Genomic DNA, 72,089 nt, shown 5'->3' with positions numbered 1-72,089 from the left:
GACTATGATTTTCTACACAATGCTTTATTCTCTTGATGTGCTATCTTCTTTTGACAACCCATCTTCTCTTGATACTTATCTAGTATCTTCAAGTGATGCGGTGTCTACCTCTGATGTGCCATCTCTTCGTTATCTCCTTCGACGACTCGACAAGTTTTGAAGACTCTTCATGCTACGACGACACTCTCAAGACGCGGATTTGGATTATCATTTTTTTTTAGTATTACACTTCTTCAAATACAATGCTATTTCATACGCTTTGCATTTGAGGGGGATGTTAGGAAGTATTAGTATTAGTCTATTAGTATTAGTCTAGGAGTCCTTATTAGTCTATGTTTACTTTCCTTGCACCTCAAGTCATGTGTAATATATATATGCCCCTTGGGCCTTCAATAGAGATAAGTTGCTCTCCTAACAGGCACTACTTTCTTGAGCAGACTTCTTATCTTGATGTTATTCATACCAAATGGCGCCTTGCCATGGTAGAGGATATTGCTACTGTTGAGCACATCAGCACATGGGATATTGTATCCCTTCCTCCTCGTGTTCGTCCCATTACTTGGTGCGTCTACAAGGTTAAGACTCGCTCTGATGGTTCTCTTGCACGTTACAAAGCTCGCCTTCTGGCTCGTGGCTTTCAGTAAAATCATGGTCTTAATTACAATGAGTTTTTTCTCATGCGGGCCACACGACAATTGTTCACTCCGTCTTGGCATGATGTCAAGAATGTCTTTTTTTTAATGGTGAATTGCGTGAGGGGTTTTACGTGCAGCCACCACTTGGGTAGTCCACATCTAGATTCTCATGTTCATGTTTTTAGTGTCAATGTAACTTCCCTGCCAGTCGATAGACGAGGCACTCTTGGCAGTTTGTCTTTTCACACTCCTTTTGCTCGTCTTCTTGACTTTACTACACTCGATGTTCGCGTGTTGCTGATTCTTCTAATGAGTTATCTGCCTCGACTACTATGCTTTCTTCGGTGGGCAACACATAGCTCCAAATCAGCCTACTTATGGCTTTCCAGCTCGCCCGCTTCTGCTATTGACTGCCAAGGTCAGTTATTGCAGTGCTCTTCACAAAAAGACTTCTTATCATGACGTTTTTTCATCCACAATGGCAGCATGTGATGGCATCAAATGCTCTTCCCCTCATCGCCTAGTGGAATCTCATTTCCCTTCCTCCTCTTGCTCGTCCCATCACTTATAACTCGGCCCACAAGGGTGAGACTATGATGTTTCTCTAGAGCTTTACAAACCTTTTCTAGTGGTGAGAACATATAGTCATGACAACGATGAGACATTTGCTTCTGTTGGCAACACATAGCTCCAGATCAGCCTACTTATGGCTTTCGAGCTCGCCCGCTTCTGCCTATTGACTGCTATGGTTAGTTATTGCGGTGCTCTTCCCAAGAAGACTTCTTATCATGACATTTTTTCATCCACAATGGCAGCATGTGATGGCATCAAATTATCTTCCCCTCATCGGCTAGTGGAATCTCATTTCCCTTCCTCCTCTTGCTCGTCTCATCACTCGTAACTAGGCCAACAAGGGTGAGACTATGATGTTTCTCTAGAGCTTTACAAACCTCATCTAGTGGTGAGAACATATAGTCATGACTGATGAGACATTTGCTTCTGTTGGCAACACATAGCTCCAGATCAGCCTACTTATGGCTTTCGAGCTCGCCCGCTTCTGCCTATTGACTACTATGGTAGGTTATTACGGTGCTCTTCGCAAGACTTCTTATCATGACATTTTTTCATCCACAATGGTAGCATGTGATGGCATCAAATGCTCTTCCCCTCGTCGGCTAGTGGAATCTCATTTCCCTTCCTCCTCTTGCACGTCTCATCACTTGTAACTAGGCCCACAAGGGTGAGACTATGATGTTTCTCTAGAGCTTTACAAAGCTCATCTAGTGGTGAGAACATATAGTCATAACTACGATGAGACATTTGCTCCTATATGGCCCAGATGAACACTTTTTGCACACTTTTCGATGTCCTTCTGTTTGCCAACATAGGCTCTCTCTCTCTCTCTCTCTCTGTCTCAGCTCGACGTCAGCAATGCCTACATGTAGCCAACACTTGGGTATTCTTTTCCACCTGGCATGGTTTGTCGCCTTCGGCGTTCTCTATATGGTCTTAAGCAAACCCCTCATGCCTGGTTTGAGCGTTGTCTCTGTGGTTAATGTGGCTCGTTTTTCAACTAGTGCTCATGATCTTGCATGATTCTTAAGTACATTGTCTTTGTGAAGGCTCGTCACAGTGAGTTTCTTATGTCTGACCTTGGTCCTCATCGCTACTTCCCAGAGTCTACATTTGATGGCTTCTTTATTTGCTAAGAGAAGTATATCCAGGATGTTTTTGCTCCTGCTGATCTTATTGACAAGCGTACTATTGAGACTCATATGGAGTCAACATCCACGTTTTTGGGTCCACCTCCGCTCCCTGCCAATTGGATGGGCATCCTTTGCCTTGCTGTGGGTTGCTATGTGAACTGTCTCAATCCCACATCCCGTGTTCCCTTTAAGGGCGACACCAGAGCTCGGACAGTCGACGCATACCTGGATTATGCACGGCAAGCCGAGGACACGGCGCTACCTAAAGCCAGGGTCAAGGGCGCACTGTAGGAGAACGTGGGGTGCTTAATCAAGTGTGTGGCACACAACCTGCAAACAGGAGAAGCACACCAAACCGGATCGGCGGGTAACGGAGAGCGCACAGGCACTTAGGATGCTGGATCAAGTGACTCCGCTGCTACAGCCGCTAGTCTCTCCACCTCTTTTACCTTGTCTACCAGTTATGCTTAGAAGTGACATCGTCGCCTAGGGTCACTTGTGTGGCTCTCATCTCGCATCCTTAGTTTGACGTGGTCTTCTTGGATCAGTCTCCGACGATGTCTCTAAACTGTCTGGGTTGTCGGCTTAGTAAACAGCTATAGTTACCTTATGCTCATAGTGAGACAGTGTCTCAACATCCTTTCAACCTTGTTCACTTTGATGTCTGGGGTCCATCTCCTTTCGCCTCGAAAGGAGGTCATCGCCAGTACTATATGTATAGATGACTTCTCTCAACACACCTGGATATACTTTATTTCCTTCCGTAGGGAGGTCTTATCTGTGAAAGTGTTTTGCTTCCATGGTTCACACCAAGTTCTCTACGCCTATTCTTGTATACTGTGATGACTCTGGTGGACAATAAATATCCAAGATGTCGCGTTCAATCCTTGTTGAGCAGGGTGCTCTTGCTCAGTTCTCTTATCCTGGTGCTCATGCTCAGAAATGGCATGGCTAAGGGCAAGCATCGTCAACTATTGAGACGGGTCGTAGGTTCAATGTCAATTCTCTCTCTTCCGCCACACTGTTGGATGGTCACTGCCTCTCTTACGCCACACTTTTGGGTTGAATGCGTCTCCACTTCCACCATGGTCATCTCCTTCCGAGAGTCTATTTGATCGTTTCCATATTATTCAGCGCTTCAATTGTTTAGTTGTGTTTGATGTGCCCTTACTACCTCTCGTGAATTTACCAAACTTACTACTTAGTTTGTTGAGTGTTCATAGGATACAACAATGAGCATAAGAGATCCTGTTGTTAGGATCATGTTGGTCATTGGGTGACTATTTCTCACGGTATGACTTTTAGTGAGTCCAGTCCCTTCTACGTGTGACCATCATCCCCGACCTTTTCAGTGGAGGGTGTGTTACCTCACTTTTCCTGACACTCCTATCACAATTGTTGAGCCCCAATCCATTCCTCGTACCGCTCCTGCTTCTCCAATTATTAAAGATTCAGCACCATCATCTCCTATGATTTCCTCACTTCGCTTATGATGGGATTCTAAACTTTCATCACCGGTGACTTCCTTGTCTCCATAACCTAAGTTTATCTCGAGGATTCTTGCTCGTATTCTTCCACATTTGACTCACTTTTATACGCGTCGTTCGTGTGTTGTGGATGCATCTACTGATGTGCCATCTTCTCCATCTCGACCTTCTTATGGCTTGCGACCTCATCCACTTTTGCCTGTTGACCGCCTTAGGCTATGAAACGTTGGCGCTACTTTCTTGAGCAGACTTCTTATCTTGATGTTATTCATACCAAATGCCGCCTTGCCATGGTAGAGGATATTGCTACTGTTGAGCACATCAGCACATGGGATATTGTATCCCTTCCTCCTCGTGTTCATCCCATTTTTTTCGAGAAAACGCAGAGATATGCGTTTCTTTGTATTGAAAAGAGGGAAAGTCAGCCTCCGAGGAGACGATTACAGCAGGTTACAAGTAATTTAATGGACATCCCAGGATGGGGGCAAGACTACCCTAAGCCCCTCGTCCCCGGCTCTAGCCCAACACCTCATCTCATCTTTGATCCTATCTGAGAGCTCAGAGAGCGACGGAGTGACATGATCAAATACACACGCATTCCTATGTTTCCAAATCATCCATGGAACTAGCAGCGTGGTGGACCTCAGCGCCTTGCGGAGCGATGGTGGTGTGGCATCTCTCGCCCTTATCCACCAATCCTGAATGGAGATATCCTGCTCCGGCGTGGGGGCTGGTAGGCGCAGCCAGGAAAGAGCCTCGTGCCAGGTTTGCCGCGCGAAGGGGCAGGTTAGTAGCAGGTGCCGGATGGTCTCCGGCTCTTGGTCGCAAAGCATGCAGCGGGCGTGATGGGGGAGGCCACGGCGAGCAAGTCTGTCCGCGGTCCAGCACCGGTCCAGGTTCACAAGCCAGTGGAAGAACTTGACCTTCGGCGGAGCCCATCCCTTCCAGATTAACTGCCAAGAATGGCATGTGAAGGATCCGTGGAAGGTTGCCTGATAGCAGGACCTCGCCGAGTATACTCCATTGGCCGTCCATTTCCAGACAAGCTTGTCTGGCTCAGCGGACAAGGTAGTGTGCGCGACGCGCTGCCATGTCGTCAGGTATTGGCCAATCTCTTGCAGCCCCACTACGCCGCGGATGTCTCGAGCCCAGGCATTGCCGGCGAGGCCTTCCGCCACCGTCCGCGCCCTTCTCCTGTTCTTGGGGATGCATAGGTAAAGCAGGGGTGCTAACTCACGAATCGACTGCCCATGCAGCCAGCGGTCTTCCCAGAACAGCGTCGTGTGGCCGTCGCCTAGCACCATGAAGGTGGAGGCGTGGAAGAGGCCGAGCTCCTCACGGGAGAACTGCAGGTCAAGGCCTTGCCAGGCTCTGTCGGCGTCCGTCCTCGATAGCCAGAGCCACCGCAGTCGGAGCGCGAGCCCTGTGCGCTCCAGATCTCGGATGCCCAACCCTCCAAGCGCGAGCGGCCGGCTGACCGTGCGCCAGTTCACGTGACAGTGTCCTCCCTGCGCAGCCGCGCGACCAGCCCATATGAAGCCGCGCTGGATCTTCTCTAGTTGCTTCAGGGTCTGATGGTTCTCTTGAACGTTACAAAGCTCGCCTTGTGGCTCGTGGCTTTCAGTAAAATCATGGTCCTAATTACAATGAGAGTTTTCGCTCATGTGGGCCATACGACAATTGTTCACTCCGTCTCGGCATGATGTTAAGAATGTCTTTTTTTTAATGGTGCATTGCGTGAGGGGTTTTATGTGCAACCACCACTTGGGTATTCCACATCTAGATTCTCATGTTCATGTTTTTAGTATCAATGTAACTTCCCTACCGGTCGATAGACGAGGCACTCTTGGCAGTTTGTCTTTTCACATTCCTTCTTTTGCTCGTCTTCCTTGACTTTACTACACTCGATGTTCGCGTGTTGTGGATTCTTCTAATGAGTTATCTGCCTCGACTACTATGCCTTCTTCTGTGGGCAACACATATCTCCAAATCAGCCTACTTATGGCTTTCCAGCTCCCCCGCTTCTGCCTATTGACTGCCATGGTCAGTTATTGCAGTGCTCTTCACAAGAAGACTTCTTAATCATGACGTTTTTTCATCCACAATGGCAGCATGTGATGGCATCAAATGCTCTTCCCCTCATCGGCTAGTGGAATCAAATTTTCCTTCCTCTTGCTCGTCCCATCACTTATAACTTAGCCCACAAGGGTGAGACTATGATGTTTCTCTAGAGCTTTACAAACCTTTTCTAGTGGTGAGAACATATAGTCATGACAACGATGAGACATTTGCTTCTGTTGGCAACACATAGCTCCAAATCAGCCTACTTATGGCTTTCGAGCTCGCCCGCTTCTGCCTATTGAATGCTATGGTTAGTTATTGCGGTGCTCTTCGCAAGAAGACTTCTTATCATGACATTTTTTCATCCACAATGGCAGCATGTGATGGCATCAAATGCTCTTCCCCTCGTCGGCTAGTGGAATCTCATTTTCCTTCCTCCTCTTGCTCGTCTCATCACTCGTAACTAGGCCAACAAGGGTGAGACTATGATGTTTCTCTAGAACTTTACAAAGCTCATCTAGTGGTGAGAACATATAGTCATGACTACAATGAGACATTTGCTTCTGTTGGCAACACATAGCTCCAGGTCAGCCTACTTATGGCTTTCGAGCTCGCCCGCTTCTGCCTGTTGACTACTATGGTTAGTTATTGTGGTGCTCTTCGCAAGACTTCTTATCATGACATTTTTTCATCCACAATGGCAGCATGTGATGGCATCAAATGCTCTTCACCTCGTCGGCTAGTGGAATCTCATTTCCCTTCCTCCTCTTGCTCGTCTCATCACTTGTAACTTGGCCCACAAGGGCGAGACTATGATGTTTCTCTAGAGCTTTACAAAGCTCATCTAGTGGTGAGAACATATAGTCATGACTACGATGAGACATTTGCTCCTATAAGGCCCAGATGTCCCCTTTTTGCACACTTTTCGATGTGCTTCTGTTTGCCAACATAGGCTCTCTCTCTCAGCTCGATGTCAACAATGCCTACATGTAGCCACCACTTGGGTATTGTTTTCCAGCTGGCATGGTTTGTCGCCTTCGGCGTTCTCTATATGGTCTCAAGCAAACCCCTCATGCCTGGTTTGAGCGTTGTCTCTGTGGTTAATGCGGCTCGTTTTTCAACGAGTGCTCATGATCCTGCACGACTCTTAAATACATTGCCTTGGTGAAGGCTCGTCACAGTGAGCTTCTTATGTCTGACATTGGTCCTCATCGTTACTTCCCAGAGTCTACCTTTGATGGCTTCTTTATTTGCTAAGAGAAGTATATCCAGGATCTTCTTGCTCCTGCTGCTCTTACTAACAAGCGTACTGTTTGAGACTCCTATGGAGTCAACATCCGCCTTTTTGGGCGACCTCCGCTCCCTACCAGTTGGATGGGCATCCTTTGCCTTGTGGGTTGCTATGTGAACTGTCTCAATCCCACATCCCGTGTTCCCTTTATGGGCGACACCAGAACCCACGCTCGAGCAACACCAATGGTGAGCAGGAGCTCGGACAGTCGACGCATACCTGGATTATGCACGGCAAGCCGAGGACACGGCGCTACCTAAAGCCAGGGTCAAGGGCGCACTGTAGGAGAACGTGGGGTGCTTAATCAAGTGCGTGGCACACAACCCGCAAACAGGAGAAGCACACCAAGCCGGATCGGTGAGTAACGGAGAGCGCACAGGCACGTAGGATGTTGGATCATGTGACTATGCTGCTACAGCCGCTAGTCTCTCCACCTCTGTTACCTTGTCTACCAGCTATGCTTAGAAGTGCCATCGTCGCCTGGGTCACTTGTGTGGCTCTCATCTCGCATCCTTAGTTTGACGTGGTCTTCTTGGATCAGTCTCAGACGATGTCTCTAACCTGTCTGGGTTGTCGGCTTGGTAAACAGCTATAGTTACCTTATGCTCATAGCGAGACAGTGTCTCAACATCCTTTCAACCTTGTTCACTTTGATGTCTAGGGTCCATCTCCTTTCGCCTCGAAAGGAGGTCATCGCTAGTACTATATTTATAGATGGCTTCTCTCGACACACCTGGATATACTTTATTTCCTTTCGTAGGGAGGTCTTATCTGTGTAAGCGTTTTGCTTCCATGGTTCACACCAAGTTCTCTACGCCTATTCTTGTATACTATGATGACTCTGGTGGAGAATAAATCTCCAAGATGTTGCGTTCAATCCTTGTTGAGCAGGCTGGTCTTGCTCAGTTCTCTTATCCTGGTGCTCATACTCAGAAATGGCATGGCTGAGGGCAAGCATCGTCAACTATTGAGACGGCTCGTAGGTTCAATGTCATTGCTCTCTCTTCCGCCACACTTTTCGATGGTCACTGCCTCTCTTACGCCACACTTTTCGATGGTCACTGCCTCTCTTACGCCACACTTTTCGATGGTCACTGCCTCTCTTACGCCACACTTTTGGGTTGAATGCGTCTCCACTTCCACCACGGTCATCTCCTTTCGAGAGTCTATTTGATCGTTTCCAGATTATTCAGCGCTTCAATTGTTTGGTTGTGTTTGATGTGCCCTTACTACCTATCGTGAATGTACCAAACTTACTACTTAGTTTGTTGAGTGTTCATAGGATACAACAATGAGCATAAGAGATACTGTCGTTAGGATCATGTTGGTCATTGGGTGACTATTTCTCACGGTATGACTTTTATTGAGTCTCGACCTTTCTACGTGTGACCATCATGCCCAACCATTTCAATGGAGGATGTGTTGCCTCACTTTTCCCGACACTCCTATCACTATTGTTGAGCCCTAATCCATTCCTCGTACTGCTCCTGGTTCTCCAATTATTACAAATTCAACACCATCATCTCCTATGATTTCCTCACTTCGCTTATCACGGGGATTCTAAACTTTCATCACCGGTGACTTGTCTCCATAACCTGAGTTTATCTCGATGATTCTTGCTCGTATTCTTCCACATTTGCCTCATTTTTATACACGCCGTTCGTGTATTGTGGATGCATCTATTGATGTGCCATCTTCTCCGTCTCGGCCTTCTTATGGCTTGCGACCTCGTCCACTTTTGTCTGTTGACCACCTTAGGCTATGAAACGTTGGCGCTACTTTCTTGAGCAGACTTCTTATCTTGATGTTATTCATACCAAATGGCGCCTTGCCATGGTAGAGGATATTGCTACTGTTGAGCGCATTAGCACATCGGATATTGTGTCCCTTCGTCCTCGTGTTCGTCCCATTACTTGGTGCGTCTACAAGGTTAAGACTCGCTCTGATGGTTCTCTTGAACATTACAAAACTCGTCTTGTGGCTCGTGGCTTTCAGTAGAATCGTGGTCCTAATTACGATGAGAGTTTCTGCTCATGCAGGCCATACGACAATTGTTCACACACATCTTGTTGCGGCCTTTATTCGTCACTCCGATTCGGCTTGATGTTAAGAATGTCTTTTTTAATGGTGAATTTTGTGAGGGGTTTTACGTGCAGCCACCACTTGCGTATTCCACATCTAGATTCTCATGTTCATGTTTTTACTCTCAATGTAACTTCCCTGCCAGTCGATAGTCGAGGCACTCTTGGCAGTTTGTCTTTGCATGTTCCTTCTTTTGCTCATCTACCTTGACTTTACTACACTCATTGTTCGCGTGCTGTGGATTCTTCTAATGAGTCATCTCCCTCAACTACTATGTCTTCTTCTGTTGGCAACACATAGCTCCAGATCAGCCTACTTATGGCTTTCATGCTCGCCCGCTTCTGCCTATTGACTGCAATGGTTAGTTATTGCGGTGCTCTTCGCAAGACGACTTCTTATCAGGACGTTTTTTCATCCACAATGGCAGCATGTGATGGCATCAAATGATCTTCCCCTCGTCGGCTAGTGGAATCTCATTTCCCTTCCTCCTCTTGCTCGTCTCATCACTTGTAACTGGGCCCACAAGGGTGAGACTATGATGTTTCTCTAGAGCTTTACAAAGCTCGTCTAGTAGTGAGAACATATAGTTTGAATTACGATCAGACATTTGCTCCAATATGGCCCAGATGACCACTTTTGGCACACTTTCCGATGTGGTTTTTGTTTGCCAACATAGTATCTCTCTCTCTCTCAACTTGATGTCAACAATGCCTACATGTAGCCACCACTTGGGTATTCTTTTCCAGCTGGCATGGTTTGTCCTGTTCGACGTTTTCTATATGGTCTCAAGCAAACCCCTCATGCCTGGTTTGAGTGTTGTCTCTGTGGTTAATGCGGCTCGTTTTTCAACGAGTGCTCATGATCCTGCACGACTCTTAAATACATTGCCTTGGTGAAGGCTCGTCACAGTGAGTTTCTTATGTCTGACATTGGTCCTCATCGCTACTTCCCAGAGTCTACCTTTGATGGCTTCTTTATTTGCTAAGAGAAGTATATCCAGGATCTTCTTGCTCCTGCTGCTCTTACTAACAAGCGTACTGTTTGAGACTCCTATGGAGTCAACATCCGCCTTTTTGGGCGACCTCCGCTCCCTACCAGTTGGATGGGCATCCTTTGCCTTGCTGTGGGTTGCTATGTGAACTGTCTCAATCCCACATCCCGTGTTCCCTTTATGGGCGACAGCAGAACCCACGCTCGAGCAACACCAATGGTGAGCAGGAGCTCGGACAGTCGGCGCATACCTGGATTATGCACGGCAAGCCGAGGACACGGCGCTACCTAAAGCCAGGGTCAAGGGCGCACTGTAGGAGAACGTGGGGTGCTTAATCAAGTGCGTGGCACACAACCCGCAAACAGGAGAAGCACACCAAGCCGGATCGGTGAGTAACGGAGAGCGCACAGGCACGTAGGATGCTGGATCAAGTGACTCTGCTGCTACAGCCGCTAGTCTCTCCACCTCTGTTACGTTGTCTACCAGTTACGCTTAGAAGTGCCATCGTCGCCTCGGGTCACTTCTGTGGCTCTCATCTCGCATCCTTAGTTTGACGTGGTCTTCTTGGATCGGTCTCCGACGATGTCTTTAAACTATCTGGGTTGTCGGCTTGGTAAACAGCTATAGTTACCTTATGCTCATAGCGAGACAGTGTCTCAACATCCTTTCAACCTTGTTCACTTTGATGTCTGGGGTCCATCTCATTTCGCCTCGAAAGGAGGTCATCGCTACTACTATATTTATAGATGACTTCTCTCAACATACCTGGATATACTTTATTTCCTCTCGTAGGGAGGTCTTATCTGTGTAAGCGTTTTGCTTCCATGGTTCACACCAAGTTCTCTACGCCTATTCTTGTATATTGTGATGACTCTGGTCGAGAATAAATATCCAAGATGTTGCGTTCAATCCTTGTTGTGGAGGGTGGTCTTGCTCGGTTCTCTTATCCTGGTGCTCATACTCAGAAATGGCATGGCTGAGGGCAAGCATCATCAACTATTGAGACGACTCGTAGGTTCAATGTCACTGCTCTCTCTTCCGTCACACGTTTGGATGGTCACTACCTCACTTACGCCACACTTTTGGGTTGAATGTGTCTCCACTTCCACCATGGTCATCTCCTTTCGAGAGTCTATTTGATCGTTTCCATATTATTCAGCGCTTCAATTGTTTGGTTGTGTTTGATGTGCCCTTACTGCCTGTCATGAATGTACCAAACTTACTACTTAGTCTGTTGAGTGTTCATAGGATACAACGATGAGCATAAGAGATAATGTTGTTAGGATCATGTTGGTCATCGGGTGACTATTTCTCACGGTATGACTTTTGATGAGTCCCGGCCCTTCTACGTGTGACCATCTTCCCCGGCCTTTTCAGTGGAGGATATTTGTTACCTCACTTTTCCCGACACTCCTATCACCATTGTTGAGCCCTAGTCCATTCCTCGTACTGCTCCTACTTCTCCAATTATTCCAGATTCAGCACCATCATCTCCTATGATCTCCTCACCTCACTTATCATGGGATCCTAAACCTTCATCACCGGTGACTTCCTTGCCTCCATAACCTGAGTTTATCTCAATGATTCTTGAGCCGACTTCTTATTGTGATGTTGTTGTTCATCCAAAATGGCAGTTTGCGATAGCAAAGGAGATTGTTGCTCTTGAGCGCAGCAGCACCTGGGGTCTTGTTTCTCTTCCTCTTTGTGTTCGTCCCGTCACATGTTAAGACTCGCTCTGATGGTTATGTTCAGCGTTACAAAGCTCGTCTTATGGCTCGTGGCTTTTTGCTCACGTGAACCATATGACCATTTTTTGCACATTCGCCATTGTTCTATATCTCAACTTGATGTTAAGAATGTCTTTCTTAATGGAGAGCTATGCGAGGAGCTTTACATGCAGCCACCACCTAGGTATTATGTTCCGTACGACATGATTTGTCGTGTTCGTCACTCTCCATGGCCGGAAGCAAGCCCTCTTGTCTGCTTTGAGCGTTTTGCTCTGCGGTGTTTGTCGTTGGTTTCAGCGAGTACTCATGATTTGTTGTTGATCCACCTTTCTGCTCTTGGTCGTACTCTTCTATAAGTTGATGACATGTTCACCACTAGCAAAGAGACTAAGTATATTGCCTTTGTGAAGGCACATATTAGTGAGCAGTTTCTTATGTCTAATATTGGCCCACTTTGTTACTTTCTTTTGGATCAAGGTCTCTTGTTGGTGAAGAAAAGTAATCCTAGATCTTCTTGCTCGTGCTGCTCTTACTGTGTTTCTCTTAATGATGAGTGCATCATTGACTCCCATGTAGCTCAATATTCATCTTCGTGCTACTGATGGTGACCCTTTGTCTGCTTTGACACGTTATCGTCATCTTGTTGGGAATCTTCTAAGCTGCCACTCGCCCGGATATCTCCTACCATGTCCATATTTTGAGTAAGTTTGTCTCTACCCCCACTTCGGCTCACTAGTCATCTTCTTTGTGTGTTTTGATATTTTCATGGCACGATCGATCACTATCTATTTTTTCCCGTTCCCATTCATTATAGCTCCATGCATGATGTTGCGTGTGCTAGTGATCCCTCGGATCGTCGTTCACTTTTTGCTTACTGTGCATTTCTAGTGGTTCTCTAATTGCTTGGAAGAAGAACCAGACCGTAGTGCGCCCCGTACGAGTGCACCTCCTCCTCCAACGCATGATGCTACGTGGGCTAGTGATTCCTTCGATGAAGAACCACACTGCAGTGCCCCGTACAAGTGCACCTCCTCCTGCAACGTCAACGCCGTCGTGCCACTATCCAGCTCTACCCTCCACTATATGTTGTACGACATTGCTTTCGCGGCTAGGATGGTGGCGAAGTCGCTAGCGCTAATGCCACTCGCACGATGTCGCTAGAGCCTTCATGCTCTCAAGTGGCACGAACAACCGAGGGGACAATGTTGCCATGGCCGCTGGCCTTCCCTCTCTCAGATCGTGAAGTGACTACTAGAAATAGTCTAGCGTTTAGGGAAATGAGGCCCAAATAGAATTGTTGAGGTGAGTTAGGCTCACTACCAAAATGGTTGGTATATTCTTCTCCAAAGTGGGCCATTTGCATAACAGGACCGAGTGGGATATGGTCATACTCTATCAAGCCCAAATGATAATCTTCTTTTCTCAATAAACTTTAACCCCGACTTTCAAATAATAATTTGACCCAAACACTAGACATAGCATTTACCATAATTCTTTATACATCACACCATATTTCTAGAAACTACCAACATGTAAGTCGTATGAAAGAAAGGAATAAATCTGCGCAAGTAATTTACATGCAACCTGTTAGAGTTATAATATAAGTCATGTACCCTTTTGTATTTATCCCAATATATAAGGGGTTTCCTGCATATAGTCCACCACATGTACATGTATATATACTGGCCTATGGCCTCATGGGAATACAAGTTGTTTTCCTAACATGGTATTAGAGCCTTAGGTTATTTTTTTCGCACGCGCAACTCGTGCTCCGATCCAATCTCCACGCAGCCGTCGTCTGTCTGCTGCTACCTCTCTCGATCTCCTCCTACGGCTGCTTCTCGCAGGATTGAATCCTGCCGCAGGTGCCCACGCTGCCGAGTCTTCCTCCTCCTGCTGCTCCCGCGGGTTCTGCTCGTCTGTGCCTCCCCGTCCTGCCGCCGACTCCTCGTCTGCTCCCGCCGGCCCGGCTCGAAGCCTCCAGATCCCGCCGGATCGGATCGGGTGAGTGAGCTCGTCCCGCTCGAGCTCCCGGTCCAACACGTCCAGGTCCATACTTGCTCCCATCACCGGCCCTGTTCGAAGCCTCCAGATCCCGTCACCGCTCCAGGTCAAACTCCCAGAAGCGGCTCCCAGACTAGCACTGCCAGGATCTGCCTGTTTCCCTGATCTAGTCTGATCTCCAGCTTGGATCAAGGCTCTGCTCCCGGTCGTGCTCTCCAGGTCGCGCCGTCCTCTGCACAATCCCGATCTGGATTCCAGGCACTGCTGATCCAATCCCGATCCAGATTAGAGCCCGTCACCACCAGCTCCCGATCCGGATTAGAGCCAGGCTCTACTACAAAACTACTGCCTGCTAGCTCCCGTCACCACCAGATCCCGATCTCGTCGCCCCTCGCTGCTGAATTCGTCGGATTTCGTCGGATTCTCCTGTCTCGACGTGATCTCAAAAAAAAAAGAGTAAAAAAAATGTCTGCTGCATCCGGCTACGTTGTTGTTCCTCGTTGTCCGGTGATCTTTGATGGCACTAACTACACCGAGTTCATTGGCTTCATGCGCATTCACATGCGTGGCATCCGCCTATGGGGTTTTCTTTCCGGCGAGGTCTGCTGTCCGCCATGTCCGGTTCCTCCCGTGGCTCCCACTCCGCCGACCCCACCGGCTCTTCCTGCGGATGCTTCTCAGGCCGCAAAGGATGCGACTAAGCTTGCTGATGAGGCCGCTGTGAGTGCTTATGATGAGAAGGTCTTGGCTTATGAGGAGGCTCTTCAGGTGTATCATGGTGCTCTGTCCGTTTACACCCAGTGGCTTGATGATGATGCTCGTGTTGTCGCTGTTCTCACTGCTAGTGTTCTGCCTCAGTTTGCTTCTGAGTTTCTGGGCCTTCCTACTGTATTTGAGATGTGGACCCGCCTTCGTCAGCGCTATGAGCCCTCTGGTGATGCCTTATACCTCTCTGTGGTCCGTCAGGAGCATGCTCTTCAGCAGGGTGACTCTACTGTTGATGACTTCTATGCACAGAGTTCTACTATCTGGCGCCAGCTTGATTCTCTCCGCAGTGCTGGTTGTCGTACTTGCCCCTGTTGCCAGGCTGTCCAGGCCGACTTGGAGTTTCATCGCGTCTACGAGTTCCTGTCTCGGCTCCGTAAGGAGTTTGAGCCCCGGCGTGCTCAGTTGTTTGCTCGTGGCCGTATTTCTCTCATGGAGGCGCTTTCTGAGATTCGTGCTGAGGAGACTCGCTTACGTGGTGCTGGTTTGCTGGAGGTTCCCTCGGTGCTCGCTGCTCGGACTTTTTCTACGCCACCTGCTGCACCGACCCCTTCTCGCTCGAGTGCTCCGCCACTCTTGCCCACTCCTTCTGGCGGCTCAGGTCGCCCCCGTCCACATTGTAACTACTGCAACAATGATGGTCATATTGAGTCCCACTGCTACACGAAGAAGAAACACTTGCGCAAGGCGCGGACATCATCTACAGCGACTTCGTCATCTACCTCGACAGCTTCAGCCATCGCTTTGACTGAGCAGGATATTCTGAGACTTAAGCGTCTGCTCGCTGCTTCAGGTTCTTCCTCAACGGGTACTGCTGGTTCTGTGACTGAGGCTTCCCGCACTGAGCAACCACCTTCTACACAGTCAGGTACATCCCCATGGGTTCTGGACTCTGGAGCTTCCTTTCATATGACTTCTAATTCTTCCACTCTGTCCTCTCTTCGATCGCTTGCTTCTCCTGTTCATGTCCTCACCGCTGATGGTACTCCCCTTCCTGTCGTTAGTAGAGGCACTCTTACCACTCCTTATTCTGTTCCTGATGTTGCTCATGTTCCTCGACTTACCATGAATTTGTTTTCCGCTGGTCAACTTGCTGATTCTGGTTGTCGTGTCATCCTTGACCTTGACTCTTGTTCTGTCCAGGACCGTCGCACGCGCACTCTGGTTGCGGCTGGTCCTCGCCGCCGTGATTCTGAGGGTCTTTGGGAGTTGGACTGGCTTCATGTTCCTTCCGCTGCCCACTCTATCGCTAGTTCTTCCGCTTTGGTCGCCTCGGCTACTGGTTCTTTCCAGCAGTGGCATCATCGACTTGGTCATCTGTGTGGTTCTCGTTTGTCGTCGTTAGTTCGTCGAGGTCTTCTGGGGTCTGTCTCAGGAGATGCCTCCTTAGAGTGTCAGGGTTGTCGTCTTGGCAAGCAGATTCAGTTACCATATCCACATAGTGAGTCAGTGTCTAAGCGTCCTTTTGATTTAGTCCATTCCGATGTATGGGGTCCGGCTCCCTTCGCTTCGAAAGGGGGTCATAAATACTATATTATTTTCATAGATGACTTCTTTCGTTACACATGGCTTTATTTCATGACTTCTCTAGTGAGGTGTTGTCGCAGATTCAGTTACCATATCCACATAGTGAGTCAGTGTCTAAGCGTCCTTTTGATTTAGTCCATTCCGATGTATGGGGTCCGGCTCCCTTCGCTTCGAAAGGGGGTCATAAATACTATATTATTTTCATAGATGACTTCTCTCGTTACACATGGCTTTATTTCATGACTTCTCGTAGTGAGGTGTTGTCCATTTATAAGCGTTTTGCTGCCATGGTTCATACTCAGTTCTCTTCTCCCATTCGTGTGTTTCGTGCTGACTCCGCTGGCGAGTATATCTCTAAGATGTTGCGTGGTGTTCTTGCTGAGCAAGGGACTCTCTCTCAATTCTCTTGTCCTGGTGCTCATGCTCAGAATGGCGTGGCTGAGCGCAAGCATCGTCATCTTCTTGAGACGGCTCGTGCATTGATGATTGCTGCCTCTCTCCCGCCTCATTTTTGGGCTGAGGCCGTCTCCACCTCCACCTATCTCATCAATTTCCAGCCTTCCGCTGCTCTACAGGGTGGTGTTCCTTTCGAGCGTCTTTTTGATCGTTCTCCTGATTATTCGATGCTTCGCTTGTTTGGTTGTGTTTGCTATGTTCTTCTTGCCCCCCGCGAACGCACCAAACTGACCGCTCAGTCTGTTGAGTGTGTCTTCTTAGGCTATAGTGATGAGCATAAGGGCTATCGTTGTTGGGATCCTATCGGTCGTCAGATGCGTATCTCTCGGGATGTGACTTTCGATGAGTCTCGTCCCTTCTACGCACGCCCATCTTCCTCGACTTTTTCAGTGGAGGATGTCTCTTTTCTCACTTTTCCTGACACACCTATCACACCTGTCGAGCCTTTGCCTATTCGTTCCGCTCCCTCTGCTTCTCCACCTCCAGTCGATTTGTCGCCACCATCTTCCACGGTCTCCTCGTCTAGCATGTCACTGGAGTCTACACCTTCCTCTCCGGTGACTTCTTCGTCGTCACTCCCCAATTCTACCTTGGCGATTCCTCCTTCCATTGTTCCATCTTTTCCTCAGTATTACACTCGTCGTTCACGTTCTGTGGATGCCTCTGTGGATGTGTCATCATCCTCATCTCAGCCTACTTATGGTTTGCGTTCTCGTCCTCGTCCGCCTGTTGATCGCTTTGGATTTTCCACCGCTGGTGCTGCTGTTCTTGAGCCGACTACTTATCATCAGGCTGTTGTTCATCCTGAATGGCAGTTTGCGATGGCAGAGAAGATTGTTGCTCTTGAACGCACTGGTACGTGGGATCTTGTTTCCCTTCCTCCCGGAGTTCGTCCCATCACTTGTAAGTGGGTCTACAAGGTTAAGACTCGCTCTGATGGTTCTCTTGAGCGTCACAAAGCTCGTCTTGTGGCTCGTGGTTTTCAGCAGGAGCATGGTCGTGCTTATGACGAGACTTTTGCTCCTGTGGCTCATATGACCACTGTTCGTACACTTCTTGCCGTGGCCTCTACACGCCACTGGTCTATCTCTCAGCTTGATGTTAAGAATGCTTTTCTTAATGGTGAGCTGCGTGAGGAGGTGTACATGCAGCCACCACCTGGGTATTCTGTTCCTGATGGCATGGTATGTCGTCTTCGTCGCTCTCTCTATGGCCTTAAGCAAGCCCCCCGTGCCTGGTTTGAGCGTTTTGCCTCTGTGGTGACTGCCGCTGGTTTTTCACCCAGTGTTCATGATCCAGCATTATTTATTCACCTTTCTCCTCGTGGTCGGACTCTTCTTCTTCTCTATGTTGATGATATGGTCATCACTGGGGATGACCCCGAGTATATTGCCTTTGTCAAGGCCCGTCTTAGTGAGCAGTTCCTTATGTCTGATCTTGGACCTCTTCGCTACTTTCTTGGGATTGAAGTTTCTTCTACCTCTGATGGCTTCTTTATATCCCAGGAAAAGTATATCCAGGATCTTCTTGCTCGTGCTGCTCTTACTGATGAGCGCATTGTTGAGACTCCTATGGAGCTCAATGTTCACCTATGCGCTACTGATGGTGATCCCCTGCCTGACCCGACGCGTTATCGTCATCTTGTTGGCAGTCTTGTTTACCTGGCTGTCACTCGTCCGGATATTTCTTATCCGGTTCATATTCTGAGTCAGTTCGTCTCTGCTCCTACATCGGTTCACTATAGTCATCTCCTCCGTGTTCTCCGATATCTTCGGGGCACGATCTCTCACCGTCTATTCTTTCCTCGCTCCAGTTCTTTACAGCTTCAGGCCTATTCGGATGCTACGTGGGCTAGTGATCCTTCAGATCGCCGTTCACTTTCTGCTTACTGTGTTTTTCTTGGTGGTTCTCTCATTGCCTGGAAGACGAAGAAACAGATTGCAGTTTCCCGTTCAAGTGCAGAGGCTGAGTTGCGAGCGATGGCTCTTTTAACGGCAGAGGTGACTTGGTTACGGTGGTTACTTCAGGATTCTGGTGTTTCTGTCACTACACCGACTCTACTCTTATCTGACACTACAGGTGCTATTAGCATTGCGCGCGACCCTGTGAAGCATGAGCTCACCAAGCATATTGGCGTTGATGCTTTCTATGTGAGCGCTGCTGTGCAGGATCAAGTTATTGCTCTTCAGTATGTGCCTTCCGAGTTACAGTTGGCGGATTTCCTGACGAAGGCCCAGACTAGAGCACAACATGGCTTTTATCTCTCCAAACTCAGTGTTGTTCATCCACCATGAGTTTGAGGGGGTGTTAAGAGTTATAATATAAGTCATGTACCCTTTTGTATTTATCCCAATATATAAGGGGTCTCCTGCATATAGTCCACCACCTATACATGTATATATACTGGCCTATGGCCTCATGGGAATACAAGTTGCTTTCTAACACAACCATCATACTTCCTCTGTACCTAAATAATTATAGTTGGACTACAATTATTTAGGTACAGAGGGAGTAATTATATTGTTTTAGAAATCCTAGGTAGCTTTGACTAGATGTCTACACCCATGTCTATACTCTACAACACTAAATAGAAAGGTGTGCTTTAATTTATTAACATTAGACGATAATCTCTATGCCCAACCTAGGGGTGTGCATTACGTGATGGAAAATGCAAAAAACTCTCAACTTTGCCAAAAATTTAGGAAAGTAATTGTAACTCACTAAACAGTTATATTTGCGATTTCAAAAGGAAGATATAATGACAAGGTGTTTAACAAATATGCATGCATGGTGTACCATTCTTATAGAGTGAACAAAATAAATATCAGGATAGATACTAAGGGTCAGTTCTTTTGGGTGGCTTAAAAAAATAAGCTGCCTTTCCCCAGCTTAAAAAATAAGCCGCTCTCAAAATTTGTTGAGGCTTCTAAACTTGCAATTTCACAACTAGTTCAAAAGCCTCAATGAATGATGAAGGCAGCTTATGGAAAAAGCTGGAGAGGAGCCGTCAAAAGAACTGGCCCTAAGAAATAGAATGCATACCACCACGAACACCGCCACCACTAGCTCCGTCACGGAATGTTGTGTGATAAAAGCCCACCATGCTCACTCAAGAACCTCAACTGACATGTTGAATTTGTAACTGAAATGTAAAACACAAACATAAGGGATCCAACTTCAAAATAATATAAACAATGAGCAAAGCAACATATAGAAGTATAAAAAAACATACCCCTCATCCAAGATACCATAAGCATACAATAAATATACACAGAGCTACAGAACCGGCTTCCCTTGAGCCTTGCACCCTCGCTTATCAACATAGTACCAAGATCGGACCCTAGAAAAAGAGCAGGATTTAGAAAAAGAGCAGAATTGTTAAGCATAGACCTAAGTACAGCTTAACGACACTAAAATATGTCAAAGGGCCACTCACAGTTCCATCAAATCCAACAATCATTGTACCGACTAAAAGTACCATCCTACGGTATGAAAATCCAGGATATTAGCCAATGTGTTTAAAGAACCGACAATAGAGATCCTTCGCTTCTTCACGAGCTCATGAACCTCTGAAGGAAGAAACTATTGTTATTCCTACTATGTTTACTATTAAAGGGGAGTGAGGTCTTGATGGTAGGCCATAGTATGTCGATTCGCATGTTCGTGTGTCTTCCCCCTCTCTCAAACAAATTCTCGCCGATGAGTGGACCCACCATGTCTTGCCCCTGCCTCATGGACTCGCTCGCCCCAACCTGATTCTTCTTCCTCTCTCGTGAAGAGCGAGCTCAACCAACTAGGGTTGCTATTGTGTTCAATCGTCGACACCTCGCATCGCTGCCCTGGTTGCTATCGAACACACCAACCAAGAATTGCATTGTCGAACACAAGCCTAAGGTCGCCCTCGTTTGTAGATGCAAGATGTAGCTCACCGTCTTCTATATCATGTACGACCTTCATCTCTACCTACTTCCCAGCGCATCGAACAGAGGCACCGCAGCAGCTACTCGAGTTGTATGTAAGTCATGGATTCAAGAGAGGTTCTTGGAGTTCTCATGGTCCATGCTCGCCGCCGCCGAAAGGGTGGAAGAGTCGATTTGTTAGGCTTGCCTAGTGTTTGTCTTCAATACCAACGCATTCCTTTGTCATCACTAAGATTTTGTCTCGCTCACTACTTGTTTCTTGCACTATATGGACAGATCTAGCTTCTTCATTTATCCATAATTTTTCTTTAAAGTCCATCGACCAAATGTACAAGAGCTTGGCGACTCTTTTCTCGCTGCAGCTAAAACTTTATATTAAAGTGAACTTTAGTTTTGTTGGTTTCTTGTTCATATAAACCGGCGGCAAGAAACAAGACTAGATTAACCACGACAACATCAACCAAGTTTATGAGCATGTGCCTGGACCCTCCTGTATGGCGGTTGATCCACTTTACATGAAGATTAAAGTCATCTACATCAATATATTAATTTTGCTTCTGGTATGCATTTCTTGGAGAAATCTTAGGGCAAATATTTTTCTTATCTTTTGCTTCCTTTAGAAATTTTGGAGAAATTTAATGTAGGCACCTTCAGTTCTATTACCTCCGTCCCAAAAATTTTGTCTTAGATTTATCTAGATACAGATGAATCTAACACTAAAACGTGTTTAGATACATCTCTATCTAGACAAATCTAAGTCAAGCTTTTTGGGACGGAGGAAGTATAACATAGTTGAATCTAAAAATTACTACAATTAGCATTGTAATCACAGCGGTGGGCTAATTCTGTAAAGAAATACAACAATGTAACGTTCTTGGTTAAACTTCAGTTCTGCATATACTCCCTCCGTCCCAAAATAAGTGTCGCTGATTTAGTACAGAAGTTAGTGACACTTATTTTGGGACGGAGGGGGTACTTAGTAATGCAAATTCAAGAATGCTGCAGGCATGTCGTCATTGAAGTCTTGATAGATATTTTGTTTATCTGTATTTACGTGCATTAACAGAGTTACTAATCTTGTTCTGATATTTCGTCAATAGAAGACTGGATTGTGTCTACAACCATTGTGCATCACTATGATCCAAATATTGGCAATTCGAGGTGGATTTCACTTGTGGTAGCACACAATTCAGATAGCACCTGGGACTTTAGTCACAGATGATGGGATATAGGATTCACATCGGTGCAGAGTGAGTACCATGCAAATGAAATGTTGGTTGCAATATTAATGATCTGCCTCTTTGTGGAGGTAAAAATAGTTCAAAAAAGCGCTAGGCGTTAATTGTGCGTTTTGCCACCGCCTTGAGCTTTTCTGACCAAAGCGCATGCTTATGCGCAATTATGCGCAGATTAAGCGCAGTTATGTGCTAGGCGTTTTGCTATCGCCTAGATCCTAGGCGCACTTAAGCGCTCGCTTAGGCGTGCCTTTTTTAACTAAAATTGATAAGAGTTAAGCTTGAGAAATATTTTTCCATCGATCTTTTAGTCTAGCAAGTAAATATCTTTTCCGTCGTTCTTTTAGCTCGATGTAAAGAATATAATTGTTTGTGCAGCCACAAGTATGCTATCTTCTGTTTCGTAAAAAAGATGTAAGTTTGACTATTACAACATAAAAGATGTTCGCATTTGTAAGATAGATATTATTTTAGATTTATCATGTTCTGGGTTTGTCATGTCCTGTAAATTACTCCCTCCATCCCATAATATAAGAACATTTTGCAAGCTAAAACAGCTAAATGATCTTTATATTATGGGACGGAGGGAGTACAAAACTATTTCTAACCAAGGGAGAGATATGTGAAACGCATGATTTAGCTCGCTTAATATCACAAAATTATTTTAGGAGAGACCATCTAGCGTACTTCTCAATTGTGGTATTGGTCGTGCTACTCCCTCCGTCCGAAAAAAGCTGTCCCCGGCGAAATTTTACGAAAAACCCCTCCCCCTTCCTCCGACAAACGTCGCAACCCTCCGCTCCTGCTCGGTCGCCTCGCCACGCGCGAGCCGCTTGCTCCGTCGCCTCGCCACGCACACCGACGAGGGCACCGGCCGCTTGCTCCGTCGCCCCGTCTCGCCGCCGTCTCCATCGCCTTGCCGACCGTCGGCCGCCTTCCCCCGCTCGTCTCGCCTCTTCTCTTATTCCTCACCAGGAGCTCAAGATGGAAGGAGTCCCATTTTCTTCAAGCTCGCGATTTGCCGGCTCCGGCGACGGCGCTGCCCCGTGCATCCTCCGGCTCCGGCGAGGCTCCGGTAAGTCCCTGCACTCTTTCAAATTCAGTCAGCTCTTCCTCACCCCCATCCTCTCTTCCTCACCCATCCTCTCTCCCTCTCAGATCCACTACGCAGCTCTGCAGCTCGCTCGTGTATGGAGGGGCTAGTCGTAAGGTGTTTGGCTGAATGCGCAGCACAAGGATGCGAAGGTGGCGCCCCTGACGAAGGTGGCGCACCTGCATGGTAATGCTGCTCCACACCATCGCCGTGCAGGTGCTCTGTCTTTACTCACTCTGTCTTTACTCGCTCTGTCAGTAGCACACCAATGTGCAGCAATTGATTTGTTCCCTAAAGTCCTAAAATACCCACCTTTCCTCATCCCTACCCGTCGATTCGGTGCCTTGCAGCGGCACAAATCCTCACCTGCCCGTCAATTTGGTGCTAGCAGCGGCGCAAATTCTCACCTGGCCGTCGATTCGCCGCCGTTGTGAGGGTAGTGCACGAGGAGCAAAATTCCATGTTGGCAGGAGGAGAGCAGGGAAGAGCAAAATCTCACCTTTCTTTTTCCGGCGGAGATGAGGCGGCGCCTTCATAGTCCAGGTACTCCTCGTCAAGGGGGGATGGTGGTCTCTGCTGTGCAGGGGAGGTTGGCCAGAAACAAGCCGCTGACCAAATCTCTCTCTCTCTCTCTCTCATGTGAAGGAACTGCTCTACAACACCAACTATGTGGTCGATGAGCTTGATCACTACAGGCTCCAGCAGAAGCTCCAACCAGGTAGTCCTGGTAACACGTTATTTCAGATCAAGTTATCTGTTGAACTGCTTGCTAATTGGTAATTCCAAATTCATTTTTCTTGGTCCAGTCTTTTATCTTAGAGACATTGCTGGGCACGAATGGACATGGAACAGAACAAACTGTTGAGAGAAAATGTTGAATCGCCACTGAATCTTGCAGCAACACTGAATCTTATCTAGCTAAATTTAGTGTAAATTCAGTGTCAAAACATGTCTAAATTCAGTATCAAAACATTTTACTCCGGAGTAAGACAAGGATTTTAGTTCTATTTATGAAAATATAAGAGGAACATTTTTTACTCCGGAGTGGCTGCATCTTTCAAATGTCTGGATGCAAAAGGGGTGATATGGTGCATCCAGGCAGATCTTGTGGTATCCATGGATAGTGTACTATGGAGTGATTGTGGATTCTAAATCCTTGAGTCTCTGTCTGCAACCTGCTGGTCTCATATGAGTCATGGGCATGCTTGATGCAGAATTGGCCAGTGTAAATTTCAGTATGCATTCTTGTGTGGTACATAAACGGAGTATTCTCAAATTATTCAGTCAAAACATTACATGATGTTTTGGTGATCTTATTTTGTAACTGTAACGAAGTGCTCTAGACACAATTTCTTTAGTAGATTCCCTGTAATAACATAAGGATGTTATATTGGAGAACATCACAATCTTTCCATCACAAATTTGAAATGATTCTGGATGCACTTTCTTCTTTCTTCTTTCTAATCGTTGTTCCTGTAGCAAACTGAATTGTTTCCAATTATTCAAAAATAAATTTAGAGAATATGATCATTTTATTTTACTGTACATTGGTTGCAACCGTCCAGCAGTTTTAGCAATTCCATTGTGTGCCTTCTTGCGAAGAAGGCGTCGAGCCGCGCCTGCGGCCAGACCGGGAACTGCAGTGTTGATAACTGTATTCTTGATCTGCAGTTCCTCCTACTCAATTACCACTTTTTACCATTGTTTTTGTGTTCAATTACCATTGTTGCTGTGTTAACTGAACCTGGATTCAGTTACCACTGTTGGTAACTGAACTTGAATTCTTCTTGTCTCCAGAATTAACGTCGATCTGCAACTCTTGATTTGTTGTTGCCCTTGCCGTTGATCTGCTGTTCATCATTTGTTTTTTGTGCCAATTAATGGAGGAGGCAATGACAGCCGCCACTGCTGCCAATCAACAGAAGAGGTGAGGACAGCCTGGGGCGGCGCTGGGTGAGGTGACGAGGTAGGAGCGGAGGGTGCTTGCTGCTGCCGAGGTACTTGGAGTTGACGCGGGGGGAAAAGAACCATCGGGGGGTCGTCAGAATTGACGACGAAGCGGACCGACAGGTCCCATGGCTCCACCGCTACCAACTACACTGTCGAGATGGCCGGGGCCGGAGAAGGGGAGGAGGACGAAGCAGAGGGGGCGGGGCGTGATTAACAGGGGCGGCGAGGCGGGCTCAGGGGCGGCGCAGATTGAAGCGGCGGCGCAGGTGGGTGCGCAGGGCGCTGGGACGTGCGGCGGCTGCCGGCGATGGCTCGAGCTCGTTCCTGCAGCAGGCGATGGTGGAAGGAAGAAGAGGCAGGGGTGATTTGCAGGGATTTTAAGATCGCAAGGTTTTTTTTTGCAAAAACGAAAATGAACTAAGCGTTGGACAACTTTTCTCGGACGGAGGGAGTATTATCTTATGAGTTTATTTTGATGTCTACTTATTTCTTCTAAAGTTAAAATCAATATTATAGGTAGCAGCACATTCACTGGTGATGCAAGAACATTCCAGCTTGCCTGAAGAACAAAAAGTTCCAATATTTTGTAGTCTATATAACTTTTGCTTGCATTATATTAAACTTCAACGGGGCTTCTCTGGACGCGGCAACGGTGCTGAGGCCGATTGACATTGAGGCTCAAGATTGGAGGGCCGCAAGGCTGCTACGAGATCCTAGATCATTGACTATTAGGGTAGGAACGGTAGAGAGTAGCGAGTAGTCTGCATGTGGTGTCTGGCTCGCTGAGCCGTGGAGGAGTTGTACAAAAGCTGCCCTCTTGGCATCTTCTATCTATGATCTCGATACATCAATCTTGACTTATCCTTGAAAAAAAAACTTCATGTGAATTTGCATCATTTGCAAACTAATTCTTACCGAATATATACCTATACTAACTGCCCATCCCAAAAAAAAAATCACATGCTAATTATAAAATAGAAAGATCTGAATAATTATTATTTTTGCCCATACAAGATAGTTCGAGCGTAATCAACTGTACATAGACCCTACATTATCAATCTATGCAGATGAAGAAGACAAGACTTGCACTCAGCCCAACTTGATTCCTTCCGTTTGTGCCACATCCATTGTTAGTGAGTATTTAGCTGTCTTTGTGATAAAATGTGAAAGATTCAAATCCAATGTTGATATCTCTTCTTTCCAAAATAATGCTTTGCTGGTCTTTTTCACCTATTGTCTCACATGTTTAATATCTAGAGCATACTTAGATTTGCTATTTGTGTATTTTGTTTTTGTAGACTTAGTAAGAGCATAGAGAAATAAAGTTTAAATAGTGTAGGTTGAAATATGATTGACAAATAACATATACGGAATAAGGTAGTGGTTAAAATCATTTTGTAGTAGTTGCAACTTGGTAATTTTGATATTCTATGCCTGCGGTGAAAATTGTGAAACAAAGTGAGTGATGGCAGAGGCAGACAATGGAGAAGGAAAATGATGCTTTGTATAGTTACAATCCTGAGAACTTATTTTCTATATAGACAAATTTCTTCTTCCGTATCATATGCCAACACCCATGAGCAATTGTGAGCAAAGTGGCAACACATGACAGATGGAGCTGTGATAAAATTCATGGACATGCAAGAGTAAAAATAGGAGAAAGAATAAAGCTTGTATTCCTATGGGACGTGGACAGACAGACGGATAACATAGTAGACGCTGAAGAAGATAAATATAATATTTCGTGGCAAGGCATTGGCACTCAATTAGTACTATGCAAAATATGAGATGCAAGTAGACAAGCAGGTGACATTTTACCTTAACCCCCAAGTTTCTATGCCAAAATTGGCAATCAGCAGCCCACAAGCCACCGTTCCGCATGTAGGGATTAATCTCGACGATTTTCCTCACAGTTGCGAAGCTGTAGAAAAGGAAACACAGAATCATGTAAAAACAGAAATACATTCTGATGAATGTTTAAAGTGATGATCCTTGCATCAAGCAAAAACCTTCTAGAACGACTAACAAACATGCAAGGGCAACTTTACAGAAGGATCAGCACTTGTGGAAAAATAGAGATTATACAATAACAGCAGCTTTCTATTTGGCTTTCTCCAAACCACACAGACACAAATCAATGTGCATAAATGTTGGATCTTCAGATAAGCAGACTTGAATTAAATGGTAAGTAATAGCAAAACTATCTTTTTGTGTGCGTGATATCAGTACCACATCAATTCACAACTCCCTATGATTACCAATTCCACTACAGAGTACCTCCCTTCTCAGTTCCCTACAGATAATTAGCATCCAAACTCAATCAGTTTCTTTTTTTTTGTATTCACCACGTAATCCAAATGAACCACCATATCCAAGCACCGTCACCACAACTGGTATGAGGTTATGGCACTGCAATTGGTGGCTCGGCTATTGTGAGGTTGTGATATGTTTTTTTCTGTTGTACACTAAAACAGAAGTTCTTCACACCCAAATCAAGTTGGTTTGAGATTTCATAGAAGTATGAAACACTGCCCTGGATTACTAGATATGAAAATGTATAGCCCTAGCACGCAAGAGTAAAGAAACACACCCCTAACCATCAAAGTGTCATCCCAGAAATAATTCAATGGACAAAGGAACCAGATTTCGCTATGAGATATATAAATATCCCAACCCTAAATCACGCATCCCCGCCAGCAAATCGAATCCCCGCACCACCAAACCCTAGCACTGGAATGCGAGGCCAAGGGACAGGGACTCACATGTGTACCCCGCCCAATGGCGGAGCCAGAAAAGAAATGGAGGGTGTGCACACCTAATTTTTTTTCCTACCTAATCCAAGTGGCATACAATAATTGGCAAAAATATAATACAGATGACCCAATCAAGTCAGACAACAGTATACTTCCCAAATATTCCAAATTTGCAACATTGCAAATATAAATAGTCTTACATAAAAGATACACAAATGTAGGCATGTAGAAACTACGCCGTGAAAGCTTCAAGTATGTCTTCCTTGCTTACTTTTTAACTCTACAATGTTCCTTTGCCATGAAAGCTTCAACTATGTCTTCCTCGCTTACTTTCAAGAACACATCTCGCTCAATGAATGTGACTAAACAATTGTTCATGAGATCATGACTCATACTCTTTCTCAACTTATTTTTCACTAGATTCATTGCTGAAAATACTCTTTTCAACACTCGTCGTGGCCACCGGTAAGATCAATACCAATTTGATAAGCATGTAGATCAAATCATAGAGAACATGTTTGTTTGTACTAACAAGCATAACAGCGAGTTCACCAATACTACGCACAGATCTGAACCTATCATCTTGTCTCATATCTCTCCCTAATAATAAAGCACCGATGGCTTCTGTCGTCCGTAGCTGGCGGTTTTGCAAAAAAGTCCTTCTGTTTTCAGGTATTCAACCCGCGGTCCTTTTGGAAGTTAAAAAAAGTTTCGTTTTTATGTGAACCCCCTCGCAATCACCATCGGGCAACATGGCTTATCCATTCCTGTCCTTCACTGACGGGCGAGAAGGCAATGGAGCTTGGAGGCGGGGGAGTTCGAGGAGCCCCGCAGGGGCCTTGTCGTCAGCGAGACGAGGCCGAGGGGGCGAGCAGAGCGCGATGGCGCGAGCGCGCAGAGGTGGAGAGGGCCGGTCATGGCAACGTGAACGGCCGGGCCGATGCGTGGCGGCGCGAACGACCGGGACGGCGCGGGGCCCGCTAGCACCGACCGCAGACGGAGTGGCGCACGTGGGCAAGCGGAGTGGCGCCCGGGGCGGTCGGGGCGACGGATCCGGCACGGGAAGGCAACGCGGGCAGCCGCAGAGGCGCTCCGGGATGGAGGATGGAGGCCGCCTCGCCGGGGCTCGGGGGCGGCAGCACGACGTTGCGAGCACCGGCCGCGGTCGGAGCCAGCGCGGGAGACTACGCGTGCGCGTGGAGATGGAGTGGGCGAAGCCGCACGCGGGCGCGGAGGCGCTCGAGGGATGGAGTATGGAGGTCGCCTCGCCCAAAGTACTGGTTTTCAGCATACGCGAGCGAGATAAGTGACTCTGCTTCTCCCTATTGGCTAGTGAGACAGATTTTAGGGCCAGATTTGATTCTGTTTGTATCCCGATAATTAGTCAAGGTGAAAATGATATACCACTGTTGATGCTCGATATTGTGATGCAGCGAAGGAGTAAATGTTCATGATGTCCACTGTACGTCATTGAATATCATGTTCGATCTTCTTGATTTTGTACTTGAGTTGTTACTCCTTACTTTTTTTAATTTAAGTATCATAGAGTTGGTGTAATTAATGATGTAAGGGGATATGGAACCAAACTATGTAACACGAACTTGTACTAACCTGTACTCATATCAGTCCAATCTTGTTGGATATTGCTTGGAGATTTGCCCTTTTTAAGAAATCAAAATCAGTCTGTGTAATCTAGGCATGTACTAATGCTAAGTGAACATTTTTCTGTTTAAACTGGACGTCCTCCTCTTTGATTGAACTCCGTGCTGATTGCATCTTTGCAAAATCTGGAATGTTGTTTGAACAAGGTAACCGTTGGAGTTTTAACTTCAATTTTTGTTGTTGTTACACAAAATTTTGCCTCCGTCGACTTTGCCTGAAGACCATCAGCCATCGCCTAGACCTACTTCGCTGCAGGTATCTCTTTTTCTTTGTGTAAATTATGATGAAGCTATGTTTGATTTACAGTGATTTACAACCAGGGTTTACTGATGGTTAAACTAGAAATTTAAATTAATTTGAGAAAGTATTTAACACAATTGGTCTATTGCCATAGACTCAAGCAAACACCTCTTCGATTTGTATCGTTTGCCATCTTGCTTCCTTTATCAAACTATCTGCAGCAAGTAGTAGCTTGAATTGATGCAAGCAAGTAGTAACCGTTATGGCGGCATGGTAAACTTCTAATGTTCCATCCAGAATATCTGGCAGCAATATATCTGAACAGAAAAAATGGTGATCGTTTCAATCTATTATATGGTTCTATATATCCAAAGGAATTGACGCCGATTATTATCCAAGAAAAAAATGTTACCTGCCATAGTGTGTCTTGCCATACAATACCGGCATATTATATTTCAGAAATGTGATGTAAATCTTATTCGTTTGCAAAAATATGGATGTACAGGATGAATGCGAACTCCGAAAAATAATTCTAGGACAACTGTTAACATTCAACGACAACGAATTTGAAGACAACATACCTTTTTCGAGAAAACGCAAAGAGCCTTGCGTTTCTTTGTATTGAAAAGAAGGGAGATTACAGCCTCCTAAGAGGTGGTTACATCATTGTTACAGGGGGTTTAGTGGACATCCCAGGATGGGGGCAAGACTACCCTAAGCCCTTTGTCCCCGGCTCTAGCCCAGCACCTCATCTCATCCTTGATCCTATCCAAGAGCTCGTCAAGCGACGGAGTCATATGGTCGAAGACACGTATTCCTATGCTTCCATATCATCCAGGGCACCAGCAGCGCGGCAGACCTCAACGCCTTGCGGAGCGATGGTGGTGTGGCATCCCTCGCCCTCATCCACCAGTCCTGGATGGAGGCATCTTGCTCCGGCAACGGGGCCGGTAGACGCAGCCAGGATAGGGCCTCGTGCCAGGCTTGCCGCGCAAAAGGGCAGGTGAGCAGCAGGTGTTGGATGGTCTCCGGCTCTTGGTCGCATAGCAGGCAACGGGTGTGATGAGGAAGGCCGCGGCGAGCGAGCCTTGCCTCGGTCCAGGTTCGCTAGCCAGTGAAAGAACTTGACCTTCGATGGGGCCCATCCCTTCCAGATGAGCTGCCATGAATGGCATGTCAATGATCCGTGGAAGGTTGCCCGATAGCAAGACCTCGCCGAGTAGACGCCGTTGGCCGTCCATTTCCAAACGAGCTTGTCCGGCTCAGTGGACAGTATAGTGCGTGCCACAAGCTGCCATGTCCTCAGGTATTGGCCGATCTCTTGCAGGCCCACTACGCCGCGAATGTCTCGAGCCCAGGCATTGTCGGCGATGCCTTCCGCCACCGTCCGCGCTCTTCTTCTGTTCTTGGGAATGCATAGGTATAGCAAGGGCACGAGCTCGCGTATAGACTGCCCATGCAGCCAGCGGTCCTCCCAGAACAGAGCAGTGAGGCCATCTCCTACCACCGGTGAAGACAACATACCTGCCGGTGTACTAGAATTCCTCAGTTGTATCAAGAAAACCAAAATTAAAACTGATATGTAAAATCTCCAAATATTTGTGTAAATTGATTCTGTAAGCTACTCTGGAAACTTTATTATTTTTTCAAGATTTATATACTTCGTGCTAACTTCCATTTTCTCTCAACAGGACATGTGCTATTATGAAAAAGGAGCTTCTTTGTTGGATGGCAACCCACGATGGTGGTTTCAGATATGAAGCTAAGAAAAGCGCGCCTCATAATTCGTTGGCTGTAAATGACATGAGTATTTAGCTTTCATAAAATCTACTTCCTCCGTCTCATAATTTAAGAATGTTTTTTTTTTAAAAACATTCTTGTATTATGGGACATATGTACATATGTACTCTTTAACAATAAGTTGTGGATGAGGATGGCCCTAAATGTGCGTTGAATTTATCAACATTGGTTTATATTGGTTTTTACTATCAACATTGCATAGTGAATTTATATATTTGACAAGAGTGATTATAGATCCACCTATTCTGGCGCTAGATCTATTGCTGACATGAATTGTGTAAAATAATATGTTAATTCGGTACTTATGACGTTTCAACTCACCTGTCTAGCTGAAGTGTTGTACTGCTCATCTCGCCTCTCTAACTGAAGTGATGCACTGATGCTCTATGTTCGCGTGTGGTAGCAGCTGGTATACTTGATGTAGAAAAATATAACAATGTAATTTTGACCTAGATCTCGACTCTCCAATGTCAGGACAATTACGCCAGCAGCCTGCTGCTTTTACTCGTGCGTAGCATCATACTCCCTCTGTCCCAAAATAAGTGACGCAAATTTAGTACTAAGTTGGTACAAATTTTATACTAAAGCAGCAACACTTATTTTGGGACGGAGGGAGTACATAATTTCATTTTTCTAATAATTGATGGATCTGCAAACTAAATATAAGAACAGAAAAGCATCGTGCAATTTTCCAACCAGATAATGTTCATCTCCAAAAAAAATCCATTTGAAAAATCCAAAAAATATTCTTCAAATTTACAAAAGAATAACATCTTTCAAAACAAATAAAAATCATGTTCATCTAGCATGTATTGTATGCACCCAAACTCTTTGATCAGATGAAAGTGTCGAGCTAAAGTAGGTCCAAACAAACGATTAGAATGTTTTATGCACATCTAAATTATATGGCCCAAAAAGCCGTAGTTCAGTGTAATCTTATTTTGTAAGTTTGCCAAAACTAAATATAAGAAAAGGCGTGTAAAGGCACATAGTGCAAAAAAATTCGGGCATTTGTACTAGTCATCAATAAAAACATCATTGCCAGCAGCAGCATACCAAATCAGTTCTACACAAATAGTTCTATCTAGTCCAGGAAATCAGTCTGCTACTGTGCTGATTTGGCATCAATTTACTAGGAAGCAGGAAATCAGTTGTACACAAATCTCACCTTGCTGATTTGTTCAACAGGAGGTTGGGGAAGCCGGTGAGACTGATGCAGTTGAGGGCTTGAGCCTTGAGGCCGTCCTGCGTTGAGGGAGGCGCAGCAGGCCAGCCGCACTGAGGACCTGGAGTGACGACGGCGGCTGTGGGCGCCTGGGCGGCCGGCGAGCGGAGCCCGGCGAGAGGAGGGGAGGGGCGAGCGGCGCCCGGCGAGAGGAGGGAAGGGGCGAGCGGAGGCCGGCGAGAGGAGGGGAGGGGCGAGCGGAGGCCGGCGAGCGGAGGGGAGGGGCGAGCGGAGGCCGGCGAGAGGAGGGAAGGGGCGAGCGGAGGGGAGGAGCGAGCGGAGGGCGTCGAGAGGAGGGGAGGGGCGAGCGGAGGCCGGCGAGAGGAGTGGAGGGGCGAGCGGAGGCCGGCGAGCGGAGGGGAGGAGCGAGCGAAGGCCGGCGAGAGGAGGGGAGGGAGACAGGAGGCGGCGAGCCGTGCAAGGGAAGGGAGACAGGAAGCGGCGAGAGGAGGAACCTGTCTGCCCACACGCGGGCAAACCCTATTTGACGCTGCAGGCTTTTGCTAACGGCACACCTCCGTCGTGCTTGGGTCGGCCCAGTTAGCCCATGTTTTTTTTTTTTGAACTCCAAAAATATCATGCGACGCTATGATTCAAACACGCGACCACTAGGCCATCGCGGTCGATGTGTACACCATATTCCTTTTTCCTTTTTATTACTGTATATATGCATCCAGTTTTATCAGCCTGGTTTTCGGAAGGTTTTATAGTTTCCCAAACTGGCGTTTTCTAAATTTTTATTCTGTTTCAGCGGGGTTTAATTCTGTTTTTTTCTTAAATTTGTGGAACTTGTTTTCAAATTCGTGAAAGTTTTTTTCAATTTAATGAAACTTTTTCAAATTTAATGAACTGCTTCAAAATTTGATGAATTGTTTTCAAAATCAGTGGATTTTTAAAAAAATCAATGAACTTTTCTCAAATTTTGATGAACTTTTTTTTAAACCTATGAACTTTTTTTTAGAATCGATGAACTCTTTCCAAATTCAATGAACTTTTTTAAAAAATTCTATGAACTTTTTTCGAAATCGATGAACTCTTTTCAAATTCAATGAACTTTTTTATAAATTTGATGAACTTTTTTCGAAATTGATGAATTCGTTTCAAATTCGATCAATTTTTAAAAAACAATTGATGAACTTTTTCCAAATTTGATGAACTTTTTAAAAATTTCGATGAACTTTTTTCATATTCGATGAACTTTTTTTGAAAACCAATTAAATTTTTTTCAAATTTAATGAACATTTTTCAAAATCGCTGAACTTTTTATACAAATTAATGAACCTTTATCAAATGGTGATAAAAAAATCAAATTTGATTAGTATTATTTTTAAAATATCTCAACATTTTTCCCATTTGAAGAACTTTTTTTTGCAAAATCGTTGTACTTTATGTTTCAAAATTAATGAACATTTTCACGGCCTCCAGGGGCACTAGATATGTTTGTTGCCCGGCCCAAGGCGGGGCATTGCAGGCGCCAGGAGGGCAAACGGGCGCCTGCAACGCCGTATAGGAGGTCCCCCACATGCGACCCACAAGGAGTGCGAGAACCAACCTAGATGGTTGTGGGATGGGCCTTTGGGTTGAATTACTAATACATTGTACAAAAATCTCTAACTTCGTGGCCCACCGTACCTATACGGTGTCTCCGCCCATGACCCTGTCCATGCTGGCCCAGGAGTTGACGGCGACGATGACGCCCTTATCGAAGATGAAGGAGAGCATGGTCGTCCCTTTATTGTTGTTCACCGTCTCCTTGATCGCCTTCTCGAACCCATCGAACTGCCACCGGGAAACGAAAACGGGGCGCGAACGGATCACGGTGTTGGAAATATGCCCTAGAGGCAATAATAAATTAGTTATTATTATATTTCCTTGTTCGTAATAATCGTTTATTATCCATGCTATAATTGTATTGGTTGGAAACACAAATACATGTGTGGATACATAGACAACACACTGTCCCTAGTGAGCCTCTTGTTGACTAGTTCGTTGATCAAAGATGGTCAAGGTTTCCTGACCATAGGCAAGTGTTGTCACTTGATAACGAGATCACATCATTAGGAGAATCATGTGATGGACAAGACCCAAACTATGAACGTAGCATATTGATCGTGTCGTTTTATTGCTATTGTTTTCTGCGTGTCAAGTATTTGTTCCTATGACCATGAGATCATATAACTCACTGGCACCGGAGGAATACCTTGTGTGCATCAAACGTTGCAACGTAACTCGGTGACTATAAAGGTGCTCTACATGTATCTCCGAAGGTGTTCGTTGAGTTAGTATGGATCAAGACTGAGATTTGTCACTCCGTGTGACGGAGAGGTATCTCGGGGCCCACTTGGTAATACAACATCACACACAAGCCTTGCAAGCAATGTGACTAAGTGTAAGTCACGGGATCTTGTATTACAGAACGAGTAAAGAGACTTGCCGGTAACGAGATTGAAATAGGTATGCGGATACCGACGATCAAATCTCGGACAAGTAACATACCGAAGGACAAAGGAAATGACATACTGGATTATATGAATCCTTGACACTGAGGTTCAACCGATAAGATCTTCGGAGAATATGTAGGATCCAATATGGGCATCCAGGTCCCGCTATTGGATATTGACTGAGGAGTGTCTCGGGTCATGTCTACATTGTTCTCGAACCCGCATGGTCTGCACACTTACGGTTCAGTGACGTTTCGGTATAGTTGAGTTATAGGTGTTGGTAACCGAAAGTTGTTCGGAGTCCCAGATGAGATCCAGGACGTCACGAGGAGCTCCGAAATGGTCCGGAGGAAAAAACACAAGGTGGAAAGAGTTTCCAAGTGGGAAGGTGGAATCCTACTCCAAGTAGGATTGGAGTAGGACTCCTCCACCTCCAGTTTCGGCCAAACCCTAAGGGTTTGAGGCTGCCTCCTCCCCTCCCTCCCTCCTATGTATACTAGAGGTATTGAGGGTTTTTGAGACACAACTTTGCCACGTGCTGCTCGACCCTATACCACGCAGTTTTTCCTCTAGATCGTATTTCTATGGAGCTTAGGCGAAGCCCTGCCGGAGTAGATCATCACCACCACCGGTGCGCCGTCATGCTGCGGGAGAACTCTTCTACCTCTCCGCCCCCTCTTGCTGGATCAATAAGGTGGAGATCGTCATCGAGCTCTACGTGTGCTGAACGCGGAGGTGTCATCCGTTCGGCACTAGATCGGAACGGATCGTGAGAGGGATCGCAAGACGGTTCGTGTGACGGATCGCGAGACAGTTCGTGGGACGGATCGCGGGACGGTTCGTGGGACGGATCGCGGGACGGTTCATGGGACGGTTCGTGGGGTTGATCGAGGGACGTGAAGACGTTCCACTACATCAACCGCGTTTCTTAAACGCTCCCTGTTGTGCGATCTACAAGGGTACGTAGATCCAATTCTCCTCTCGTAGATGGACATCACCATGATAGGTCTTCGTGTGCGTAGGAAAATTTTTGTTTCCCATGCAACATTCCCCAACAGTGGCATCATGAGCTAGGTTCATGCGTAGATGTTATCTCGAGTAGAACACAAGGGGTTTTGTGGACGATGATGTTCGATTTGCTGCCCTCCTTAGTCTTTTCTCGATTCAGCGGTATTGTTGGATTGAAGTGGCCCGGACCGACATTATTCGTACGCTTACGAAAGAATGGTTTCATCGCTTGACATGCAACCTCGTTGCACAAAGATGACTGGCGGGTGTCGGTTTCTTTAACTTTAGTTGAATTGGTTTTGACCGAGGCGGTGCTTGGAGAGGTTAAATAGAAATTTGCACATCTCCGTTGTGGTTTTTGCGTAAGTAAGATGCGATCTACCAGATACCCATAGCATCCACGTAAAGCATGCAACAACAAATTAGAGGACGTCTAACTTGTTTTTGCAGGGTATGCTTGTGATATGATATGGCCAATGACGTGATGTGATATATTGGATGTATGAGATGATCATGTTGTAATATTTAATATCGACTTGCACGTCGATGGTACGGCAACCGGCAGGAGCCATAGGGTTGTCTTTTAAACTAACGTTTGTGCTTGCAGATGTGTTTACTATATTGCTAGGACGTAGCTTTAGTAGTAATAGGATGAGTAGCACGATAACCCCGATGGCGACACGTTGATGGAGATCATGATGATGGAGATCATGGTGTGGCGCCGGTGACAAGAAGATCGTGTCGGTGCTTTGGTGATGGAGATAAAGAAGCACATGATGATGGCCATATCATGTCACTTATGAATTGCATGTGATGTTAATCCTTCTATGCACCTTATTCTGCTTAGAACGACGGTAGCATTATGAGGGGATCTCTCACTAAAATTTCAAGACAAAATTGTGTTCTCCCCGACTGTGCACCGTTGCTACAGTTCGTCGTTTTGAGACACCACGTGATGATCGGGTGTAATAGACTCAACGTTCACATACAACGGGTGCAAAATAGTTGCACTCGCGGAACACTCGGGTTAAACTTGACGAGCCTAGCATGTGTAGACATGGCCTCGGAACACAAGAGATCGAAAGGTCGAGCATGAATTGTATAGTTGATATGATTAGCATAGAGATGCTTACCACTAAAACTATTCTCGACTCACGTGATGATCGGACTTGAGATAGTGGATTTGGATCATGTACCACTCAAATGACTAGAGAGATGTACTTTTTGAGTGGGAGTTCTTAAGTAATATGATTAATTGAACTGATTATCATGAACATAGTCTAATGGTCTTTGCGAATTATGATGTAGCTTGTGCTATAGCTCTACTGTTTTTATATGTTCCTAGAGAAATTTTAGTTGAAAGTTGATAGTAGCAACTTTGCGGACTGAGTCCGTAAAACTGAGGATTGTCCTCATTGCTACGCAGAAGGCTTATGTCCTTAATGCACCACTCGGTGTGCTGCACCTCGAGCGTCGTCTGTGGATGTTGCGAACATCTGACATACACGTTTTTGATGACTACGTGATAGTTCAGTGCGCAATACTTAATGGCTTAGAAGCAAGGCGCCGAAGACGTTTTTGAAAACGTCGCGGAACATAAGAGCTGTTCTAAGAGATTAAATTGAGATTTCATGCGTGTGCCCTTGTTGAGAGGTATAAGACCTCCGACAAGATTCTTTGCCTACAAAGTAAAGGAGAAAAGCTCAAATCGTTGAGCATGTTCTCAGATTGTCTGAGTACAATAATCGCTTGAATCAAGTGGGAGTTAATCTTCCAGATGAGATAGTGATGGTTCTCCAAAGTCACTGCCACTAAGCTGCTAGAGCTTCGTGATGAACTATAAACAAATCAAGGATAGATATGATGATCCTTGAGTGATTCGCAATGTTTGACACTGCGAAAGTAGAAATCAAGAAGGAGCATCAATTGTTGATGGTTAGTAAAACCACTAGTTTCAAGAAGGCAAGGGCTAGAAGGGATACTTCATGAAACGACAAACCAACTGTTGCTCTAATGAAGAAACCCAAAATTGAACCCAAACCCGAGACTAAGTGCTTCTGTTATGAGGGGAACAGTCAGTGAGGTGGAGCTACCCTAGATACTTGGTAGATAAGAAGGCTGGCAAAGTCGACAGAAGTATATTTGATATACATGATATTAATATGTACTTTACTAGTACTCCTAGTAGCACGAGGGTATTGGATACCGGTTCAGTTGCTAAGTGATTAGTAACTCGAAATGAAAGCTATGGTATAAACGGAGACTAGCTAAAGGCGAGGTGACGATACGTGTTGGAAGTGTTTCCAAGGTTGATGTGATCAAACATCGCACGCTCCCTCTATCATCGGGATTGGTGGTAAAACCTAAATAATTGTTATTTGGTGTTTGCGTTGAGCATGAACATGATTGGATCGTGTTTATTGCAATATGATTATTCATTTAAAGAGAATAAAAGTTATTCTATTTGCTTGAATAATTACCCTCAATGGTTTATTGAATCTCGATCGTAGTGTTACACATGTTCATATTATTGGTGCCAAAAGATACAAAGTAATAATGATAGTACCACTTAGTTGTGGCACTGCTACTTGAGTCATGTTGGTACAAAATGCATGAAGAAGCTCCATGCTGATGGATCTTTGTACTCACTCATTTTTGAAACGTTTGAGACATGCAAACCACTTGATTTTGAATCACTTAAGACATGAAAATCATGCCACATGAAACAAGAGAGTAACTTGTTGGGAGTAATACATTTTTTATGTGTGCAGTCCAATGAGTGCTGAGGCACGCAGTGGATGTCGTTATGTTCTTACTTCACTGACGATTTGAGTAGATACATGAATATTTACTTGATGAATCACAAGTCTGAAATATTGAAAAGTTCAAAGCTATTTCAGAGTGAAGATCGTCGTGACAAGAGGATAAACTGTCTACGATATGATCATAGAGATGAATATCTGAGTTACGAATTTCGGTTCGCAGTTAAGACAATGTGGAAATTGTTTTGCAATTCATGCCACCTAGAACACCATAGTGTGATGGTGTGTCCGAACGTCATAGCTACGCCCTATTTTGATATGGTACATACTATGATGTCTCTTATCGAATTACCACTATCGTTTATGGGTTATGCATTAGAGACAACCGCATTCACTTTAAATAGGGCACTGCGTATTTCCGTTGAGATGACACAGTATAGACTATGGTTTGGAGAAACCTGAGCTATCGTTTCTTGAAAGTTTGGGGTTGCGACGCTTATGTGAAAAAGTTTCAGTCTGATAAGCTCGAACCCAAAGCGGATAAATGCATCTTCATAGGATATCCAAAACAGTTGGATACATCTCCTATCTCAGATCCGGAAGCAAAGTATTTGTTTCTAGAAACGGGTCCTTTCTCGAGGAAAGGTTTCTCTCGAAAGAATTGAGTGGGAGGGTGGTGGAACTTGATGAGGTTAGTGAACCATCACTTCAACCAGTGTGTAGCAGGGCACAGGAAGATGTTCCTGTGGCGCCTACACCAATTGTCCCTAGTGAGCCTCTAGTTGACTAGTTCGTTGATCAAAGATGGTCAAGGTTTCCTGACCATAGGCAAGTGTTGTCACTTGATAACGGGATCACATCATTAGGAGAATCATGTGGTGGACAAGACCCAAACTATGAACGTAGCATATTGATTGTGTCGTTTTATTGCTATTGTTTTCTGCGTGTCAAGTATTTGTTCCTATGACCATGAGATCATATAACTCACTGGCACCAGAGGAATACCTTGTGTGCATCAAACGTTGCAACGTAACTGGGTGACTATAAAGGTGCTCTACAGGTATCTCCAAAGGTGTTCGTTGAGTTAGTATGGATCAAGGCTGGGATTTGTCACTCCGTGTGACGGAGAGGTATCTCGGGGCCCACTCGGTAATACAACATCACACACAAGCCTTGCAAGCCATGTGACTAAGTGTAAGTCATGGGATCTTGTATTACAGAACGAGTAAAGAGACTTGCCGGTAACGCGATTGAAATAGGTATGCGGATACCGACGATCAAATCTCGGGCATGTAACATACCGAAGGACAAAGGGAATGACATACGGGATTATATGAATCCTTGACACTGAGGTTCAACCAATAAGATCTTAGAAGAATATGTAGGATCCAATATGGGCATCCAGGTCCCACTATTGGATATTGACCGAGGAGTGTCTCGGGTCATGTCTACATAGTTCTCGAACCCGCATGGTCTGCACACATAAGGTTCAGTGACGTTTCGGTATAGTTGAGTTATAGGTGTTGGTAACCGAAAGTTGTTCGGAGTCCCAGATGAGATCCAGGACATCACGAGGAGCTCCGGAATGGTCCGGAGGTAAAGATTGATATATAGGAAGTCCTGTTTTGGTCACCGGAAAAGTTTCGGGCTAATCGGTAGTGTACCGGGAGTGCTGGGAGGGGTGCCGGGGACCATCGGGAGGGGTGTCATGCCCCAAGGGGTCTCATGGGCTATGGGAAGAGATAAACCAGCCCCTAGTGGGCTGGAATAAGTCCCACTAAGGCCCATAAGGTTTGAGAAGGAAAAAACACAAGGTGGAAAGAGTTTCCAAGTGGGAAGGTGGAATCCTACTCCAAGTAGGATTGGAGTAGGACTCCTCCACCTCCACTTTCGGCCAAACCTTGAGGGTTTGAGGCTTCCTCCTCCCCTCCCTCCCTCCTATATATACTAGAGGTATTGAGAGTTTTTGAGACACAACTTTGCCACGTGCTGCTCGACCCTATACCACGCAGTTTTTCCTCTAGATCGTATTTCTGCGGAGCTTAGGCGAAGCCCTGCCGGAGTAGATCATCACCACCACCGGTGCGCCGTCACGCTGCCGGAGAACTCTTCTACCTCTCCGCCCCTCTTGCTGGATCAAGAAGGTGGGGATCGTCATCGAGCTGTACGTGTGCTGAACGCGGAGATGCCGTCCGTTCGGCACTAGATCGGAACGGATCATGAGACGGATCGCAAGACGGTTCGTGCGACGGATCGCGAGACGGTTCATGGGACGGATCGTGAGACGGTTCGTGGGACGGTTCGCGGACGGTTCATGGGACGGTTCGTGGGGCTGATCGAGGGACGTGAAGACGTTCCACTACATCAACCGCGTTTCTTAAACGCTTCCTGCTGTGCGATCTACAAGGGTACGTAGATCCAAATCTCCTCTCGTAGATGGACATCACCATGATAGGTCTTCGTGTGCGTAGGAAATTTTTTGTTTCCCATGCAACGTTCCCCAACACACGGGTCGGCGGAGAGAAAAGGGGATTGAGGGAGGGGAAGGCTCATGCACGTGGTTGCAGGTGGCGAACTCGAGGGCGAGCTGGTCGGTGGTGTCGGCGGAGAAGAGGCCGCCGAAGTCGTGGCTGTCGGCCGCGGCAGCGCCGAAGTGGTTCTCTAAGACGGAGAGGTTGGGAATTCGAGCATGAGCAGGTCTGTGGTGTTGGTGGAGAAGAGGCCGTCAAATTTGTCGCTGCACGCGGCCGGCCGCGGCGGTGCCGAAGTGGTTCTGGAGGGAAGAGAACGGAGATGTTGGGAATCATCGCGCCGATGGCATGGATGTGTAGCGGAGTAGGCGAAAAATTGAGATTTTTCTCTCTTTCTCTTTCTTGTGGGTCTTGTCTCGCACGTGAAGCCCTCTGCTTATAGAAGGATTGGATCCGGTTGTGCGCGCACCTACATGGGCCCTGACCCATAAGCGATAGGTTGTGGTTCGCTCCGAGTAGGGCATTAAAAAGTACCCCTCAAAAAAGCAGAGCATTAAAAAGTTTATTGGAGTTTTCCCTCTAGTTAGGGTTTTGTTCCTCTCGTCGTCGCCGACGACGTTGAGATACAATCTGCGATCAACTTGTGTGGCTACATGGCAAAGAAAGTGGACTCAGCGATGGCACGCGGGGGTAAGGGGAAGATCGAGGACCTCATGAAGGAGCTGGCTTTGCAGGAGGACGATATGGATGATGACGTCTTTGAAGAAGCTGATGCGCCGCCGACGGATGATCTTCGTTGGATGGTGTTGGTTTGTGTCCACATGGATAAGGGATTCAGCAACTACTGGTTCTTTCGTAACATGCGATCAGATTGGGATCTCGCGAGGCCCGTCAAGATTAAAACCCTAGAGGAGAACTTGTTCATCATGCAGTTTGAGCATTGTGATATTTGTTGTCAAGTATGAACGTCTCCCTAACTTATGCCAAGTATGTGGAATGATGGGTCATGAATTTAAAGAGCATTGTGATGGTGTGCACCCCCCTTCAGCTCTTGTTTACAAGAATCTATGAGCACCGGCAACCACTACCTGGGGCACGAGGAGGCGTGCTAACGGGAAGAAGGATAAGGGGCATGAAGGCCATGGCAAAGTGAAGCCTTCAGATGAACATGATCAATGAGAGAATGCTGATATTGATATGGACGATGCTAATAACAACAGAAAGTGCACATCTGATGATATCATGAGAAGGGGCATCTCTACGAGTGTGACACACATGGAAGTGGCCGTGGTTGATAAGCAGAGCGGTGGTGCAGCGGTACCTCCTAGGCCACTGCCCAAACAAGACCCGAAGCGCACCAAAGTTACCCTCGCAATGAATCTTGTAAGCTGGAACTCTCGGGGACTCGGCAACGCCCCGACAGTTCAAGAGTTGCGCGAGATAGCGCTAAAGTATGCCCCTAAGGTGCTCTGCATTGTTGACACCCAAATTGGTAGAGATATAGCTGAAAGCTTAGCTAGTACCTTAGGCTTTGATTGTTCTTTTGCTGTTGGTTCCATCGGTAGAAGTGATGGACTAGTTATGTATTGGAATAATAAAATAAAGGTTGAGAATCTTGGTTACTCGAAGTATCATATAGACGTGAAAATTCAGAACTTGGGGGAGCTCCGTGGAGGTTGTCATGTTTTTATGGAGAACCACAAACCCATCTTCGTCAGAGGACGTGGGATACATTGAAGAATCTGGCAGCGCTCTATGACATGCCCTGGGCCTGTATCGGAGATTTCAATGAGGTGTTGCGGATCGATGAACATGATGGAATTGGTCAGAGGAGCCAGATGCAGATACAAGGTTTCAAATAGGCCGTTGATATATGTGGGCTAGCTGATCTTGGTTTTCACGGTCGTAAGTGTACTTTTGAGAAGAAGGTTGTTGGTGAATATTTTACGAGGGTTAGACTAGATAGAGCCTTTGGTTCGGTCAAGTGGTGCGCACAATTTCCTTTAGCTACAATCGAACATCTCACTGCTGCAACATCTGATCATTCACACCAGCGGGAAGCAGAAAGGCTCACAAAATGTTCAGATATGAGTGCATGTGGGATACACATCCAGGTTTGATACCTACAGTACATTATGTTTAGGAGACTAATGGCCCAAATCTAAGTGTTGTAGAGGTAAGGGCTAATTTGGCATCACTATCACATAAATTAAGGGATTGGAGCTAGGCGACGTTTGGTAGTGTATGATCTGAAATACAAGGGCTCAAGAAGGAGTTGGTGAGATTGAGAAATGGCCCGCTCCGGTTGGGTTTGAGTCATGCTGAGATAAAGGTGAATGATCGCCTCATCGAACTATATCTGCGCGAGGAGATTATGTGGCACGAGAGGTCCCGGGTGGAATGGTTATCCGCTGGTGATAGAAACACACACTTTTTTCATTTGAGAGCTTTGATGAGGAGGTGTAAAAATTTGATAAAAGCTTTGCAGAAGCAAGATGGTCAAGTTACAGAGGACCTCACGGAGATGCACCAGTTAGCTGTGGAATTTTACAAGAACTTATATACCTCAGAGGGAATCGAGGATGTTGATGCGGTGCTACAGCATGTTCCATTGAAGGTGACAGAGGCTATGAATGAACAATTGTTGTCCCCTTACACGGAGGTGGAGGTAAAAATGCGCTTTTTCAAATATTCCCCACCAAGGATCGTGGCCCCGATGGGTTTACGGCTCATTTTTTCCAACGTCATTGGGATATTTGTGTTGCTTCCGTCACAAGAGCGGTCCTTGGTATAGTGAGGGGGGAAGAGAGCCCGGCATGTGTGAATGACAATATACTAGTGTTAATTCCAACGGTATCTAGCCCTACTCTTTTATCACAGTTCCGCCCGATAAGTTTGTGAAATGTCTTCTATAAGATTGCTTCAAAAGTACTAGCGAATAGGCTTAAGATCATATTGCGTGAGATCATATCTGAGGAACCATCTGCTTTCGTTCCTGGGAGGCTCATCACTAATAATATAATTTCTGCTTATTAGTGCTTACATTTTATGAAGAGAAATCGATCGAAGGCAAACAATTTTTGTGCTTCAAGCTCGATATGATGAAGGAGTATGACAGGGTTGAATGGAATTATTTGGAAGCCATTATGAGGAAACTTGGTTTTGCAGCTAATTGGATTGCGGTAGTGATGAATATGGCCAGGACAGATTCTTTTTCTGTGTTGTTCAATGGTAACATGTTGGAGAGTTTTACCCCAACAAGAGGTATTCGACAGGGAGATCCTATCTCTCCATACCTTTTCTTGCTAGCAGCAGAGGGCCGTTCGTGCCTTTTAAAGTCTCAGAATGATTCATCCCAGTTTTGCGGCATTAAGGTGTCTCCATCAGCTCCGATGGTGAACCATCTTTTATACGCGGATGATAGCCTGCTGTTTTTCAAGGCAAGTGTCGATGGAGCGAAGGAGGTGTCAAACCTATTGGATACATATTGTAAGGCCTCTGGCCATCGAATCAACAAAGACAAGTCCTCTATTTTCTTCAGCAAGGGATGTCCATAAATTGTGAGAGATGCTGTGAAGGGTTGTTTGCAAGTTCCTAATTAGTCACTCAGTGATAGATACCTTGGCATGCCCACTGATGTTGGACATTCTATGAAGGGCACTTTCAAATATTTGAGTGACCGAGTTTGGGACAAGGTCAAGGGATGGATGACAAAGTTTTTGTCAACATGGGGTAAGGAGGTTCTCATAAAATTTGTAGCTCAAGCAATTCCAGTTTATTCTATGCCGTGTTTTAAACTCCCCAGAGGTTTGTGCACTCATATTAGTTCTATCATCCGCAAGTTCTGGTGGGGCTGCAAGCAGGGAGGAAGGAAACCCGCATGGGTGTCATGGGAAGTAATGACTAGACCAAAGTACCTCGGTGGCATGGGGTTTAGGGATCTTGAGTTATTCAACTTAGCACTATATATTAGCAAGACAAGCCTGGAGAGTGCTACATGATCCAACTTCGTTGAGTGCAAGGATTCTTAGGGCTTTGTACTATCCTAATAGAATTTTCCTCGATGCAGAGTTTGGTTTGAGATCGACTCATATTTGGAGGGCTATATTAGATGCCAAAGATATTCTTAAACAAGGTATAATTTGGCGAATTGGCAATGGACAAACTAATAATATTTGGGAACACAATTGGATCCCGAAGGAAGCGTCGCTTCGTCCTATTGTCTCTCTTATACAAAACCCACATGTGATGGTTTTCGGAATTGCTGACTCCTGCAATGGCAGTTTGGAATGAACAACTTCTTCGACACGTCTTTCTGCCCACGGATGCAGAGGCAATCATGAAGATCCTGGTCTGTACCAGGAACATGGGCGATTTCTGGGCCTGGCATTCGGACAAGAGGGGATAGTTCACGGTTAGTTCGACATACAAATTCATGATCACCACAAAGATCGCTCGAGAGAACTGGCTGGAAGGTAGAGGCGGGTCTTCTCACAATGAGAAGGAGGAGAAGGATTGGACGAGCTTCTGGAACCTGAAAATACCATCAGAGCTACAGGTGTTCTTATGGCGGCTGGCATGCCACTCTTTGCCCATGACGGATGCCCTTAGTAGAAGAAACATGGCTACAAGGGATGCCTGCCCTTTGTGGGGGGCTTTGGACTCTTGGCGACATGCATTGATTTCATGCTCGATGGCGAGATGTACGTGGGCGCTGTCTGAACCTGTCTTAGTCTCAAAGATGGCACAAAATGTGGAACAAAGAGCTAAGCATTGGCTGTTCCAATTGAACGAGAGTCTTGGTCAAGCTATGTTCACGAAGATGGTGGTGACTCTTTGGGCGATATGGTATGCGCGACAGCAAGCGATCCATGAGGGCATTTTTTCAGTCACCAATGCAAACTTCATCTTTTGTTGAACATTACATTTCCGAGCTTGAGCAAATTTCTACAATGTGCTGAGTAACAGACCGGGGGCTCATCAAAATACCACCCAACGATGGATTGCTCCACTGGAGGGGGTGGTGAAAATCAATGTGGATGGTGTTGTTGCGCGCAACAGGCTTGGTGGAGCTGTGGTTTCTGTTTGTCGTGATCACACAGGGATGTGCCTTGGGGCGTCTGTTGTCGTCTATAGGGGAATCACCGATCCAGTTATTTCGGAGACGTTTGCATGTCGAGAAGCTTTAGCGCTAGCGGATGATCTTCTACTAACAAATCTGAAAGTGGCATCGGATTGCTTGGGAGTAGTTAATGATATCAATAAGGGGACAAGAGGTCCTCATCCGGCTATTATTCATGAAATTATGATTCATAGAGATAGTTTTCCGATTTGTTCTTTTGTACATGAACTTAGGACTATTAATTTTGAAGATCATAATCTCGCCAAGACTTCTTGTAATATGGGTTTTAGTAGGCATGTGTGGCTGGGCATGCCTCACGACCCAATCTTTGTACCTATGAACATCATTGATCAATAAAGAGGCAAGAATTCTCAAAAAAAAGTTTATCAAAAAAATGAAGCATTAAAAAATGTCAACTTCTTTAGAAATTATTACTACTATAAGTGTGATGTGTAACATATTCAAAATTTACTAATATTTGAATTCAACATATTTAAAAATTACTATAGTTTAGCATTGCATAGAGAGCAAAGACACAACTATTTCTTAGCATGTTCAAAAATTATAGTATAGTATCAGGAATCTTTGGTGCATCTTCATTCTTGTTGTAATTGAGTCGGTACATAAAAAACTGCTTCCTTATCTCCCACACATCACATCAAGATTATAAGGCACTATCACTGTCGGGGCTCTCGGACCGGGGTACCCAGGCCCGTCGGCCTGCGGACTAGGGGCCCCTATTATTTGGAGGCCTCGGAGTGCCCCTTATCAAGGCCCGGAGACACGATGCTCACGAGGACCCATCCTCGTGAGGGGCCGCTCGCGGGGCCCTCTCCCAAGGAGGTTCCTCGTGAGGATCGCTAGGGGAAGCACCTCCCGACGCCCTTCCTCCCGAGGGGAGGATCTGCCAAGGGCGGCTTGCCAGGGTCGCACGGCATGGCCTCCCCATATGGGTAACGTGATCCGCTCTGTGCGGAGCCAGGACCCGTGCGAGCGGGCGCGAACGGGGAGGCTTTCTCCTTTTGTGCTAAGGGGACCGAGGCCGGCCGCGGGTTCCCGAGACGACCCGTCAAAGGTTTCCTAATCAGTGTAAGAGGACCAAGGATGTGGGCTCAGCAGGACGGAGTTCACCCCCGAGCCCACCTGCACATCACTAAGAGAAGCTTTTGCATGCGAAGAGCAACTTTGCCAGAGGGAGCTACAATCCCGTTCACTTTTGAAATGGTCGTTGTGGCTCCCCTTCCCGTCGATTGTGTTTTCGGGGGAAGAGGACCAAGGCCGGTATACAAGAAGAGCCCGACCTCCATAGAGAGGGATCCGAAGCTCAGTGTGTTGTACTAGGGCAAGAACCCACCTTTGTACCCTTCTTCAACCTCGAGCAATCTTTCCAACCAGGAATATGGTTTTACACCAAAAAGTGGCCCGAACTTGGGTAAACTGCCGCGCGTCCCAGCTCGTCGTCTTAGCTCATGCCACCGTAGAGCCACCGTGAAGACGTGAGGTAGAACAGGGTAGAAGAGAAAGCGCACCCTAGTGTTCGAACCTTTCTTTTAGTTTGCGGAGCCCCGATTCCGACATCTGACACTAGGTAGGGGTGCGCAGCCGCTCCTCTGCTCCGGTTTTGCTCCAGATTCACCAACCCCATGGCTGACGCTCACCGTGTGCGTGCTGAGCGCAGGGCTACGCGGGTCGTGGTGACTGTGCCCGTGGGCCCCGACGTCCGACGTCACTCCGCTGGGACTCACTATGAGGGAATGTGTGACTCCTTGAACTATTTCATAAGTTCAAAGTTGATTGCAACTAGTTCTTGCCAAGAATGAATGTGAATGAATTTTGTTGGCGAAGCCACCTCTCAAGAACTTCTCGAGTTCTTCTTCTTGGGGACCCATATCAACTTGATGGTGATCCTCGGAGTTGAGCTAGCACTTGATGAAGTAGAGCAGTGGTGGCCTTGGGAACCCACTTGACCATGGCATGGGATTCTTCTTTGATTGAGTCAATGCCTTCTTGAAGCGTGTCCATGCCCTTGAGCTTGTGATCTTGTGCTGGAAGGTCATATTGAGCATTTGTTCCCTTGGGGAGAGTAGGATACTTCTCCTTTTGGGGGACAAACTTTGTCTTGGTGTCTTGGCCTTCTTCCCGTTCAACTCCATTGGAATTTAAGTAGCCAATGCCTTGGCTCTTGCAGTGCCACCCTTTCTTGCGTACAATCTCCTCAAATTGCTTACTTCCACCAAGACTCTTGTAGACACCTTTTTCTATAATTACCTTCAATAAATCATTTTCTTGCTCAAGTGCAACTTGTCTAAGAGAATCATTAGTGGAATCAATAGAACTACTAGAAGCAACATCATTTGATTTAGCATTTGTATTATTTCTACTAGATGAATAACCTTTCTTGCCTTTGTTACTAGTTTTCTTAGATTTAACTTCTGTAACAAAAGTAAAAAGAGTAACCGTTTGGCTAGATAACAAGAACTCTTATTTCCAAGATCGTCATTGATAACTCTAATAAACTCATCTTCTTGCTCTAAATTTAGTTTCTCGAAGCGTAAATTCTCATGAGTTCTTAAAAGCTCTCTATGATCTTCTTGAGTAGATTCATGAGCTAACTTAAGAGTGTTAAGTTCTTTAGTTAGACGCTCAATCTCCCTCTTATAATCATCACACAACTTATCTTGACTAGCATGATTATTATCAAGTTCATTTTCATTGATATCACTAGTTTTATCAAAGAGCAAGTCGTCATCTCCTAGTAAGTCATCCTCATCACTATACAAGTCAAAGTACTCGGGGTGTGATACCTTGGGGCCTTTAGCCATGAAGAAACTTCTAGTTCCTTCATTTGGTGAATCAAATATGTCATAGGAATTGGAGGATACGAGTGCTAGTTCAGAAAACATTCAACTTGACTATAGTCAAAGTTGGAGCGGTAGCTTCTCTCGGATTGGTTGTTGGATTCAGAGCCGGAAACTCACTAACCTATATGAGCTTGATGTATTCTTCTTGAATATCTCTTGTTGTACTTGTCCTTCTTCTCCGAGTCCTCGCTTCTCCGAAAGGGTCTTCGTTCATAGCAATCTTCTCTACTTCTTCTCTCGCTTTGAGGTGACTCATCTCGAGCTTCTTCTTCTAGGTGACTCTTCTCTTCTTTTGTGAGGGATCGTGCACTCATTTGAATAGTGTCTGGGCCTTCCACAATTCTAACTTCCGGTCACGACTAGATGAATGCTTCTCTTCATATCTTGAGTTGGAGTTTCTCTTTTTGCCTATACTCTTGTACAACTTGTTGAATTTCTTGACCATGAGGCTTATCTGTTCATTAGTAACATGGTTGTCACTTGAGGTAGCAGGAGTGTCACTTGAATCTTTGTATATATAGCTTGACTTGTTGCGAAGCTCTTCTTTGTCTTTGAGTGACATTTCATGAGCAACAATCCTTCCAATGACTTCCGTAGGCTTGAGAGGTCTATAGTTTGGCATCATTTGGATCAATGTGCACATGATGTCCTACTTTCCATCCAAGGCTCTAAGGATATTCTTGTTGATGAATTTGTTGGTTATCTACTCGCTTCCTAAGCTGGGAACCTCATTTTTGATGGGAGATAGCCTAGAGTACATTTCAGCGACTCCTTCACCATCCTTCGTCTTGAACTTTTCAAGTTGACTTTTTAGCACATCCAACTTAGATTCCCTGAAAGATTCGATACCTTCGTGCATATCAACCAAAGTATACCAAATTCCTTTGCATTTTCAAGATGACTTATCTTGTTGAACTCTTTGAGGCATAGGCAGTTGAATAGAATGTTCCATGCTTGAGCGTTGTATTGCAACATCTTAAATTCTTCTGCAGTCGCTTCATGATCCGGTTCCTTTCCATCACCAAAGAATTCACCTTGCAAGTCAACACTAACCACAACCCAAAGGATGGTGTTATGACCAAGAATATGAATTTTCATTTTATGCTTCCAACTAGCAAAGTTTTTACCATCATAATATGGACCTCTACGATGACAATTTCCCTCATTAGACACCATTCTCTCATTGGTTGTGAAACTAAAGCAATGGAGGCCAAAGCTCTAATACCACTTTTAGGATCCAAAGTATGTCTAGAGGGGGAAGGGCATGATTAAACTACTTGACCAAATAAAAACTTGGCATTTTCCCAATTTTAATACTTGGCAAGTTTTAGCAATTATACCAAGCCAAGCACACCCTACACGTGCAACTCTAAGAGTATAGTAGCGGAAAGTAAAGACACGCACATGTAAGTTGTAACTGCCCGAGACCGATGCTCCACAAGATTCCCTTTTTATTCCGTTATCATCGTGTGATCTATCTGGTAGTGGCATTCATCGTCTCATCCTTCACATCATCCGCATGGCATCGACATTCCGATGCCATCATTTTTTCAAAACTTGCATCTGTTATTAGTTGTCGGTTCTATCTATTCTTGTCGTTGACCGTTTCATGCCCAACCACACATGCATGCGCCCACAACATCATTAAAATATTGTTTTCAGAAGTGCATATAAAACATTGTTGTAGTGGGTTGAAATTTGGCGTGCGATCTTAATATAATGTATGTAGATCACGTGTCAAATTTCTTCGCATTGAGAGGTCGTTTGTTAGCCGAACCGTTAAACACATAGGGGCACTATAGCCGATTTAATTTGGATACGTTTTCAGATTTTAAAACCATGTCACGGGCTGCACAAACTTCCTTCTCGTCCCCACACAGCCCATCTACACATCCCACTAGACCCACCTAAACCCTAGACATCTCCGGTGCCATCTGATTGTGATCAAAGGCTCCAAATTCGTCCACAAGCCCCCCTCCAAGTCCTTGTCTATAAATAGACACCAGACCTTCCATTTTGGGGTAAAAAACCTAGCCTAGCTCCTCCCCTGACCTCCAACCGCCGCCTCTCTCGAATTCTATGCCGAGCCACCACCACCTCGCCACTTGGTGCCGCCGTCCCCATCAGAGACCATCGCCATGCCGTTCTCGTGACCATCGTCCCCTCCTCTCTGCCTTGCTCCACCACCTGCAACACCCCGTGTCAGCTGAAGTCCCGCAGCCTCGCCCCGGCCTCCTACAAACGTTGCCTGCTAACACTGCACCTCCATTGATGCCGCCCGACCTCGTCCTTGGTGGGAACGGGTCAGTCGCTGCTGGATCTGGCAACACCGGACTGGATCCGCCTCGCCCCGGCCTCCTTCGGCCTCGCCCCGCCATGGCTCTCCCTCGAGTTCCAGATCACGATGAGGTCGTCTCGGACCGCTGAGAGCCCGCCAACCAAATGAACCGGACCAACCATCCCTGCGCCCCTTCATCCTACTTCAGCCCCAAGGTGGTTTTTATCTAAGTCATTTTCTGCCTTGGAAATATCACCATATTGCATTTTGTGACCCTTGTATCTCGATAACCGTGTGTTGGATTGCAATTATCTTAACATGTAAATTGTCCTACTCTTCATGCTCTACATGATGGTGACATTTGCATGCATAATAGGTTGCATTTGTTGGGGAACATAGTAATAATTCGAAAATTTTCTAGGTGTCACCAAGATCAATCTAGGAGAAGCTATCAACAAGAGAGAGGGAGTGCATCTTCATACCCTTGAAGATTGCTAAGCGAAAGCGTTGCCAAGAACACGGTTGATGGAGTCGTACTCGGTGCGATTCAAATCGCGGAAGATCCGATCCAAGCGCCGAACGGACGGCGCCTCCGCATTCAACACACCTAGAGCCCGGGGACGTATCCTCCTTCTTGATCCAACAAGGGGGGAAGATAATTTGAGGGAGAGCTCCGGCAGCATGACGGCGTGGTGGTGGTGAAGCTCGTGATTCTCCGGTAGGGCTTCGCTAAGCACTACGGAGGAGGAGGAGATGTAGGAGGGGGGAGGGCTGCACCAGGGGCAAGCGTTGAGGCTCCCATGCGCCTCCCCACTATATAGGGGTGGAGGGAGCTGGTTTCTCTCCCTCCAAGTCCATTGGGGCGTTCGCAAAGGTGGGAGGAAAGAAATCCCATCATTTCCCTTCCCCACTGATTGTTATCCCCCTTTTTAGGGATCTAGATCTTATCCCTTCGGGATATGATCTTATTCCTTCTAAGGGGGGGGGGGGTCTTGGTGTGCCTTGACCAGGGGTGTGGGGCCTTTCCGCCACTACCCACGTTCATGTGGGTCCCCCATGCAGGTGGGCCCTCACTCCGTAACAGCAGACCTTCCCGTGCAACGGCACCAGAAGAATGCTAGTAGCACTCTCCGGCAATCGAAACTAGAAGACTGTTGTTGACGGCCCACCAGCGCGTGGGATCGTAGAAGTTTTTGAGGGTAGAGTATTTAACCCAAATTTGTTGATTCGCCAAACAAGAGGTGAGAGAATACTCTCAAGTATTAGGAGATGAATATGTCAGATTCAACCACACCTGAAAGATTAGTATCTGCAAGCAAAGTAGTAACAACAAAGTAGCGAGTAACTGCAGTGGCAAGGAACAGCAGTAGTGACAACATTAGCAAGTAACAACAGTAGCAAGCGACAGTAGTAGCAACAGTAGCAGCAGAGCAAGACAAGTAACAGCAGCAGTAGGACAAACTCGTAGGCAACGGATCGGTGATTTGTTTGGATGATATTCATCATGCAACAGTTATAACACGGAGAGATATGTGGCTAGCTCCCGTTCGTCAATGTGATGTAGGCATGCATTTCGTGTGTCGTCATACGTGCTTAGGGAAAAGAACTTGCATGACATATATTGTCCATCCCTATCTATTGTCCATCCCTCCCGTGGCAGCGGGGTCCAAAAGGAAACTACGGGATATTAAGGTTCTCCTTTTAATAAAGAACCGGACCAACGCATTAGCACTTGGTGAACACATGAACTCCTCAAACTATGGTCATCACAGGGAGTGGTTCCGGTTATTATCACTCCGGGGTTGCCGGATCATAACACATAGTAGGTAACACAACTTGCAAGATCGGATCTAAAACACACATATATTGGTGACAACATAATAATTTCAGATCTGAAATCATGGCACTCGGGCCCTAGTGACAAGCATTAAGCATGGCAAAGTAGTAGCAACATCAATCTCAGAACATAGTGGATACTAGGGATCAATCCCCATCAAAACTAACTCGATTACATGATAGATCTCATCCTACTCATCACCGCCTAGCGAGCCTACGAATAGATTACTCACAAACGACGAAGAGCTTCATGGAATTGGGGAGGGAAGAAGGTTGATGATGACGATGGCAACGATTTCCCCTCTCCGGAGCCCAAGACGGACTCCAGATCTGCTCTCCAAATGAAGAACAGGTTGTGGCGGCGCCTCCGTATCGCAAACGCGACGAAATCTTCTCTTTTTATTTTTTCTGGGACGAAAGTGAACTTATAGAGCTGAGGTTGGGGGCGGCAGAGCCGTGTGGGCCCCACAAGCTTGCCCACTGCCACCAGGGGGGTGGCAGAGGCAGGGCTTGTGGCCCACTGGCCCACCCCCTCAGGTGGATCTTGGCGCAGATATTTTTCATATTTTCCAAAAATGCTCCCCGTAAATTTTCAGGACGTTTGGAGAACTTTCATTTCTGCACAAAAACAACACCAAGGCAATTCTGCTGAAAACAACATCAGTCCAGGTTAGTTCCATTCAAATCATGCAAATTAGAGTCCAAAACAAGGGCAAAAGAGTTTGGAAAAGTAGATACGATGGAGACGTATCAACTCCCCCAAGCTTAAAACCTTGCTTGTCCTCAAGCAACTCAGTTGACAAACTGAGAGAGAAAGAAAAACTTTGACAAACTCTGTTTGATCTTGTCGTTGCAACTATGTCTAACTCATAACCAGAATTTCAGCAAGATCACAAGTTAACCACATAAGCAAGTGACACAAAGGTCTCACGGTAAACTAATATCAATGGCATAACCAGCTAACGAGCAAATAATAATGAGTTTCAAATACCAGCACTTCAATCAAAACAAGCATGAAGCAATACGAATAGGTGGTATCTCGCTAGCTCTTTCTGAGACCGCAAAACATAAATGCAGAGCACTTTCAAAGATCAAGGGCTGACTAAACATTGTAATTCATAGCAACGAAGATCCAGTCATAGTCATACTCAATATCAATCAAAAGCAAAGCATAAAAATGACAGAAGCGCTCTCTAATTGGTGCTTATAAAAGAAGAGGATGACTCAACAGGAAAATAAATAGACAGGCCCTTCGCAGAGGGAAGCATTGATTTGCAGAGGTGCCAGAGCTCAAGCTTTGAAAACAGAGATAATAATTTTGGGTGGCATGCTTTCATTGTCAACGCAATGACCAAGAGTTCTCAATATCTTCCATGCTACTCATGCTATAGGCGGTTCCCAAACAGAAAAGTAAAGTTTTAACTCCCCCACCACCAATCAATCACACTCCACGGCTAGCCGAATCCTCGGGTACCGTCCATACTAACATCAATCTGGGGGGAGTCTTGTTTTATAGTTATGTTTTCGATTTAAGCGTGGAACTGGGCATTCCAATTACCGGCCCCTTTCTCGTGAATGACAGTGAATAAACACATGTCGAGGATAACACTCCTAGCATGGAAGATACCAATATCCCCATGTCACCACATGAGCGGTTCGGGCATGCAAAACATATTATTTCTTGAAGGTTTAGAGAGTGGCACATGCAAATTTACTTGGAACGGCACGTAGATACCGCAAATAGGTAGGTATGGTGGACTCTCATGGAAAAACTTTTGGGTTTATGGAAGTGGATGCACAAGCAGTATTCCGCTTAGTACAAGTGAAGGCTAGCAAAAGAGTGGGAAGCGACCAACTAGAGGGCGACAACAGTCATCAAGATGCAATGAGTTTGACTAACATTGAATGCAAGCATGAACAGGATATAAATCACCATGAACACGAACATCATAGAGGCTATGTTGATTTTGTTTCAACTACATGCATGAACATGCGCCAAGTCAAGCCACTTGAAACATTCAAAGGAGAATACCATCCTATCATACTACATCATAGTCATCTCAAAATCTATGTTGGCATTCAAGACAAACCATTATAAACTCTCAGCTAAATAAGCATGGCATCAGAAACTATGATCTCTAAGTTGTCATTGCAAACACGGTTCTCTGTCAACAAAGCTAAATCTGGGTCGACAAGCTAGTCATATTTACAAAAACAAAATAGATAGAGTTCATACCAGCTTTTCTGTCTCAGCCACTTCATCATATATCATCATTATTGCCTTTCACTTGCACGATCGAACGATGTGAACAATAATAAGAGTGCTCGTGCATTGGACTAAGCTGAATCTGCAGGTAAACACAAAGGAGAAGACAAAGTAATATGACTCTTTGAAAGCTAAACACGTAAGCATGCAAGAACCACTAACCATTGAAACCAATATCTTCTACCTTGACCCAAAGAAAAAGAAAACTATTTACACGGGAAAGCTCCCAACAAGCAAAAGAAGAAAGAAAAATCTTTTTGGGCTTTCTCAAAAGGACACAAAACAAGAAAACAAGAAAATGAAAATAAACTAGCATGGATAATACAGTGGCAAAGTGTGAACACCGGCTAACAAAGTGAAAGCATAAGCATGAATGTAAAGTCGGTGAGAACACGTACTCCCCCAAGCTTAGGCTTTTGGCCTAGCTTGGTCTACTCCCATCGTGGGAAATCACCAGCTCCAGGATACTCCGGAGCAGACTGTGGATGCCACTGCTGTGTGAGCTCCTCTCGCTCCCACTGATAAACTGGCGTCTGGTACTCGACTGGCGGCTCGGGCACGGGCGCATGTGGTTGGGCCAAGCCCCAACATGCGTAGATGTCCGAGGGCATAATAGTGTACGTGCCTGCATGAAGATCAAACAAAGAAGGAGAAGGCAAAGTAATAATCTCTCTAGTACCCTCACTAAATACCAGGTTATAAATCATCCGTCTACTAGCATCTCTATCCATAAAATCATGGCGAACCATGCTGTCATAATCCAGATATTTCTCAGGGAGAAGCATCTCTCCTTCCTCTCCCAGTCTAATGGGTATCTCAAAGTGTCTGGCAAGAAGGGTAGCGTAGATACCTCCATAGACGACACCCTTGGAACGGTTGATGTTCAACCGCTGGGCCACTATAGCACCTAAGCTGTAAGTCTTACGGTTATAAAGGCCCTCGCGCAAAACCGCAAGGTTTGGAGAACTAAGTGATCCAGCCTCCCCACGGCCAATCAAACATTTTCCCACAAATAGTGAGAAGTACCGAAGCACAGGAAAATGTATGCTAGCAATTCTAGCGCGAGACACTCCTCTCTCCTCTCCAACAGCAATAGTACCAATGAAATCCTCCAAGTCCCATAGACGAGGGTCACGGATATCCCCTACATAAGGTAATTTGCATACATTGCAAAAATCCTGTAGCGTCATGCACTGGGGAACATCGTATATCATGAACTCAACCATGGGAGGATTCTTCCTCGGATAAAAGTTGAAGCTTTGAACGAAAATATTGGTGAGGAGGAGGTATTGTGAGCACTTATCTGCAACGAACGCAGTAAGACCTGCGTTCTCCACCAAGTAATAAAAGTCTTCATAAAGTCCGGCGGCGCGCAAAAATTCATCACTTGGACACTCGCACGCTTGAACTTCTGTGACTCGAGGGACTACGTACTCGGGGTGGTTCTTCTCATCCTCCTTGGGGTTACGGCTTGAAGAGCCTCTCAAGAACCTCGTCATCTTTTCCTTTTTCTAGCTCTGAAAAATTCTGAAATTTTTAGAGACTTCGAAAGAAAAGTGAATAAAGATTAACCCAACTTGTAGCAACTACTCCTGCTAGTGCCTAGAGACCGTATCACGCGCTAAAACTACTTGGGACCAGCTGAAATCAACATTTCTAGCTCAAGAATAGGGTCACCAAGGTAGCAAGAATTCGCGAAGGATAAAGCACTAGAGCAAAAACTAATTGGACCAATGGAGGAGTCACTTACCAAGGAGTAATTTCCCCAAAACGGTTCGGAGAATGGTGCTTTGAGCAAGGAGATCAAAAATCACAGCCAAATGAGCAAGAACACGGGTTTGAGCTACGAAACAATTTTTTCTGGAGGTGGAAGAAGAGGCTCGGAGCTGGAATGAGTGGAGGGGGTCCCTATGGGCCCCACAAGCTTGCCCTCCGCCACCAGGGGGTGGCGGTGGCAGGGCTTGTGGCCCACTGGTCTGGCCCCCAGGCCAGCTCTCAGGCCCAGTAATTTTCAAAAAAATATAGAAAAAATCATACTAAATTTTCAGGACCATCGGAGAACTTTTATTTTCGAGGTATTTTTCTCCGGGACGCTAAAACAGAAAACAGGGAAAACTAAAGTAATTCTATCATTTTTCTTCTAAGCAACAGAAAATGAAAGCTTAAAACAGAGGTATGTGACTCTTTGATTCATCCAGTTCATGGTCATCAAAAGAAATCCGTCAATGGGGTTGATCAAGTCCTCATGACAAAACCTTCTCGAATCGCAAGAGAGAACGGAGAATTTTCGAATAGCCACTAAGTCACCTCAATGGGGATATGTATCTCCCCAACAATCAAATCATACTTCATCTTAACACGAGGAATAGGGCATTCAAAGCTCCCAATAAGAATCGATGAAGTCTTTTCGATAGCATTGATGCAATGTACTTGATATCGTTTCTTCGGAAAGTGCACTTTGTGCTCATTACCCTTGACATGGAAAGTGACATTGCCTTTGTTGCAATCTATAACAGCCCCCGCAGTGTTTAAAAAGGGTCTCCTGAGGATGACAGCCATGGCATCGTCCTCGGGAATACCCAAGATAACAAAGTCTGTTAAGATAGTGGTGTTAGCAACCACAACAGGCACATTCTCACAAATGCCGATAGGGAAAGTAGTTGATTTGTCGGCCATTTGCAGAGAAATTTCAGTGGGTGTCAACTTATCCAGTTCAAGTCTACGATAAAGAGAGAGAAGCATAACACTAACACCGGCTCCAAGGTCACATAAGGCAGTTCTTACGTAGTTTCCTTTAATGGAGCAAGGTATAGTGGGCACTCCCGGATCACCAAGTTTCTTAGGAGTTCCACCTTTAAAAGTGTAGTTGGCAAGCATTGTGGAGATCTCAAGATCTGGTATCTTCCGTTTATTAGTCACGATATCTTTCATGTACTTGGCATACGGAGACATCTTGAGCATATCAGTTAACCGCATCTGCAGAAAGATGGGTCTTATCATCTCAACGAAGCGCTCAAAATCCTCATCATCCTTTTTCTTGGATGGCTTAGGAGGAAAGGGCATAGATCTCTGAACCCATGGTTCCCTTTCTTTACCATGATTCCTAGCAGTAAAGTCATTCTTATCGTATCTCTTAGGTTGTGGGTTATCAGGATTAACCGAAGGTTCAATCTCCACATCCTCATCATTGCTAGGTTGAGCATTATTATGAACATCATTGTCCATATTGTCACCGGGTTCATGTTCATCACCAGATTGTGTTTCTGCATCAGACACAGAAATATCATTAGGTTCTTCAGGTGTGACAGTACTTGGTGAACTAACATGCAGGCTTCTATCATCCTTCTTCTTCTCCTTAGGATGACTAGGTGTATCAGCATTGATTCCTTGAGAATCTTGATCAATTCTCTTAGGATGACCTTCAGGATACAAAGGTTCCTGAGTCATTTTGCCTCCTCTAGTAATGACTCTGACAGAGTTGTCATTTAATTCATTGAGCAAGTCATTCTGAGCTTTAAGTACTTGTTCTACCTGAGTAGTAATCATAGAGGCATGTTTACTCAGAAGCTTTAGATCATCGACATTTCTATCTACACAAGCACTTAAATGGCTAAGAATACGAGTACTTTGTTCTGAATGTGTGCTAACATAATCATTGAAACTCTGTTGTTTGGCAACAAAGTTGTCAAATTCATCAAAGCATAGGCTAGCAGGTTTGTCAAAAGGAATATCACTCTAATCAAACCTACGCAGAGAATTCACTTCTACTACCTGTATCGGGTTATCGAGACCATGGATCTCTTCGATAGGTGGTAGATTTTTGACATCTTCAGATATAATGCCTTTCTCTTGCATAGATTTCTTGGCTTCTTCCATATCTTCGGGACTGAGGAATAGAATACCTCTTTTCTTTGGAGTTGGCTTAGGAGGTGGTTCGGGAATAGTCCAAGCATTATCATTGATCAGGATGTTATTCAGTAGGGTCTCAGCTTGTTCTACAGTTCGTTCCCTAAAAACACAACCGACACAACTATCTAGGTGGTCTCTAGAGGCATCGGTAAGTCCGTTATAGAGGATATCAAGTATCTCGTTCTTCTTAAGAGGGTGATTAGGCAAAGCATTTTGTAGCTGGACGAGCCTCCCCCAAGCTTGTGGAAGACTCTCTTCTTGGAGTTGAGCAAAGTTGTATATTTCCTGCAAGGCAGCTAGCTTCTTATGGGCAGGGAAATATTTCTCACAGAAGTAATAGACCATATCCTCGGGACTACTCACACATCCAGGAGCAAGAAAGGTGAACCAGGCTTTACCGTCATCTTTTAGAGAGAAAGGAAACAACTTAAGGATATAGTAGTGGCGGATCTTCTCCTCACTAGTGAAAAGGGTGGCTATATTGTGTAGTTTGGCAAGATGGGCTACGACCGTCTCAGACTCATAACCGTGGAAAGGATCAGATTCGACTAGAGAGATTATCTCAGGATCGACAGAGAATTCGTAATCCTTATCGGTGATAAAGATAGGTGAAGTGGCAAACTTCGGGTCGTATTTCATCCTAGCTTTCAGATATTTTTCCTTCCACTTGAGAAGTAATTTCTCAGCGTCATAGGCATCCTTACACGCAAGAAAATCCTCAGCTATCTCTCCCTCCATAACGTAACCCTCAGGTATATCATGCAATTCATATCTAGGAGAGCTAGATCTAACACGAGCAAAAGCAGGTTCTATCTCAATAGTATCGGCAGTTTCAGAAGCATCACGAGCATTGGCAGTAACTCTAGCAATATGAGCATCAAGGAATACCCCTAGTGGAACATCAAGCAAAGTAGTATCTCTAGCAGTATCAAGCATAGCATCATCAGGCATAACATCTCTAGAAATATCAGCCATAGCATCTCTAGCAGTAGCAAGCATAGCATTATCAGGCATAACATCTCTAGCAATATCAGGCATAGCATCTCTGGCAGTATCAAGCATAGTATCAGGCAAAGCAGTATCAGGCATAGTATCAAGCATAGCATCTCTAGCAGTAGCATCATAAGCATCATCAAGCACAGGCGACATATCAAGATTTCTAGCAGGAGGTGATGTCGCAAACTTACTCATAACTGAAGGTGAATCAAGTGTAGAGCTAGATGGCAATTCCTTACCTCCACTCGTAGTTGAGGGCAAGACTTTGGTTTTTGGATCCTTCAGATTCTTCATAGTGATCAGCAGATATAAATCCCAAGTAACTCAGAGAATATAGCAATACCTCCCCGACAACGGCGCCAGAAAAATGCTGACTCCGTAACAGCACACCTTCCCTTGCAACGGCACCAGAAGAATGCTACTAGCACTCTCCGGCAATCGAAACTAGAAGAATGTTGTTGACGTCCCACCAACGCGTGGGATCGTAGCAGTTTTCGAGGGTAGAGTATTCAACCCAAATTTGTTGATTCGCCAAACAGGGGGTGAGAGAATACTCTCAAGTATTACCAGCTGAATATGTCAGATTCAACCACACGTGAAAGATTAGTATCTGCAAGCAAAGTAGTAACAACAAAGTAGCGAGTAACGACAGTGGCAAGGAACAACAGTAGTGACAACAGTAGCAAGTAGCAACAGTAGCAAGCGACAGTAGTAGCAATAGTAGCAACAGAGCAAGACAAGTAACAACAGCAGAGCAAGACAAGTAACAGGAGCAGTAGGACAAACTCGTAGGCAATGGGTCGGTGATTTGTTTGGATGATATTCATCATGCAACAATTATAACACGGAGAGATATGTGGCTAGCTCCCGTTCGTCAATGTGATGTAGGCATGCATTCCGTGTGTCGTCATACGTGCTTAGGGAAAATAACTTGCATGACATCTATTGTCCATCCCTCCCGTGACAGTGCGGTCCAAAAGGAAACTACGGGATATTAAGGTTCTCCTTTCAATAAAGAACCGGACCAACGCATTAGCACTTGGTGAACACATGAACTCCTCAAACTATGGTCATCATGGGGAGTGGTTCCGGTTATTGTCACTCCGGGGTTGCCGGATCATAACACATAGTAGGTAACTACAACTTGCAAGATCGGATCTAAAACACACATATATTGGTGACAACATAATAATTTCAGATCTGAAATCATGGCACTCGGGCCCTAGTGACAAGCATTAAGCATGGCAAAGTAGTAGCAACATCAATCTCAGAACATAGTGGATACTAGGGATCAATCCCCATCAAAACTAACTCGATTACATGATAGATCTCATCCTACTCATCACCGCCTAGCGAGCCTATGAATAGATTACTCACGAACGACGTAGAGCTTCATGGAATTGGAGAGGGAAGAAGGTTGATGACGACGATGGCGACGATTTCCCCTCTCCGGAGCCCAACACGGACTCCAGATCTGCCCTCCAGATGAAGAACAGGTTGTGGCGGCGCCTCCGTATCACAAACGCGACGAAATCTTCTCTTTTTATTTTTTCTGGGACGAAAGTGAACTTATAGAGCTGAGGTTGGGGGCGGCAGAGCCGTGTGGGCCCCACAAGCTTGCCCACCCCCACCAGGGGGGTGGCGGAGGCAGGGCTTGTGGCCCACTGGCCCACCCCCTCAGGTGGATCTTGGCACAGATATTTTTCATATTTTCCAAAAATGCTCCCCGTAAATTTTCAGGACGTTTGGAGAACTTTGATTTGTGCACAAGAACAACACCAAGGCAATTCTGCTGAAAACAGCGTGAGTCCAGGTTAGTTCCATTCAAATCATGCAAATTAGAGTCCAAAACAAGGGCGAAAGAGTTTGGAAAAGTAGATACGATGGAGATGTATGAGGCCCCACTCCAGAACCTTCTAGAACCTTCCCAGTATAATACCGAAAAATCTCGAACATTTTTCGATGGCCAAATTAGGACTTCCCATATATGAATATTTACCTCCGGACCATTCCGTAACTCCTCGTGACGTCCGGGATCTCATCTGGGACTCCGAACAACTTTCGGTAACCACATACAATTCCCATTACAACTCTAGCGTCACCGAACCTTAAGTGTGTAGACCCTATGGGTTCGGGAACCATGCAGACATGACCGAGACACCTCTCCGACCAATAACCAATAGCGGGATCTGGATACTCATATTGGCTCCCACATGTTCCACGATGATCTCATCGGATGAACCATGATGTCGGGGATTCAATTAATCCCGTATACAATTCCCTTTGTCCATCGGTATGTTACTTGCGCGAGATTCGATCGTCGGTATCCATATAACTTGTTCAATCTCGTTACCGGCAACTCTCTTTACTTGTTCCATAACACATGATTCCATGACTAACCCCTTGTCACATTGAGCTCATTATGATGATGTATTACCGAGTGGACCCAGAGATACCTCTCCATCACACGGAGTGACAAATCCCAGTCTTGATTCGTGCCAACCCAACATACACTTTCAGAGATACTTGTAGTGCATCTTTATAGTCACCGAGTTACGTTGTGACGTTTGATACACCCAAAGTATTCCTACGGTACCCGGGAGTTGCACAAGCTCATGGTCTAAGGAAATGATACTTGACATTAGAAAAGCTCTAGCAGACGAACTACACGATCTTGTGCTATGCTTAGGATTAGGTCTTGTCCATCACATCATTCTCCTAATGATGTGACCCCGTTATCAACGACATCCAATGTCCATGGTCAGGAAGCCATGACCATCTATTGATCAACGAGCCAGTCAACTAGATGCTCACTGGGGACATGGTGTGGTCTATGTATTCACACATGTATTATGGTTTCCGGTTAATACAATTATAGCATGAACACTAGACAATTATCACGAACAAGGAAATATAATAATAACCATTTTATTATTGCCTCTAGGGCATATTTCCAACAGCATTTACATGCTCAAATCTTTGTTCCAAAACTGCATTCCATCATAATCGACGAAAACTGTTAAAACTTGCAAACTTTGGTGGATGGTTGCATATAATCTGTAGGTCTTTTGCATGTGATTCCTTCATGGAATTTGTTCTGTGTGTTATATGCTTTGACGCCATGCCTCTGTCTACCATGTAAATCATTTCTATCATGTCAATATGTTGCTCCAAAGGTGCTATCATGTTAGAACTTCCAATCTGTTAACCTTAAGTTCCATTTTGCGAAGCTCAAATTAAGCAAACCGTGCCTCCTATGAATATGTGCCAATTGAGTGAATTTTAAAGCATGGTATGCTCTGTTAGTTTGCACCATTAGTTTTCAAGTATAGGTTCTGCATCCTAGTTAATTTTGCTGTCAAACATGTCAAGCTAATAGAACTCTTGTTCCTTGCACCATGTTAATTTTTCTAAGTCTCAGAAACTGCTTAGTTCATATTTCCATGTTGGGTGGATGCTAGCCATGATTTTGTGCGTAGTTTGATGTTGCTCCTGTGGAGTTATTTGTAGTGCATCATGCCCACTACCATTTTGTAGATTTTTATTCCATTATATGTATTGTAGCATATGTTTTTCTTGATGCCAATATGCCTTTAGAATAAAACTGTTTTGTTAAAAACTGTTATTTTCACTAAGTCTGAATCTTTGTTCAAGTAGCCATCTTGTGAGCTCATTTTCTATTGATCCATGCTTCTATTCAATTTCCTGTTATGAGATGAATTGTTATGCATCATCTCAACTACTGCCCCATGTCTTGTTTGTGCAATTTAGATTCCTGTAGCTTGCTGTTTTGATGTGTGGAAAATGCCATGTCATTATTTTGGACAGATTATTACTATAACTTGTGTTGGTTGTATTTGTTGAACCGTTGCTCTGTTTTGAATATGCCATATATGAAACTTGCCAAACAATTCATGTAGTTTCATAATATATTGTTGCATCCATGTTTTAACATGTTTGTGGTCGTCGTTCACGTGCATTTTGCATTCACGACATACTTATCTTGTGTTGGTCATATCTTTTAGACCGTAACTCCGTTTTGAATGACCTATATATGTAAATCGCCTAGAATGACGTGTAGAATTGATACGTCTCAAACATATCGACTTTTCCAAACACTCTTGCTATTGTTTTGGCCTCATTCTTGCATGATTTGAATGAAACTAACCCGGACTGACGCTGTTTTCAGCAAAGTTGACTGTATGGTTTTCTTGTTTGCACGAAAATGGATATTTAGACGTACCGGAAAATTCCCATAAAAATTAGAGAAAATCCACACACTGGGAGGAACCTTGGGCCAGTAGATGGGCCAGAGGGGGGCCACCAGGGCTCCAGGAGACCTATGGGCGCGGCCTGCCCCCTGGCCGCACCGGGAGGCCACCTGGGTGGGGTCCACCCCTCTGGTGCCATACTTTGGCTCCTATTTTTACCCGTGACGGAGAAATCCTCGAACAGAAGTCGTTTTGCAAGTTCTCGACGTGGAGCCGCCGCCACCCTCGGTTCTTCTTCGGGAGAGCTAATCTGGAGGCTGCTTTGGCCATCGGAGAGGGGAAATCGTCACCATCGTCATCACCATCACCACTCCATCACCCTTCCATAGCTTCCCCCATCATGTGTGAGTAATTCCCTGCTGTAGGTGAAGGGATGGTAGGTATTGGATGAGTTAGATCATGTAATAGTTCGTCGGATTGTTGGGGGCATGTTGCTTATCATCTACTATGGTGTTTATCATCTTTGCTCCTACTTGTTACTCTTAATGCTTGTCACTTTAGGCCAGAGTGCCATGATCTCAGATCTAAATACCTTATGTTTTCATGAATATATTTGTGTTATTGATCCTACCTATGAGTAGTATGCACCTATTATAGTCCGGAACCGGCGAGCCCAATGGTGACAGCTTGGGACACCAAAGGGGTAGACTATAGTTTGAGGATTCCAAGTATACATTAATGTTAATGCTTTGTTCCAGTGCTCTTTGATAGGAGCACCTTAATCTCCATAAGTTCCTTTTGGCCCGTTGGTAGCGAGATGGTAGGACAAAAGATGTTTTGCAAGTTCTTATTGTAAGCACGCACGACTACCTTGGGATACAAGCCTAATGTTTGATATTTGCCTAGATGATCATTACTTTTCTATGTGCCTTCCCCCAAGTTAAATACATGATATCTCTCATCCATGACCAACCATCCATCTCCTTAGGCTACGGTGTTTTAATCTTGCTAGTTACAGGTTACTTTACTTTTGCTGGTTTATTTTTGTTGCTTTGCACCCATTATTTTCGTTGCCACCATCACTTCCATATCACCGTTGCTACTAATATTTCGTTGCCAAGCAAGTATCTTTCAGGTGCGGTTGAATTTAAAACTCAATTGTTAAAGCTTATAAATATTCCTTGGCTCCCCTTGTGTCGAATCAATAAATTGGGTTAACTTACCCGCGAAGACTGTTGCGATCCCCTACACTTGTGGGTCATCAAGACTATTTTCTGGCCCCGTTGCCGGGGATCATCGCTTTATTTACACGTCTACTTGGAGTTATTTTGCTTGATGTGATTTATCCACTATGGGTAAGAAAGGAGATCCCAAGGTTCCAACTTTACCATCCACTACACGAAAAGGTACTGTTCTTAGCACTAGCGCTACGCTTGATTCACCTTCCGTTATGAGTAAGTTTGCTTCACCACCCCTACATGCTGCTTCTACCGAGTCCGTCACTATGCCTGATACTATTGATGATGCTTCTACTACTATTGATGATATTGGTTTACTGGGTTATTTTATTGAGTCTCAGATTGCTAAGGCTGCGAAGCAGTCTGGGGTTGAAATTCTTGTTACACGCTACCCCATTGGTATATCCTTTGGTTACCCAGACTTGAGTGGTCTCACAGGAAGAATTCTTGATGATGATTATATTGAACTTGATGATGATTTATGCAGGGAGCTTACAGAGTGTGTTGACTCTGACCCTGCTTCTGTTAAGAAGCTGCTTGAAAAGTATTCTATGAAGAACAAATTTACTCCTGATCCCAAATTTGCTTCATCTCCTATTTGCATTGAGGATGCTGATTTTGATTTTTCTGTCGATCTTTCACTTATATCCACAGTTGAGCTGACCCCTTTTACGGCAGAGAAAATGACAATGCTATTGCACACCTTACCAAACTCACTGAGTTGGGTGGTTTATTCACTACAGAGGACAAGAAGATAAATTATTATGTTACTAAGCTACTTCCTTTCTCTTTGAAGGAAGATGCTAAAGCATGGTATGATGCACTACCATGTGGTTCCATTAAGAGTCCTCAAGATTTAGCTCAATCTTTTGTTGCTAAATATTTTCCTGCTCATAAGCAACATGCGGCTTTACGAAGAATATATAACTTTAAACAGGTGCAGGATGAGCACCTCCCTAAAGCTTGGGGGAGGTATTGCACTTTACTCAAGGCTAGACCGGGACATGGAGTCCCTAAGAATGAATTGCTTGATATATTTTATGTTAGTCTAACCGATGAATCTAGAACCTATCTGGATAGTTGTGTTGGTTGTGTTTTCAGGGAAAGGACACCAGACGATGCTGAAGAACTAATGGGCAAGATAGCTAAAAATCATGATGATTGGTCCGTTCCTGAACCACCTCCACCACCCAAGAAGAGGGGTATGCTTTTCCTAAGCCCCGTAGTTATGCAAGAAGCCAAGAAGTCTATTAAAGAGAAAGGTATTAAAGCTGAAGATGTGAAGAATCTACCTCCTATTGAGCAATTATGTGAGCCTACCACTCACCCACCTATGGTAGAGGTACACTCTCTTTTAGAATTCAATTCAAGTGACATCCCTCATGGTAAGCCCCCTGATCAATGCTTAGATGAGCTTGATAATTTCATTGTCAAGCAAAATCATTTTAATGAGAGAATTCAAAGCCAATTGCATAATAATTCCTTTGCTATCAAAAGTTTGCTTGATGTTTTAAGTAGAATTGTTAATGATGTTAAAGGTCTTGTTAAGCATTTTCATAGGGTTCAAACTCAGCTTGAACAAATTTCTAATGTGCAAAAAGATTTGCTTGCTAACAATGCCAAACCAGTTGATACACAGGCATATGGTGTAAAGACCCGAGGAGGTACACACACCCAGGACCCCCTCTATCCGGAGGGGCATCCAAAGAGGATCGAGCAAGATTCTCAATTGCACGACGAAGACGTTGTCAGCTCCCCAAAGAAGAAGAAGAAACACAAGGAAGCTGACAACTCCAATGATCCCATAATCGATGAAGAACCTATTGTTGATCCTAATAGTATATCTATTTCCGATGCTGAAACTCAAGATGGTGCTGAACCTGATAAAGATAATGAGAAGAATGATCCTCCTGAAGTACAAGAAGAAGAAGCACCCGACAAGCGCAAGAGGTACACTAGAGAAGACTTCGTTGCAAGAAGACATGGGAAGGAAAGAGAACCATGGGTACGGAAATCAACGCCCTTCCCAGGTAAGTCTTTCAAAACCAAAGAAGAAGAGCATTACAATAAACTAGTTGATTGTCCGTGCGTTGCCACGGGAACCGGTCTTTTTACATCACAATAAAAGAAAGATGCATGCATAAATCCTGATGCTCGGACATTTTTCTGGATCCATTCTTACCTAAATGGATGAATGAAGAAGGGGGCGAGCAGATACGACGACCACACACACGTCTTTTTAACCGAATAAAGCTAGATGAATGAAGAAGGATCATGCCGCACTCGCAATCCTCGTCCTCCCAGTAGTCTGGCATCAAATAACCATCTTCGTAATATTTGTCCTCGCCTTCCACGGGTTGCAATATTGCCTCATCATTACCATCTATAGTGTCCATAGGGCATATCTCCCCAAGGCGACAAGATCTAGTTGGACAGTGATCCCATAGAGATGGTTGCCGTGAAACACGACGTCAAATATAGATCCATAGGGCATCTCTCCCCGTTGGGGAAACCATGCACCAGGCTTTCCGGGACGGTACAAGATGACCGGGCAATTGGTATTGTTGGTCGTCACGACGACCAGATTGTCTTGGTCAGACCGCATAAGCACCTTTCGGACCTTGAAGAGGCTGGAAACCATTTTCCCAATGAAAGAGTCCAGCCCGGGGAGCAGCAAGCTAGCCTTGGTGAAAGGGTTATGCAAAAGGTAGCTACGCCGGCCATTGCGGCCGGTGTGGTAGAGCGCCAGCCAACTACCGCTAACGCCTACAAACCCTGTATCGTCGGGGAAAGGTACACGTTGGTGAAAACCGAGGCCGTAGTTCACAAAAGTACCGTCCGCGTGGATGATCCAGGGCAGGTCTGGCCTCGCGTGCTCGCGCACAGCCGAGTGCAACAAACGGCACACATCACTGAAGCGGGCGTGCTCGTCGGGGAGGGGGAGGCGGCTGATGAGCGATCCAAGGAGGTCCGGCGGGAGGTCGGCCCACTCATGGAAAGCCTACCGAGTTGACGCCATCGCTCCAATAGTCGATCTGTTGCGCCGCAGCGCCGACGGCTGTTCGATTTGTTTCCTTCGATCTATAAACCGCAGCTAGCGATAAAAGCTGTGTTGGCAGTATAAATATAGGTATAGGGAAAGGAAATACGATCTTTACAGGAACCTGAAAAGGACCACGTCGAGACGGACAATGTTACGAGAAGATCGATGTCCTTGTCCTGAAATACATGACCAAGTCCATCAAGAAATCCGAATCTATTGTAATACGTACACGCTTAAGAATTCTTACATTTTCATCAGATTAACAAAATACGTGGGCGCTTGGCGTTGTACACATCTCTCGGCTGTAAACAACATTATATGTTCCTCAAATTTAAAACTCTTTAATCACCAAAAATAAAATAAAATTAAAAAATTATAAGATGAGCAAAGACCGGATCCAAACGGATCCATCGAAGACCAGCATTGATCGAATCCCACGAGATCCGATGAAGAGACACCTTCACACGCCCTCCGATGATAAATACGTCATTGAAACGGAGCCCAAACATAGATAACCTTATTTTATCTTTAAAAAGTCGTCACCATCTTGTCTTCCTGAATAGGAGACAAAACATAAACAAACTTACGAAAACACTAAAAAGAAGCATGATACCCTCCTGGTGGCAAGGTAGCAAGGGTCAGGCAAAACTCCATAGCCCTAGGGCCACCAGAGACTAAACGGATCATCGACAGCGCCAACAGAAGGCGGAGGAACGTAAGTTCTTTTCTTAAGAAGAGGAGGCGCCTGCTCAAATTGGAAACTGAAGCCCACAAAACAATTTGAAACACAAAGCTATTTCAATATGGATGCGTCTAGGGAGCGGTGGACTGCTCCCTAGCGCTCCCGAGTAACAGTCTAAAAATGGATTTTTTTATCCCTAAGCTGTAAAAGGAAATAGTTTGTCCCACCTAATCCATATAAGGAAAATTATAATCCATATTACAAAAATACCATGTAAAATGATTTTGTTTAAAAAAAACACCCATGTGAGCAAGTGTGAATGCATTTTATTCTGGTTTTGAAATTTGTGAGAGTTACCTTTTGTATGTTGTAGTTAATTGACAATTACGAGTTTTATATAAGATCGCAATTTTCATTACAAATCCAATGATATTTAGCAGTAACATTATATTTATACAATTAAAATAATTCCACAAAGATAAAATTCTCAACATAAATATTTTAAGAGAAAATGTTATACAATTTTAAGCCACTAAAGATGTCGTCCACGCATTTACACGAGCCACTTTGCTAGTGTAGTGGGACCATAACTTCTCTCGCTAACTAAATGGGTCAACTTATCACACATCTTCTCCCACTTGAAGAGCACATACCTATAGAGCATGAATATTCACAACATAAAGCATATGTTAATCTCTTCCTCCACCATGCCCATGGAGAGGCAACCACACTACAAAGTAACATAGTTATTATCCGCGACAAATTAGCAATGTCGTTAGCATATTCTTGGGTTTGCACGGGCGTGCAATAGGGAGAGTGAGGAAGAAGATGTAGATGACACGTGAGCACCCCGTTAGTGATTGACCTGTTTCCCGGTGTGACAAACTGGTCTAAAGACGGGATTGACCAGGATTGACAGGTACGGTGCCAATTCCAGGGATTGAGAACTTCGATTCGGACCGACTCTATGAAGTCAAGGTTTTCTTCAGACTTTTCGGTTTGGTTCATTCGCTTGCTCCCGTTTGTCCCTTGTGGCGTGTGTCACGCCTGAGTTGTTTTTCTAACGAGTAATTAAATGCATGTGCCTAGGTATTAATTCATCAATGTTCATATAACTTTAACTGCAAGTAAGTGTGTAACTTTAATTTAATAATCACCTTCATAGAGAACTGGTAGAATAGCAATCTACAACTGAATTACGCAAAGCATGATTAACAATTGACTGACAAATATAGATTGGACACATGCAAACTTCAGTAATAGAACATGGTGATTCATTAGAGATATGCATCTGGGCAAGGCATTGCGATGCATTCAGCGCATGTGGTCTTTCGCTTAGCTGCAAGGTATGCCTTTCGTTGAGCCCGCAATGCCTTCCTCTCATCTGGTGGTATGCTCTGCGTGCGTGCTCTTCGACGGGCGTTCATCTCTTGCCTCTGCTCAGCTGATATATTTTTACTTGCTTCCCTTCTACAGGCATTCATCTCTTGCCTCTTCTTTGTTGTCAGATTTTCACTCGCAGCCCTTTTGCTTGCATTCCTATCTTCTATAGTCTTATTTTGTCTAGATGCTCTTCGACGTGCATTTATTTCTGCTCTTTGCTCGGGTGTTAGGCTATTTCTCCTTGCCTTATCACGGCTTTGTCTCTGTTGATATTTAACTTGTTTAATGCTTGCATTGGAGGCAATATCTTTAGCACCACTCGGTGTTCCTCGAGGTGTTGTAGGGTTTTCTGCATGGCCAATGTGTAATTTGGTAAATCCAAGACCCACATTTGAAGCAACATACCCAGCATCTGGTTAGACTTTATAAATGTAGATCTATAGATGAGCATACATCAATTGTAAAAACGTCATCTCAAAAGGGTAAATGCCATTTGATGTTCCCACATGCTCCCCTGGCTCCGATGCTATCATGGTATTGGCTGTCGGACGCATTGTAGCTAATTGGGTGGACGGTTCACCTATGAACATTCCATAAGACTGTTCCAACAACAATAGTTAAGATTACAAGATGGTCACCTTCAAATCATCAATTAAGGCCCTGTTTGGATTCATCCAGTTTATATAATCTGGTTTTTATAAGCTATTATGTTTCCAAACAGGACAGTTTATACTATAGATTATAAAAACTAGATGACCAGATTATTAAAAACTCATAAGCTACTCTAACCCAGCTAAAATCAGATTATGGATTAATAAAGACATGTTACCCTTATTAACTTTGAGCTATTTACAAGGTACTGCCACCACACCGTTTTCCCATCGCAAAAAAAAACAGAGGGCAAACATGTCATTGCACAATTTAAAAGTTGGTTTACAGTTTATATAATCTGGCCTCCAAACATGCCCACCT

At 45.2% G+C, this 72,089-nt stretch overlaps 1 protein-coding gene, 2 long non-coding RNA genes and 1 pseudogene across 11 annotated transcripts in view; 1 reads left to right on the top strand and 3 right to left on the bottom strand.

The window, feature by feature from the left end:
* Positions 1 to 19,114: 19,114 nt before the first annotated feature.
* On the bottom strand, positions 19,115 to 41,628 carry LOC123427400 (annotated as a pseudogene).
* Positions 23,047 to 24,430, top strand: LOC123426329. Its single transcript, XR_006622161.1, has 3 exons — positions 23,047 to 23,196; positions 23,331 to 23,523; positions 23,626 to 24,430. It is a non-coding gene; the product is annotated as an uncharacterized LOC123426329 (long non-coding RNA).
* On the bottom strand, positions 30,168 to 32,737 carry LOC123426328. Of its 2 annotated transcripts, XR_006622160.1 has the most exons (3): positions 32,554 to 32,737; positions 31,707 to 31,913; positions 30,168 to 31,109 (listed from the first exon to the last, which is right to left on the bottom strand). XR_006622160.1 is itself a non-coding variant. In XM_045110139.1 (2 exons), exon 2 carries the CDS (start codon positions 31,105 to 31,107, stop codon positions 30,403 to 30,405), a length of 705 nt encoding a protein of 234 aa, XP_044966074.1. In that variant the 5' UTR covers positions 31,108 to 31,109; positions 32,554 to 32,714; the 3' UTR covers positions 30,168 to 30,402. The 2 variants fall into 2 exon arrangements, 1 of the variants encoding a protein (XP_044966074.1); XM_045110139.1 differs by lacking the exon at positions 31,707 to 31,913 and having other exon boundaries at positions 32,554 to 32,714.
* Positions 41,629 to 70,862: 29,234 nt separating the features above from the next.
* Positions 70,863 to 72,089, bottom strand: part of LOC123426327 — a 7,420-nt gene continuing 6,193 nt past the window's right edge. For 7 of the 8 annotated variants that reach the window (XR_006622156.1, XR_006622153.1, XR_006622152.1 and 4 more), the window contains one exon: positions 70,863 to 71,466. This is a non-coding gene — a long non-coding RNA (uncharacterized LOC123426327). Of the gene's footprint in view, positions 71,467 to 71,570; positions 71,717 to 72,089 lie in introns of all 8 variants that reach the window. The other variant, XR_006622158.1, reaches the window with a different exon arrangement.

The sequence above is a fragment of the Hordeum vulgare genome, chromosome 2H (genome assembly GCF_904849725.1).
Source record: "Hordeum vulgare subsp. vulgare chromosome 2H, MorexV3_pseudomolecules_assembly, whole genome shotgun sequence".
In the NCBI taxonomy this organism is placed as follows: domain Eukaryota; kingdom Viridiplantae; phylum Streptophyta; class Magnoliopsida; order Poales; family Poaceae; genus Hordeum; species Hordeum vulgare.
This window is presented reverse-complemented; position numbering and strand designations above follow the sequence as displayed.

Coding starts and splice junctions, on each gene's coding strand:
- LOC123426328 (XM_045110139.1), bottom strand. CDS start 31,107: ATGTTGTCTTCACCGGTGGTAGGAGATGGCCTCACTGCTCTGTTCTGG.